At 36.8% G+C, this 72,089-nt stretch overlaps 3 protein-coding genes and 1 pseudogene across 3 annotated transcripts in view; 2 read left to right on the top strand and 2 right to left on the bottom strand.

Annotated features, from left to right (window-relative positions):
- LOC123906412 overlaps positions 1–1,167 on the top strand; it is a 7,862-nt gene extending 6,695 nt beyond the window's left edge. Inside the window, exon 1 of the mRNA XM_045956311.1 lies at positions 1–1,167. This exon is cut by the window's left edge and continues 6,695 nt beyond it. The gene's annotated coding sequence lies outside the window, so the exon portion shown is untranslated.
- Positions 1,168–26,768: 25,601 nt separating this feature from the next.
- Positions 26,769–29,383, top strand: LOC123910861 (annotated as a pseudogene).
- A 4,770-nt stretch (positions 29,384–34,153) lies between these two features.
- On the bottom strand, positions 34,154–45,644 carry LOC123905295 (the record flags this gene model as incomplete). The annotated part of the gene is made up of 3 exons (XM_045954904.1): positions 34,154–34,201; positions 34,491–34,580; positions 44,502–45,644. Coding segments are annotated over 3 exons (1,281 nt in total), but the record flags the coding sequence as incomplete, so codon positions are not given.
- Positions 45,645–52,259: 6,615 nt separating this feature from the next.
- Positions 52,260–54,470, bottom strand: LOC123905294 (cell wall protein RTB1-like). Its single transcript, XM_045954903.1, has 3 exons — positions 53,267–54,470; positions 52,831–53,179; positions 52,260–52,380 (listed from the first exon to the last, which is right to left on the bottom strand). Exons 1-3 carry the CDS (start codon positions 54,468–54,470, stop codon positions 52,260–52,262), a joined length of 1,674 nt encoding a protein of 557 aa, XP_045810859.1.
- Positions 54,471–72,089: the final 17,619 nt, after the last annotated feature.

Raw genomic sequence — 72,089 nt, 5'->3', positions numbered from 1 at the left:
AAAGATCATGTGTTCAAACTTTCAAAAGCTTTGTATGGTCTAAAACAAGCTCCAAGAGCTTGGTATGACAGATTAAGTGCATTCTTAATCAAGAACAATTTTTCTAGAGGAAAAATTGACACAACTCTTTTTACAAAAATTGATAAATTGGATTTATTAATTGTTCAAGTCTATGTTGATGATATTATTTTTGGATCAACAAATGAAAAATTATGTGAAGATTTTTCCCATCTCATGCAAAATGAATTTGAGATGAGCATGATGGGAGAACTGAGATATTTTCTTGGTTTACAAATTAAACAAGAAATGAATGGAATTTTTATTTGTCAAGAAAAATATATTAAAAATCTTCTCAAAAAATATAAAATGAATGAAGCCAAAATTATGGCAACTCCCATGCATCCATCTACAAATTTGGATAAAGATGAGGAAGGAAAAATTGTTCCTGAAAAGGAATATAGAGGTATGATTGGATCTCTATTGTACTTAACTGCAAGTAGACCAGACATAGTTTTTGCAGTAGGTTTATGTGCACGTTTTCAAACTTCTCCTAGAGAATCGCACCTAACTGCTGTTAAAAGAATTTTCAGATATCTTGTCGGTACTACTAATCTTGGTCTTTGGTATAGCAAAGATTCTATTTTTGATTTAATAGCTTATTGTGACGCTGACTACGCTGGAGACAAAATTGAAAGAAAAAGTACAAGTGGTGCATGCCAATTTCTTGGAAAAGCACTCATAAGCTGGTCATGCAGAAAACAAAACACGATAGCATTATCTACCACTGAAGCTGAATATGTGTCAGCTGCAAGCTGTTGCTCTCAAGTTCTCTGGATTAAAAATCAGCTTGAGGATTTCTCAATAAGGTACGAAAATGTACCTATTTATTGTGATAATACTAGTGCAATTAATTTGTCAAAAAATCCCATTCAACATTCAAGATCCAAGCATATTGAGATAAAACATCATTTTATTAGGGATCACGTTAATAAAAAGGAAATTGAACTAATTTTTGTTGACACAGATAATCAACTAGCTGATATCTTCACTAAACCCTTAGTAGAAGATCGTTTTAATGAGTTAAAAGTTAAATTAAAAATAATTCAAAATCCCATTAAAAGCTAGTAATCCAGAAATATCTAAGGTGAATTAAAAAAATTATCATTTAATAAAATGACAACCCATAAATGATTTCCTTTCTTATTTAAAACTTTTCATCTAACCTACTTTACTAAGTATCATCATTATCTGAAAAGGGATATCTTTTCAAGATATCACATCTAATCACTCCCTCCCTCGGTTACTTAAACCAACTCCCACCATTACTCCTCATTCATCAACTCTTCCTCTTCTCACTTCAACCGAGTTCATCATTTTCTCCAAACCTTTCTTCTTCCTTCATCTTCCTCTCCTTCACAATCATGAGAACCAAACAAACAGCCAGACGAGCACCACCATTCAACCGTTCACCACCACGATTCCGCAACCCTTCACCACCACCATCTTCATCGTTACCCTTAAACTTAAAACCCTTAAGAACCTTGTTTCCTCCTTACTATGGTCAACCACCACCAAATCCAGTTGAACCGTCTCAAAATCTAAACCAAACACCATCACATCTCAAACCAAGAACAAAGAAAAAGAAACCATCCTTCTCTGCTCCTCCGCGTCGTTCTCAGAGAATTAGGGAAAACTTTGCAAATCAACAAACTCAGAGCAATGTTGAAAAAATCTACATAAATGTTGATTCAACTGATGAAGAAGAAAGTGATGAGGAAGAAACTTTCGTTCCTCCATCGTCCAAATCCAACTCAAACCCTTCATCAAAATCCTCAAGCGAGGAAACTAAGTCAGAGTCCACCATTCCCACTCAACCTCAAACTAAAAAGGGAAAAGAGAAAGTTTGTGAAACTTCCTCTAAACCGAAACAGAGATTGGAAAAGAAAAAATCTGTGAATGCTATGTTTCAAGATGAAACACCAATGTACTCATCAGAAGCTGAAGAAAAGATTTTTCAAGAAAAATGGAGAACCAAGCCAATAGCACCAGGACGGTTTTTCAATTTTAAAGCTCTTCAATCACATCCTCTTGAGATAAAAGCCTACACTGACTTTCAAGGTTGGTCCTCTTTTCTATCTCTTAGAGAAACCTATTACCCTAGGTTAATTCAAGCCTTTTATTTTAAGGCCAAGTGTGATCGTGAAAATTGCACAATTAGAGCCAATGTTAAGGGAGTAGAGTTTGAACTAAACCCTGACATTATTGCTGACATTTTCAAAATTCCAAACAATGGTTTTAGAGCTTATGGTAAGAACTGGTATAGCTTAGCTAAAACCACTTTTGAGGAAGTAAGGATCCCTATTTTCACTTTAGAATCTTCAAAAGACTCTCGAAAAACCTCTGACCTAAACTTTTTGCCAAAAGTCTTTCACATCATGAGTCAAGGGAATGTTTTGCCAAGACAAGGAAAATATGCTGAGCTAGATGATAATGAACTCATGGTCATTCATCACCTGTTTGAAAGGAAAAAGCTAAACCTTCCATTCCTAATGATCAATTTTATGATGGATATAGCTAATAGGAATAACAAAAAATTTTGTGTCTCGTATGGCATGGCTTTAACCAAAATCTTTGATCATTTCAAAGTACCTTTTGAGGGGGAAATTGCTGAAACTGAACACAAGAAGTTTTCCTTAAAAAACCTCAAACACTTCAAGAATGAACCTATCTCCCAAGCTCCTGTAAAAGTTTACACTAGAGCCAAGAGAAAAAGGAATGAGCAGTATGATGACACTGCACAATCTCAACAAATGCATGAACCTTTTGTTGAAGATGAACTTGTTTCAAATCCACCTTTTGCGCCACACTCTGTTGAAACAGAAATTCCTCAAAATGAGGCTTTTATTTCTCCATCCTCATCTCAAATGCTAGGCCCTAGAGCTGAGATAAACTTGAACATCCCTCTAGCCTATCCACAAAATGAATCACCAGTTGCAGCTGCACCTCAACCCGAGCCACAGCCTCAAATTGCTCCAAATTTAGCAGTCAATCAATTTGTGAACCAACCTGACCCTGACTCTGTATTAAACCATCTCACCTCCTCATCCACTAGTAGTGCTCCATTGTTTTCTTCTCCACCAAGCTTCAACCTTTCACCTATGTTCAATGAGAGCTTTAACAGTCACTTTTTTAACTTTTCACCACCTCAGAACCCTTTTTCTCAACCCTTCTTCACTCAAAACATTTCCATCCTTTCACCCACTTTGAATCTCCCAAACATCTCAAACTTCAATGCTGGACCATCAAATGCTGCACCTAGACCTTCACCACAATTACCAAGATCCAAAGTTGAAAGAATCACCTCCAAAACTAGGAGTGATGTGAAAAAATTGTTCCAAGCTAATCAACTTCTTGATTCTCATCTAACCTATATCACCCTTGAAAACTCCATCATGAGGGATTGGATTTCTAATGTTTTCTGTCCAAGGTTCAATCTTCCAACACCTCCAGCCAATCCATATCCCATTCCTGTTCATGTTATGCCTCAACCTTCCACATCATCATCATCAGATGGCTCATCACCATCAAGGCCTGCTCCTTAGTTCACTTTTTGATGTGACAAAGGGGGAGAAAAGAAAAGAACACAGCTGAAGCTGCAGATGCTGGCACAACACAAAGCGCGCATATTTTGTTCTGTTCTGTTTTTAACTTATTTTGCTTTAAGCTATGTAATGTTAAAAGACTATGTTTTGTGATGCATTTTCATATGTATGTTGAACTAATGCGCCAGTATGTTATGCTATGATAGCATGCATCTGTAAGTTTTATTTTGAAATGATATTTTGAAAAACTTTTGCTGCAATGAAATGAATGCTTATGTTATTATGACAGCAGGTTTATGAATCATTATTTTGATCACAAGAAAACAAAGCTATGCTTTGAGAAATTATGCAGTTGAGAGATATCTCAAAATTTTATCATGATCTCTTTTTTTTCTGTCAAAAGACAGTTTCAGGATTCATGTTGAAATATGTGATAAATTTCATATTGTTTGATTCTCTGAAACATGCTAAGTTTTTGATCCATGATAAGTTTCTGCATTGAAGGCAGGTAAAAGATATTCAACCAAAAGGATAAGTAATGCTCTAATCAAAACATACAAATGTTTTTGAAAATATCCTTAAATACTCTGATATGAAACTCATTCAAATTTTGAGCAAAACCATCATAACCATAAACATTCACTTTGGTAAAAGAATGACTTGTTAAAATTTGTCATATTATTTTTAATCAAAGTTTAAACTCAATTTGCTATTGAAAATAGAATGCTTAAATTGAGGGGGAGTTATTGACAAATCAAATGCAAAAGATTATCAAAATCTTTTTATCAAAAAACTCAAAATCAAAATTAAGTTAAATGTTTGTCATCATCAAAAAGGGGGAGATTGTTGAGGACAAAATCCTTATTTGATGTTTTAAAGATAACAAACATATTAATTAATTTTAATTATGATTATCTTGTTATCTACTAATGTGTTTTGTGAGAAATGTTTCAACGATAATGATATCATCTGTCAACGGTAACGTTATGGATGAGCAACCAATGGACAAGCAAAACATATAAGCAATGAATAGAAACAAAAGAAGCATCTTAAAGTCTTGGCATAAATGATGAAGTGCTTCACAAAGATATTATTCCTTTGCCTCATCAAAAGTGGTAGTATTTTAAGGAAACACTTATGTAAGGAATATGCCAAACATGGCATAAATTGAATCATGGGCCATAAAGCCTTTTTGGACTAAAGTGAATAAAAGCCCCTTTGGACAAACAAAGGAAGCTTCCATCAATGATTGAAGAAGATTTGAAATTCAAATGAAAGCCACATCATTCAATGATGGCTTGAACGAAAATTGGCCAACAAGGTAGAGTCACACCATAAGCCAAGTTGTAGCTTGCCTCATTCTCTTCAAGGGAACATAGAGGGGACAAGGAAACAACAAAGGACAATGAGTCACCAAAACAAAGTACAATTATTACATGATATTTTTTCCCACTTGCATACAAGTTGTCCAACCCTAAATTAGGAAAGATTCCTTCTTATGGACATATATGGGCCACGTAAATGCAGTGGTTGTCATTGGATTAAAAGTGTAGTGCAGATTGCCATAACGGTAATGTTACTGAAGCAACGATAACGCACTATTCACAGCAAAAAGACAGCACAACATTGTGACATGTCAAGTTGGATTTGAAATTCAAATCCCTCTCTCATACGCTCCTCCAAGGTCTTATTTGCCTATAAATACATTGGAGTAATAAACAAGTAGACAAAGCTTGCAAAAAGAGAATATTGGAGTAATAAATACATTGGAGTAATAAACAAGAGAATATTGGAGTAATAAATACATTGGAGTAATAAACAAGAGAAAATTAAGAGTTTGCAAAAAGAATCAAATCATATACTTAGTTGAAGCAAAAATCAACAAGTAATAAACTCTTCAAAAGCAAAGCAAAGCATCAAAGATATATCATAAATTTGTGAAAAACAAATAGACAAAGCTTGCTATTATCAATCTCTCACTTGAGTTGATTTAACCCATATTCCCCACAAATATTGTAACCCTCTCAAGTCTTTCTTTCATGTTAGATTGAGTGTTTGTGAGAAAGTCTTTTCGAGTGAAGAAAAGCATTTTGAGTGAAAGTCTTTTCGAGTGAAGAAAAGCATTTGTGTGAAAGTCTTTTCGAGTGAAGAAAAGCATTTGTGTAAAAGTCTTTTCGAGTGAAGAAAAGCAGTTTGTATTGATCCAGTTGTGATCAAGTTTTTGATGCGAAGCAGAAGGTTCTGATCTGAGCATTTATAGTGGACAATCTCACAAGGACTGTGAGGACTGGACTAGCCCAAGTTGGGTGAACCAGGATAACTTTTGTGTGTTTTTCTCTTGGACTCTAAAATCCTTAAAACATACTAAACTAACTAACTGAGTAATACCAGAGTGCTCTGGGCCTTAAACATTTACTTATTCAGCAACTAACTCAGTATTTATTTTGTTCATTGTTTATTTTATTGTTGCTAACTATATTTCTTTGTTCATTGTTATCTAACCAATTAAAAGAAATATTGTCTTGAGTTATTTTAAACTCACATAAAAGATTTTTAAAAAGGGTCACAATTCAAACCCCCCCTTTCTTGTGACATTTATTGCTACTTCAGTACATGGCTGATATGCATTAAGGCATGAAAAGGAATTATTTGTCTGATGCATAACCAGACAAGTTCGGGAAGCACGCTCATTCATGGTTTTCTAATACTGATGGATATTGAATCAAGTACTGTTCGATTCAAATAATTACGCTGAGTTAATGTTCATATGGATAACTAGATAATTGAAGATCCGACTACTACCGAGTTCATACTCATACATCATGATTTTCTTTCTTCTGGCAATTCACTCGAGTTAGGACATCTTGGTTCTTATTCAGATTTGTAGCTGACAAACTTTCAAAGGAATGATTAACTAATTTTGTTGAGTTATTAAATGATAGGTTCGAATACATGAATGACAAAAACTAGTACTGAATTGAGTTACCAGTTCAAGAACAATTGAATGATAGCACTGAGTTTGCCTACCTGGATAACGTGTATTGTGAAGAGCGAATTTCTGATTGTTATACTAAATAAGGCTAAGCTTCTAAGGGTGTGGTATGATTACTTGCTACGAATTGAGAGGGTGAATTCATTTTATTGAGGACATTTAATGTTGACATTCTAGAGGGTAATATAATAAGATGGCATAAAAAAAATTATTGGTATGTGTATGTGTTCATTGGTTTCTCTAGTACAAGTAGTTGACTGGTCTAACAACACTGGATGAATTTCTTGGCTGCAATGGACGGTTAAGTATTTAGGAAGAGTTTCGGTCTATTGACTGCTAGGTCTTACTTGGTTCAACATGCTTCTGGTACGTAGGTTCACAAGAGAGTGTGGTTACTTTTAGGTTCGGAAAAGTTTACCTGACACATAGTGTTAGTTGGATACTATTACGTACTACACACTTCAGTATAATGGTTTATCTACATTCCTCCGTGTAACAATTCTACCTTCGGTATACGCCGCTCGTGATTTACTACTTTGAGAGATTTTCTCATCCATCTATCTGCCTCATTACAAATCCGGATTTACGGCTAACATCGGGGTATCTTACTTCTATACCCAGTCTGAGTTCCACTTCGGTCAAGGCTTACGTTGATACTGAGGTTGTCTGTTTTCCCAGAATCCTACGAGTCTCTTGTTGATCAACTTCATTTGAGCGCGTCTGATTCATACATATCCTGACATGACTCTTACTGTTGGCACGAAACCACGTATTGTTCCAAAATTCTACGCGCCACTTGTTGGTGCTATGCTACTTACTCTTGTGGCGTCAGCGACTGCAGCTTCAACATCAGTTTGCAAAGATGTTGGTTCTTACTTCCGTCCGAGTTTGCGCTTCTACTCTGTTCTTACTACTCGACGTCCTTGGTCCACTTCAGTTCTCAACCATAATACCCTGCCTATCATGCACAATACTGAGTTGTACGGGCTCAGCACGCGATGATTTCAGCGTAAACAGTCAAGACTCCAAAGGGTCCGTACTACTTAGGAATGAATTCTAATGACTCATGGCAAGGTCCGATACTAGATCGACCTGCTCTGATACCAATTGTAACATCCCAACTAAATTGTCTAGAATATTTAGTCGAGATATTAATAATTGAATCTGAGTACATTAAAATTTACAGAATAATTAATTGAATTACAAATTATCACGAGAATAATGTGATAATCAATACAACACAGCTGAAATGATGACTGAAATCTTAATAACAGATTAACAAAAACAAAGAAGAAGATGAAGGTCTTCTAATCCAATAATCCAAGCTTAGCTTCGATCATCAGTTCCTGCCTGGTCCTTGCTCCGGTTAACCTGTTTACCTAAAAAAATTGAAAGTCGTGGGATGAGACTACTAAGCCTCAGTGAGCTCCTACTACCCAACTACTGGTGACTACACCGGGGCAACTGAAACTAATAGTTTCTAACTTTAACCTGAACCTGAATATCTAAAAGTCTAATCTTGACATAATCCTGAAGTTTTCATAATATGATAATAAAGAAATAAAGGTGTAACACACATAATAATTATCTTGTCAATTTTATCATAACAGGATCACCCAAGGGTAAGCCGGTCCCGGAGTGCCTGGCCTGGTATTACCGATAATAATGTACGTCGGAATACAACATGAGCTTACAGTTCTTATTACATGATTTTGGATTCTGAATGAATCCCCTGACATGGTACTAATGACCACGCTTCCTGATATTGGTACTAATGACCAACCATCCTGATAAATTCTGAAACATAATTCCTAATCTTGAATGGTTATCCTACCCAAAAGAAAGAAAACCTTCCCGGGATATATCTAACTATCCTGAATATTCTGATTCAATTCCTATGTCTATTGATTTTAATACATGTACGAAGATCCGTAATCGTGGAATTTAGTCACTTATTATTTTTATAAAATAATGTTCATGGCAGAGGGTTTTTAATTGAAATAAAATAGTTATTATAACCTCCATCCATAAACCAAATGGTTTTTGTTACAAAAATAATTATCTCAGGTTGCACCAATTCAAGTGTTTTATGCACCGATGCATATAATTCAGTTTTTAAGAAAATAATGTGAGTTATATGAATCGGCTCAAGCATCCCTTGTACCGATTAAAACCTGCCCAAACCTTGGTTGAGTCAATTCAACAAGTGAATGCACCGATTCAATCGTTTCCAGTTTTTATAAAACATCTCCTGAGAGTTATGCACTGATCCATGATGCGCATGCACCAGCTCATAACACCCATAATGGGCATTTTAGAGTTTTTAAGGAAACGTCGCATCGGGTCAAGCTCTGTTTAAGCCGGCTCAAGCTCGATTTCCTGCATAACTTAAAATCAATCCAAATACAATTTAGATTATATATCTCTTAGTTTCACTATGTTCCACGATTTCCAGTCCATTCAACATGCAAGGGCTTCTTTAAGTAGTTAATTAGTCGCTTCATGAGTTTTTATTTCCTAATTAATCCCTAAAACTTAAGTTAACATGCATAGTTGGATTTTGGGGAAAACTAATAAGGCTACTCTATTAAGTGAGAGTTTACCTAAAGGAACCCACCTGATTTGATAGCAATTCCGAACTGTTTCGCATATAATCATCCGCTTGAGCCGCTCAAGATGCAAACCCGTAGCACATAAAACACCAAAATTCCAGATTTTCTGCACAATTCCTGCTACTGGCTTCCAACTTCAAAAATGTCTATCGACCTCATCGCTCGTCCAAAAATTATAAAACCGGTACCACAACGACCGTATTTGAGTTAGCTATCCATAGAAATAAACGGTATCTCATTCGGAGCTACAGGGAGAGAACAGTTACCTTTTTAGTGCAGGTCTGTCCTTGAATACGGGTTTGATACCAAAATTCTTCATTCTCTAGTTTCACTTAATTTCTCCAACACCCATGACCTTCCAGACATCTCAAGATTCGTGTTTTAAAGAGTAAACGTGCATCCAAGGACAAATTTCAAGTATGGGGTTAAGATTTAGTGATTGGATTTAAAAGAGGAAAAACTATGTGTTCATGGAAAGTGAGTTTCTTACCTTAACTTTCTGAGTAACATTGACTCAATCCAAATATTGGCATCTTATCAGAGAAGAGATGATCACCATGCATCCAAGTCCTCTCATAGATGGTGAAGGAATTGAAACTTGAGGGTAGGTACAATGAAAAGGGTTTTTCGACCAAGAAGAAAAGAAATAGGAAGAATGGAGCTTACTTGGTTCTATATTTCATGGGGATTCTAAATCTGGAATTGCATGCTTCATTCATTAAGAATTAGAAGGATTTAGAAGAGGAGTTGTTGTTGTTGTTGTTGTTGATGGCGTGAGAAGAAGATGGGAACTTTTGGTTTCCTGACTTTACTTTCTCAGGTAGTCATAATGTTATGATAAAAGGAGCGGTTGTTTCAAGGAGTCATGTGGCTTATATTAAAGGTGTGGGTCCTATTTGATTTATTTTTCTTAGTTGTTTGTTCACGTGAGAGAGAGCAGGAGGAGGGAAAGTTGTGATCTTTTCTCCTTGGTTTAAGACCACATGACATGTCCTTATGTAGTACAATGACATGTACTTGGTGTGAAATTTCTATTTTGTCCTTCCATCTAGCACCAAAATGCACTTATGCCAATTAATTATCCCTTTATACTTATTCACTTATTTCCAATTAGTTTCTAATAAATATTCTTCTATTAATTAAAGTCGGGATGTTACAATACCCGTTCATTTTTGCGGGTAATTACCCATACCCGTGTCCGTACGCAAAATGCGGGTTTTTACCCTACCCGTTGTGGGTAATTTTTGCGGGTATCCTCTGGGTATGAGTCAAATTGTCATCCCTAACAATTGTACTGCACCGATTTTTTTATGTCCTTAAAATTAGCATCAGTTACTAATCAATTTTATTCTCATTCATGAATAAAATTAAATTTGCCAGATCACATAGTTGTACTGCACAAAATTTTATTTAATATTATGATTATGATGCATCTCTAAAACCATATTTCATGTATCTATATAAAGCATATCAATCAGCTAATTTTCTACAACAGCCACCATTTTTACCATCTCATTGTTGTTATACTTTTTTATTGTACTCCCTCCGGTCCTTATTATAAGGAACAATTTGGAAAAAACACACATACCAAGAAACCTTATTTTTCTTAATAAAAATTCTAAAATTTTACAATCTATTCCAAAACTAACCTTGGTGTATTAATTTATCCTTAGGGAATATATCACTCTAATTAATGCATAACTTTGGAATGGATACAATTTAATAAGGGTAAAAATGGAATTGTAAGAATAAATTTAATGATTGTTTCTTATAAAAAGGACCAAATTTTTTTTCCAAATTGTTCCTTATAAAAAGGACCGGAGGGAGTACTTTTTTATATGTATATTGTTTTACTCTTATATTTAATAATACTTTTCTAACAATTTTCATTCCTAATATTTCTACAGGGGAATCATCAATTATGCTATTGGCAAATGTGATTATATTTCAAGGTAACAAAGTTTGGCAAATGATATAAAACATTTTGTTGTTCAAATTTCAAACCATATGGTCATGTTGCTATATCCTATATATCTATTTTTATGTAAGATGATCTATGTATGTAGCAACTGCTCCGTTAATGAAACTATTCGCTAAATAGTATAATATTTTACTGATGAAATAGTGAAACCAAGTTATATAAAATTATATTGTGAAGACCGATATGTAAATGGTCTAATATTGACTACCAGACATATAATATCACTAATTTTTCTTTTGGAAACTCTTCAGACATCGGTGTATTTTATAATCTGTGTGATATGAATGTGGTTTATCAACTTTGCTTCTATTTGACATGAATGTGTACATGTACTTTTTTTGAATGGATGCAATTGTTTCCCGATAGATTATATTTTTGAATTGATTATTTATTTTGAGTTCGGTTTTAATGTTATTTTTATTTTTATGTCGTCCTTGAGTCAAAGAGATTATTGGTGATTTGGTTTCAACAATGGTGTGATTTCTAAATTGGTGGAAGGTGTACTTTTGAAAGTGAAGTGGTTGTAGAAAAATGTTTCATGTATTTCAGCTCTTGCGGAACATTATGCTAGCAACATGTTAACCGAGGTACCAACGGGATTAGAGGAGAAAAAAGATGTGAAAATCATGACCAAGCTCTCGATGTTGAAGGATAAGTTTTGAAAAAAGATGATCTTCGCATGTAACTACTTTACTTTAAATAAAATGTAGAAAGTCAAAAGTTTTTAAAGAAAAAGATGATCTTCAAATGTAACTACTCTACTTTATTTTATGTGCACAACAAATTTGAATTGTGTTATGTTGTTTTTGTAATTAAAATAAGGTTAAATGTATATTTGGTCTTCATATTTTCATAAAAGTAAAATTTAGACTCACTATTAAAAAAATGATTTTTTGGGCTTAATTTTTTTTTTTTGAATTTTTAGTCGTTATTTAATTATTCGCATTTTAATTTTTCAAGTAGCAATATTTGTTAGACACATTTTTAAAGACAAAATAATTCGGTGTGACTTATTAAACATATTAGTGTAATTTATAATTTTTCATTTTTTGTATTAGATAATTATGAAATTTGAATTATTAAAATATTAATTTTTATACTCACTTTTTAACCCGTGCTTGGCACGGGTATTTGATTCTTTGATCTTTATCAATAGAATTCACTTATTGAAAATAAAAAACTCAAATCTCAAGACAGTTAAAAATAAAATCTAGAATCTAGATGAGCTTTTTAGTAAAGATCAGCTTTTTAGTAACAATCTGAAGAAATAATCTATTAATTTCCGCACAAAAATACTTTCCTCTCGGCAACTCAACTCCCTCCTTGATGCAATATTAAATGCATTAATGTCTTATAATAACAGATTAATCGGCCACAGTGCAAAATGTTCGATTCAAACTTTTCAATTACAACCCAGTGCGTAATTTTCACGACGTTATCACCTCGTCACTTGCCGTCCTCCTCCGCACGCATAAAGCAACGTCCTCCTCTTCCTCCTCTTCCTCCTCCTCCTCCTCCTCCTCCTCCTCCTCCTCCTCCTCCTCGCATCTTCTGTTTCTCTCACCGTTGTCTGCCTTACGTCGTCTTCATCATGAAATTTTCATCCTCTTCAAGCATCCCAACTCCGTCGTCCTCCTCGCATCTTCTCCCTTTTCTCTCCGTTTTCCGCCTTGCCTCATTATGGTTGTCCTCACTCTGATTGCTCTAATTTTGAAATTTTCATCCTACTGTAATTTTGATTTTGTCTTTCACAAAATTTGAGTTATAAAAGGTAACATACGGAGTTTACCCTTACTATGAAGGAAAAGAGTATAATTAATATGTTTGCATCATACTCTTTTGTTCAAGTTTCCTACATTGCAACACTATGTGCAACACACATAGTGAATGCATTAATAAGGTAACATAATCTACATATTGTGCTTTACTATTTGGTCCAGTAGCTAAGGTAACATAATTTCTTGATTATTGAAAGAAGAGGTGTGTGATTATAATGGTTTATTCATTCAAATTTATGTGTATTGTTGTGTCTTGGTGTATCTGCACTATGACTCATTGACATTTTGTTGTTCTTTTATAGTTCATATTTTTTTTTTTTTTGCTTAATTACTAAATTGGTCCCTTAAAGAAATTTTTGGTTTTAAATTGGTCCCTTAAAGAAAAAAAGGACCAAATTGGTCCCTTAAAGACTTTGCCGTTAAACATTTTGGTCCTTTCCATCCAGAAACTGTTAATTTGTACAGGTGGCAAACTGAGTGCTTACGTGGCTGCTTACATGGCTGCTTACATGGTTGCTTACATGGCTGCTTACTAGGTAAAACATTTAAGTTAAAAAAAAAACTTAAAGTTAAAATTTAAAATAAAAAAAAATATTATACAAACAAAACAAAAGGAAAACGATTTGAACGAAGGAACGAAAGAACTCATCTCAGAAGCATTGCGAAGACGACGAGACGACGAATGCGAACGACAGCGAATCGAACGGAAAAAAAGAATCGAAGGTGAATCGAAGGAGACACTGCACAACCAGGTTAGAAATCGATCTTTTTTATGTTTAATTATGTGTTTATGTGTTTGCAGTAAAATGATTTAGGGTTTTGTGTTTGTTTCTTTTCTGTTTTAGATTTCGAATTGTTTAAGATTCTTATTGGAATTTTGTTGTCTTTTGTTGTCTTCTTCTTGTTGCTAGTTTATTTATGGTTTTAGTGTTTGTTTATGATTTAGGGTTCTGTGTTTGTTGTCTTATGTTTTGGAATTTTGTTGTCTTCTTGTTGTTGTGGTCCGTTTATTTTGAGTGTTATTTTATTAGGTCTGGTGTGTATTATTTATGGGTGATAGATTGGAGGTGGTGGTACACCATGGGGGTTGGTTTGAAGAGTTTGATCACAATGGGTATGTTGGAGCAGATGTAACTTGGTTTGTTGATGAAGATTATTTTTCATATTTTGAGTTTGTTGGAGAGATTAAGAAGAAATTGAAATACCCAAGTATAGACACAATGTGGTTTTATGACCCACAAGATGTAAATGAGTTGGTTTTGTTGGAGGATGATATGGATGCAAATAGAATGAAAAATATAGCACGAATGGATGGAAGAGTCCAGTTGTATCTTGTGCATCCAATGGCTGAGCCTGAGTTAATTGAAACGATTGAATATGGGCCTATTGAGGGGGTAAATGAAAATGGGTCTGCTGAGGGAGTAAATGGAAATGGGTCTGGTGAGGGAGTAAATGAAAATGGGTCTGCTGAGGGAGTAAATGAAAATGGGCCTGCTGAGGGAGTAAATGAAAATGGTCCAACTGATGACTTAAATGATAATGGGCCAAGTGAGGGAGTCAATGAAACTGGCCCAACTGGCCCTACTGAGGGAGATAAGGTTGGCCCTACTGAGGGAGAACAAGTGACTGATAAAGGGAAAGGTGTGAGAATTGATGATGATGTTATCGATGATTGGATAAATGAAGTTGAGTATGAGGAAGACAGTGAAGATAGTGCCCTGAGAATACACTTTGATGATTCAAAAGAAGATTGTTTGCTTGAAGATAACTTTGAGACTGTTGTGGATGAGACTGTTGTGGTTGAAAATGTTGTTGATGAACCTGTGACCAAGGGAAAGGGAAAGAAATGTAAGAAAGTGAGGCAAGAGTGTAATGTTAGCAAACCAACAAGCAAGAAGGGAAGACCAAAAAAGAAGAATAATAACTCCAATATATATAATACGTCTGTTGTTCAAGGTGCACAACAAACTGCACAAGGTGATGAGTTATTTGAACAAGAAGATGTTGGGAATATTGACAAAAGTAAATATAAAGCCTTTGTTGGAGGATTGAGTGATATTGAGGATTATAATAGTGATGTGCTAGATAGTGGAACTGACAGTGACAATGAAGTTGAGGATAGTGAGGATGAAGATGAGCATGACACATAAAGGTCTAGTAATTACAAATTGCCAACCTTTAAGATGTCATCATCAATGAGAGATTATAAGTGGGAGTCTGGAATGTACTTTGCTTGTAAAGAAGAGTTTCAAGAAGCAATAAGATGTTATGCAATCCAGTCTCAAAGAGCTATTAAATATAAGAAGAATGACAAGAAGAGGATGAGGTTGATTTGTAAAAGTGGTTGTGTATGGTCTGCTTACTGTTCACATATTCCAGGGCAAGAAACTTGGCAATTGATGTTTGTTAAAGATGAGCATAAGTGTAATAGGGAACCTAAGGTGCATTTACTTAGTGCCAAATGGTTGGGAAAAAGATTACATAAGAAGGTTAAAGAGAATCCCAATTTGAAATTGATTGATATTATGGAGAAAACACAACAAAAATGGAATTTAAAGATATCTAAGAGCAAAACATCTAAAGCCAGGGGTATTGCTTTTGATTTAGTAGATGGGTCATTTAGAGAACAATACACTAGGTTTTATGACTACTCCCATGAATTACTAAGATCAAACCGTGGTTCAACAGTTATAGTCACTACTACACTATTTCAAGGTGATGAGGCTGACTTGGAACATCTTGAAAGGCCTTTGTGTCCACATTTCCAAAGGGCTTACATTTGTTTCAAGGGATGTAAGGAAAGTTTTTTAATTTGTAGGCCAATAATTGGTTTAGATGGGGCATTTCTTAAAGGATATTATGGTGGTCAGATACTAGCTGCAATTGGAAGAGACCCTAATGACCAAATGCTACCCATTGTAATTGCTGTGGTTGAGGGTGAAACAAAAGAGACTTGGAAATGGTTTTTGGAGCTGTTAACCAATGACTTAGGAGGCACAAGAGCTTGTTCTTTAATCACTTTCATAAGTGACCAACAAAAGGTAATTACATAAACACTTTTGTATTTACTGTATTGATGTTATTTACTATAATGTTCCTATTTAAAACAATTAAACTGTTTTCTTGTTGTAGGGACTACTTCCAGCAATGGACGAGTTACTTCTAGGTGTTGCCCACAGATTTTGTGTCAGACACTTGTACAACAATTTCAAAAAGAAATTTCCTGGAAAGAAATTAAAGGAATTGATGTGGAAGGCTGCAAATGCAACTTATGTTAATGCATGGCATAGGGAGATGCAAGAGATCAAGACTATAAATATTGAGGCATTCAAGCATTTAATCAAAATACCACCAAGACATTGGAGCAAATCATATTTCACACCTGAGGCAAAATGTGACACATTGGTCAACAACATGTCTGAAGCTTTCAACTCAGTGATTGTTGATGCAAGAGCCAAACATATAGTGACAATGCTTGAAGAAATTAGAGTGTATATAATGGAGAGATGGGAAACCAATAGACAAAAAATCGTGAGATATGTTGAAAACATTCTACCAAACATAAAAAAGAAGCTTGAAAGAGAGACATCATTCAGCAACAATTGGATGGTCAGGTATAATTGTTGATGACTTATTTTCTCATATAATGAATATTACCTAGGTCTATATATTGATGACTTATAGTTTACTAGGTCTAATTGTTGATGACTTATAGTTTACTAGGTATAATTGTTGAGGACTTATATTTTACTTATCATTTTTTGGTTAGGCCTGCTGGTTATGAATTGTTTGAAGTTAGACACATTTCAGCTAGTGGTGACCAATTTTCTGTTAGTCTTGGAACAAGGGAATGCTCTTGCAGAAAATGGATGTTGACAGGCTTACCTTGTAGACATGCAATAGCTTGTATGAGAGAAATGGAAATTGATCCAGGTCAATATGTACCTGACTACTTCAGAAAAGAAACATATGAAGCTTGCTATCAACCAATGATCTACCCAACAAATAGTCAAAATGTATGTGTAAGAACTCGGTTTACTGACCTTCAACCACCACCAATAAAAAGGCAACCTGGCAGACCTAAAAAAAAGAGGAACAAGGAAAGTGATGAATTGAAAAAGGATGATGGAAATATGAAGAGAGCTTTTCATGGAATTGTTTGTGGTAATTGTAAAAGACCTGGTCACAACAAACAAACTTGCAAACAACCACCACCACCACCACAAGCACCACCTGCTATAACACAACCTAGTACATCACAAGCACCTTCTGCTACAACACAACCTGCTGCTTCTGCTTCTGCACAACCTCCTGCTTCTGCAAGACAACCTACTGTTGCTGCTTCTGCAACAAGACAACCTACTGTTGCTGCTTCTGCATCTGCAACAAGACAACCTGCTGCTGCTTCTGCAAGACAACCTGCTGCTTCTGCTGCTGCTTCTGCTTCTGCAAGACAACCTGCTGCTGCTGCTTCTGCAAGACAACCTGCCTCAACACAAGCTTCTGCATCAGCCCAAGGCAAGACTGCTTCAAAAAAAAGGAAGAACCAACAAGACAAGCCTGCAGCTCCTTCTTCAACAAAAAGAAAGAAGAAAGAACAAGCCAGGCCTGTAGCAACCCAGCCACAAGTCACAACCAACAACAGACAGAAATTGCCTTTTAAGTGAAGAGACCAAACTTCAACACAACCAACATGGAGAATTTGAAGTTTATGATGTTTTGTGTCTGTTATATTTTGTTAGCTGATATGATGTAATTGAGAACCTAGTATATATGGTCTCTGTAACAGCCCGGGCCCCTTTTCTACGTATTTAGTAGGCAATCCCGGCTGTCACCTCACGATCTTCTCGACCCCCCTCTCTAGTGGAGTTTTTGCCTTCCGTGGGAATCGAACCACGTACCCTGGGGTTCAAGTACGTGTTCAATTCATTCCCACTACCAATTGGGCTACGTAGCCCAATTGGTAGTGGGAATGGATTGAACACGTACTTGAACCCCAGGGTACGTGGTTCGATTCCCACGGAAGGCAAAAACTCCACTAGAGAGGGGGGTCGAGAAGATCGTGAGGTGATAGCCGGGATTGCCTACTAAATACGTAGAAAAGGGGCCCGGGCTGTTACAAAAAAGGCGCCTTTTTTTGTAACAGCCCCCGGGCCCCGTCTTGGCGATCCCGGTGCTTTACCTCGCGACCTTCTCCACCCCCCTCTCTGGTGGAGTTTTTGCCTTTTGTGGGAATCGAACCACGTACCTTGGGGTTCAAATACGTGTTCAATCCATTCCCACTACTAAAATTGGTAGTGGGAATGGATTGAACATGTACTTGAACCCCAGGGTATTACAACATTTGGTCCAACATCTTTTGTACCAAACATGTTGAAACATTTGGTCCAACATCTTGCTTGTATATTTGTTTTAGCAAAATGAGGCCAACACACAAATATCCAACAACGTGGAAATGTATCATGCTAGATGAAGGTGTTAACTACACAATCAATCAAAGAGAGAAATAGAAAAGGAGCAAAAGAGGCTAGGGTTTACATTGCACTAACTTAACGTAATGAAAGTTACAAGAAAACATATATAGTAGAATTTAATGGACTATACTAACCTAAAAGCTTTAAGGGCCCAATAACATAAGCCCATATTTATTATTATCTAACACCTACCCTCAAACTCACGATGCAACAACAAGAAGCATCGAGAGTTTGTCAAACAAAATGAAAAACATAATAATATAAACTCCTTAATGCTACCCCTCAAGCTAAAACTTACTGAGCTTTAAGCTTGTTACAAAATTATTCCAATAACTTATCCATCTAATCCAACTAATATCACAATTCATATCCAATAGAGAGCAATCCAACAACCAATGAGACGAACCATTGTACAGAGGAGCAGCAACAAAACAAAACCAAACAGCAAACCAAACCAAATTGTTCCAATCCAAATTGAACCAAATCAAACCATCCAAGGTAGAGAGAATAACCAAACCAAATAGAGAGAGAAGCAACCAAGCAGAAGAACAAATAGAGAGATGAGCAACCAAACAAAAGAACTAATAGGGCGAGAAGATCAATCAGACAGAAGAAATTTGGTATAGAGCAGCAATCAGACATAAGAAAATCAACAAAGAGGAGTAATCATACAGAACTCAGTGGTGCAATCATTCAAAAGAATCAATAGGGGGAGAAGTGCAATCAATCAGAAGAATCAATAGGGAAGAAAATCAATCAGAAGAAGCCAATAGGGAGAGAAACAAACCAAATAGAAGAATTCAATGAGAGGAGCAATCAAACAAAAAGAAAGTCAATAGAGAGGAGTAATCGAACAGAAGAATTGACACGAGATGGTCAATCAACCAGAGCCAAACCAAATAGACCAGTCTAAATGGAACCAAACAAAATCAAATCAAACAAATTCAAATTCAACCAAACTGCAAAATCAAACCAACTAATACCATAACAAAGAGCCATAGAGAAGAAGACAATCAAAGACATGAGTGGTGGCCAAAAATTTAAATCTTCCTTCAATGAGAACTTTTCACAAACACCTTAGAAGCACTATCTTAACTTACCAAATTATCCAAAAGAAACACCATAAGATATTGCTTCACAAACAACTGATTCATTCATTTTCATTCCCAACAGCCATAAAGATATAAACTACCCAAAATCATGAAAACATAACAATGGGTTGCCTACTTTATCAACCAACCAACCAATCAACAATCTGGCTGAAGCAATTATCAAGCAGTGGAGAAAAAGAAACTCCAACACCTCACTAAAATTCTTCAAGACAAATTCAAAAGCTCCAACAAAGATACCATCAACATATGCTATATTTCTCTACTAATTACTCACAATCCCAAATCAAAGTGTATGCCTATTTAACGACAACCAGTAGAAAGAAAACTCACACAAATCAAAAGGTTACCTTTGCAATGCAATTCTAAGAACCAACAATCTTCAGACCCACCATCGAAACTTGCGTTCCAATTTTTTTTGTTAGCAGCAGAGACACAATGGTATACAAAACAGATAAAATGAATCAACAAAGACAAAAACAAAAACAAACACATTCCCAACTTTTTTTTTGGGAACCCAACAGCGGAAGCTAGGAATCTTTTCAAGGAGGATCAAACCATGCTCTAGATACCATGTTAACTACACAATCAATCAAAGAGAGAAATAGAAAAGAAGCAAAAGAGGCTAGGGTTTACATTGCACTAACTTAACGTAATGAAAGTTACAAGAAAACATATATAGTAGAACTTAATGGACTATACTAACCTAAAAGTTTTAAGGGCCCAATAACATAAGCCCATATTTATTATTATCTAACAGAAGGAACTAGAAATACAAGTGGAAATAATCTCTTTGTTCTGTTGAGACAGTAAATGTCACACCAACTACACTTTGTGCAATTCTTGGGCCCAAAGAGATAAAACCCAATTAGTGAATTGCAACTGAAACCCAAGTATTTTAATTGCTGGGCTATAGAGAATTCCTTTAAAAGAGTATTAAATTTAGGCTTAATTAGTTAAATGGTCCCTTAAAGACATTTTAGGTTTCATAATGGTCCCTTAAAGAAAAAAAATGTTCGGATTGGTCCCTTAAAGACATCTCCGTTAGTCAAAAAGGTCCTTTCCGTTAAACTTTAACCCCAAATGTATAAGGTGGACTAACACTGTAAATGGTCCACCATAGACCTCATTAAATTTTTTAATTATAACCATTTGCTCTTTTTCTTAAAATCTAAACCTTTGGATCTTGCAAATCTATGACATCTAATAATGGACCACCAACACTAGATTTGTTTTACTTTTCTTCATCTTCTTCCCTTTCTCCTTCTTCATCTTCATCACCATATTCATAAAAACATAGAATTTTTTCTTCAAGTTCATGAAAATCACCATCTTAAAAATCTAGGAAAAACCAATAAAATCAGAACTCATAAATTTTCTTTCCTTCATAATTATTCAAAAAACTTAAAAATTAGTAAAACCTAAAAAATTAAAACCCACGGCTCTGCAGATTTGGATCTGACCCATGGTTCAAAAACCATGGTTTGTGAATAGCTTGATTTGAATTTGATTTTATGAGAAATTGAGAAAGTGTTGGAAACTAAAAAGATTATAAATTTGAAAAAAATAAACAAAAGGGTATCACAAAAACCTTGAATTAAGATGAATCTGATGGTTCTGGTGAAACTGAAGAAGTGTGATGATGTTGTTGTTGAAGAGTAAAGTATAATGAAAGAGATGAAGAAGGTGAGAGATGATTAAGGTTGTTGTTGTTGTGATTGTGACTGTGATGTTATTATGTTGGGAAGAAAAATGTGAAGATTATTATGAACAAATTTCATTCGCTGGTTTTGCTTTTTGGTTTTTGTTCTTGCTTTGAAAAGTAATGGGTTTAAAATTTCCAGAAATGAAGAACAATGATGAAGTGAAGAACAATTGAAGGGGAGAAGATGAAGAAAGGAAAACAAAATTAGATGTTGGTGGTACACCATTAATAACAATGGACTTGTCTGAAATAAACGGTTTTTTTTTTTAAATTGACGGAAAGGACCATTTTGACTAACGGAGATGTCTTTAAGGGACCTAGACGGAACTTTTTTTCTTTAAGGGACCAATATAAAACCAAAAATATCTTTAAGGGACCAAAATACTAATTAAGCCTTAAATTTATTAATCTTCAAAGATTTGTTCCACATGGAACACTTTTGCTCTTATAGTATTATGTATCAATTATTTCACGAGTCTTCAAAATCAACTAACATGGAAGATTCAAAAGTATGATACTGTCAATTAATAATGTTATATGTGACTCTTTCTATCTCAATTACCAAATGATTTGCTCATATTTTGTCTATCACTCAATTTCAGATTTTTCTGTTATTGTTTATCAAATAAAGGGACGTCTATGATGTTTTCAGAGACATTCAAGCTTGATGAAGAATTCATTTTTGGTCTACCATTGAATCTGGATGTTGTATGTTATCTAATTATTTTCTATCATAAGGGAAACTGAATGCAATTTGATTATGAACTATATATTAAGTAAATTCAACTCAGCTGTAGTCTGTGTCCGCATGGCCTTGGGTAGAAGGTATGATTGCTGTTTAATGTATCATTCTCTTCGATGTACCGCGGCTTATTTGTGCCATGGGCAGAGATCCCGAGTTGTTAGCTGTGATGCTTTGTGCCGTCACAAGGCCGTTCAATTGTTGTTATAGCATGATCATGGAGAGTTTCTGTGCAGCATTGGTCCAGGGGATGTATAGGTATTGGTGATGAAAGTGATAAAACTGTTTCGCTTCTTTTGTATGTAACCATGTGTTAGATATAGTATGGATAAGAGGGGGTTTGGCCTTTTGTGTTAGATATAGGCTTCTTTGTATTTTGAACTGTCTTTAAGGCATGCCTTATGCCTTTTCTTAATAAAATTAGTTTGGCCTTTTCCAAAAAAAAAAAACAACTCAGAAACTTCATGTTTGTGATTATGGGCTTATAAATTATCCACAATTATTTACAATTTTTTAGTTTAAATTAGATTTAGCATATATACTCTCTTGGTAGACGGGCAAATTTAGCATATATACTTTCATCAACTACCATTTTTATTTTTTCCGTATGCCAACCAAAAGTTACTGAAATAACTTGAATACATAATCAAAGATCATGACAAATGAAAACATACTCAATAGCTTTTATTCAATTAATTTAATTAAATGCAGTTCATTGTTTTAGTCATTGTTTTTTTTTTTTTGATAAGAAAAAATTGAATTATAAGAAGTACTAGGTGTACTCAAACCTTACAATTCAAGAAAAAATAAACTGTTAGATGCTATAAATGCACACTAACGGGTCATTACACCAATCAGAAAATACAAAAGAAGAAATATTCCCTATTCGTCCTATAAACCAAAACCAGGAAATAAACATAATTTGATCCACTAAGGAAGACAAATTAACCACTTCTCCTCTAAACATGATGTTATTGCGTGCACGCCATATACTCCAAGTAGTTGCTAACCAAATTATATGCCTTACTTTCTTATGCTTCACCAAACTGCCAAAAGTGTTAAAATGCTTTCATCCTTCTTCAAAGGGTATGAATTCCACATTCAACCACCTAAAAATTTTCTTCCATACTTGTAATGAAAAAGAGCAATTAAAAAATAAATGGTCGATGTCTTCTTCTTCTCGGAAACAAAACGTGCAACTAAATTCATGAGAATTGACAATAATATTTTTTCTCGCCAAAGCCATACGTGTCGGAAGTCTTGCTAATAATAACCGCCATCCGAAAATGCTCACTTTGGAAGGAACATCATTCTCCCATAAATTTTGTAGCGCATCCACAACGTTACTGTCAAAAGTCGATTGTGCATCGCGATTTTGAAGGAAAGCATAAGTTGAACGCACCGAAAAAATGCCGGCATGGTTTGGGATCCATTTCCTGCGATCTGGATTGTCTGGCGTTGGACTGATATTTGTCAACATGCATGTTAGTTCTGATAAAGCTTCCATCTCGGTTGATAGCAATTCCTCAACCCATTGCAAGTGCCACTGCCAAATGCCGTCATTCCAAGAGCCAACATCTGTTACTACAGCCTCATGATTCAAAGCTTTGTTATACAATTGTGGATAAAGATATTGCAAGCTATCATTCCCTAACCATTTTATTTGCCAAAATCGAATGCTATCTCCTTTGCCCAACACAGTACACACATTGGATTTGAACCAATCACCATTATCTTCTCCTCCTACCTTCATGATATCTCTCCACCATAATGACTGTCCTTTTTCAAACCTATTCATGGTGCACAAAAAATTTAAGGATTCAAGTACATTAAAAGAGTTTAAGGGCCTATTTTTGTAAGGATGTCTTTTTTGACATTTCAAGCACATCATTAGAGTTTAAGGGGACTATTTTTGTTGGTATATTTATTACTTAACATATCCTTTATACCATTTGAATTACATGACATGTATGTCGAGTTGCTTGAAAACTGCTGGCATGACTCAATTGTAGAGCTTATGCATCGTTTTCAAGAACCATTATTTTTTTTTACGAAATGAACCATTATTTTTTTTATAGGCTTGGGGTTGTAGTTTAAGCTTTGGATACTTAATAGTACTTTACAATAATAATATTGTATTTAGGGATTTTCTTTTGCCATCTTATATATTTTATTTTTTCATAACATCTGTTAAATAAATAGCGGACGACATTTTTCAAAAGTTTCTCATTTTTATAACGTCCACTGCATAAGTAACGGAAGGGTAAAATGGAAAGGTCGTATGGTGCGCGAAAAACTTGTAGGGTGGCCGAAGTAAATATGTGTTTAAGCTTTGGATATTAATAGTCTTAAAATGGTAATAAGCATTGTAAAGTGATTTATTAAAATGTTCTTTTTGTAGTCTTTACTCCTGCTTGGCATGGAAAAAAAAATATAAAAAAAAAAACTATTGTTAACGGCTATATTATTTTAAGACTATTCAGCTTCTTGACATATGCAATCAAACTTTTTATTGAAATTATTTAGTTTGAAAAAAGACAATTACTAAATGATAAGTACGTATTATTTTATCGTGAAGAAAACATTAATTGTGTTAGTTTTTTTTAATTAAAATAAGATTAAATGTACTTTAGGTTCCATATTATTTTCTGTATTAATTTTTTGTATTAATTATTTTAATTCTAGAAAATTATTTTCTGTATTAATTTTTTATTTTTATTATTTTAATTTTGAATCATTATTTAATTATACATAGCACCATTTATTAGACATATTTTGAATCATTATTAGACATTATTTATGCATGTTATAATTTATTTTTTTTTGTATTTGATAATTATGAAATTTGAAATATTAAAATATTAATTTTTATAGTCGTATTTTTACCCGTGCTTGGCACGGGTCCGGATACTAGTTGTTATAACATATGACTTTTAATTGTTTATAAAAATTCTAGTTATTTTAACGTCTTTTTTTGGTACATTATACTCCATATGTTCCAAACTATATACGGAAATAAACTCTCCTTTTTTTTCCCCAAAATATAAGGAAAATAAATATATTTCTCAAATATATATTTTTCCCTTATTCTAGTATTTTTAAGAAAATTGTTAGTATTCGTCAAAAAATAAAAGTAAATTGTTAGTATAATACAATGTTATGTTAGTTTTTCTTTTTATAGGAAATATTCACTACAAGAAAACTCTTATTTACCGACGAAATTTACTGAGGGTTTAAGCCCTCTGTAAGTTATTGAGGGTTTAAGCCCTCACTAACTAAGAAAACCCTCACAAAGTACTCATACATTAAAAAAATAGTAACTTTTATTTTGTGGCGGCTAAAGCCGCCACCCACTAAGTGGTTTTGCAAAAATTGTGACATTTTGTGGTGGTCTACACCGCCAATAAATGTGCTGCAATTTTTTTATTTTTATTTTGATATAATTTGCTGCAGTTAATCTTTTACTCCCTCCCTCATATCTCACCTCCTCACATCCCTTCATATTCATTCTCTCCAAACCAACCAACCACCAACACAAAGCTCTTCATTTCTAATGTTTTCTTCTCATCTCTTCTTTTATTTTGTTCTTTTCTCACTATTCTTCCTCTCTCTCTCTCTCCGAACCACACCAACAACAACAAATTTCACTATTCTAATGTTTTCTACCATACCAAGAACAAATTTCACTCTTCTCATCTCTTCTAATGTTTTCTACCACACCAACAACAAATTTTCACTATTCTTCCTCTCTCTCTCTCTGCGAACCACCACCAACAGATCTATTTCACAAATTTTCACAATTTTCACTACTCTTCTGATCTCTTTCAGATCTACTAAGTTGAAGAACAGATCTATCATTTTTCACCTTGAGAAAATTGACCTCTTTCTTTTCCGGTCATTGAGCATATGGAAGTTGTTGGAAGAATTGTTGGAACAGATCTGAAAATTCATGTTAATTATTAATGTTGAAGAACAAACTTGCTAATTTTTAGATCTATTATGAAGCAATTTGGAAGAAACCGGAGAATCTGCTTTCAATTTGCGTAAAAAAAGAATTTGCATTCAATTTTTTTTTTTAAATTACTAGGGAGTTACTGGCGGCTTGGACCGCCTATAATGAGTCGATGTGGAGCTTTTCACTTTGTGGCGGTTTGGACCGTCAATAAATTTACCGGCGAGTTATTTATTGACGGAGTCTGGCCGCCAATAAATTTGGCCATTTTCATTATTTTCTGGCGGTTTTTCCCACTTTTTCAGGGTTTATGGCCCTCAATAAATGGTCTTTTTCTTGTAGTGATTTGGGACGGAAGGAGTAAATGTAAAAATTGTAGTTCAACTGTCAAAATATAAAATTATTAAGTCGAACGTCATAATCGGGATTCAAACTTAAATTCCTCAACTTTATATATGTTGAGTTTTTAATGGTTGTTATTTCGTCTATATAAAAAAATGTATCAATTATTAAAAATTATGTATTTAACATCTTAAAAATTTAAATTTTAGTTTTTTCAACCTAAAACTTTTGTGTGTGATTTTTTTTTTTTTTTTTTCATTTTCATTCTTAAGACATTTATCACCAAAATACATAAAAACATAAAGAAAAGGAACTTGTTACTTTTCTACTCGGAAGCAATGGTAGCGTAGAGAAAAGTAAACAAATGTCGGGTGAGACCATAAATATTTTGTCTTGTCCCCCCAAATGTCCTATGTGCTTTTTCTTATAGGATGGAAAATGCTAAACAGTGCTCCCGGGGCACTAGTTAAGAATACAAATATAGAAGTTTTATCTCGTAAATTGTGCTTTCAATGTTTTAATGAAGTGAAAAGTTATTCTCTCTCATCATTAACTTTATCATTTGTTTTTTTTTTAGTATGTTTAACTAGTGCCCCAGGACTACGTTTAGCATGACCCTTTCTTATATATCACTTTCACTCACTCCTTTGTTGGACTCAATATCAATACACACTACTAACTCACCATCTCAAAATGAAAATTCATTTCATCTTCTTGTTCTTGTCACTCTCTTTTTTCCATGTAAGAAACACCACAAAATCCATGAATCTCATTTTCACACTTGATTAATTAAATTGCATTGCATATTTCCTTTCCTTTCCTAAGTTATGATTATTTTCCTACATGTACTATGTGTCATTAAATATTTCTTAATTTTGTACAAATGCAGGTTTTTGTAGCAACCATTGGTGAAACACAAGAATATTCTCTCAAACAAAAGACAAACCCTTTCAGTCCCAAAGCATCACTCATTCGTTACTGGAACACAAAAATCTCTAACAAACTTCCAATCCCTGATTTCCTTCTCTCTAAAGCTTCCCCTCTCACACCACACCAATACGCAAATCTCATAAATCTCCTAAAACAAAAATCATCTTCTTCAAATCCCCACCGTTCGCTATGCTCCACACCATACTTATTCTGCTCCTTCGACCACCCAAACACACTCCACCAATCCACAAAAACCACAAAAAACGACTCCAACTTCGCCATCTACTCAAACAAACGATTTGCAAACTACGGCTCAGCTCGACTCGGTGGAGTTGACTCGTTCAAAAACTATTCAAACGGGTTAAACACAAACAACGACTCGTTCAAGAAATACAGCACAATCGCAACTCGTCACGGTGGAGAATTCAACAACTACGTAGAAAACGGCAACGTAGCTAACACTAATTTCACTAACTATGGTTCCGGTTCAACTTCCGGTACCGGAGAATTCAAAAGCTACGATAAACTCGTACGATAAACTCGTCAATGTTCCGAATCTCGGTTTCACTGCCTACGACTCTGCCGCTAACAACCACAAACTCTCGTTCTCAAGCTACGACAATGAAACAAATTCTGGATCGCAATCGTTTAACAGTTACGGAAAACGCGTTCGTAGCGGTAATAGCGATTTCATCAATTACGCTGCTGACTCCAACATTCTTCAATCAACGTTCACTGGTTACGGTGAATTAGGAACCGGAGCTGCCAACGATTCATTCAGATCGTACAGTTTCAACGGTAATAATCCCCGGAGCAGCTTCAAAACTTACGGCGCCGCCTCCGTTTCTGGTACCGATACTTTTGTCAGTTATAGGAACCGCGCTAACGTTGGCGATGATTCGTTTCAAAGCTACGGTTCAAAATCAAAATCTGGTGCTACGTCGTTTACGAACTATGGACAATCGTTTAACGAAGGAAACGACACTTTCACTGAATATGGAAAAGGAGCTTCGGGTAAAACCGCGTTTGGATTCAAAACTTATGGGTTAGGACGCGCGTTCAAAGGCTACAACAAAAACGGCGTGTCGTTTTCAGCATATAACAATTTCAGCATGCTCAGTGGCAAAATGGTAAAGAAATTTATTGAGCCGGGTAGATTTTTCAGAGAATCGATTTTAAAGGAAGGAAATGTGATGGTGATGCCAGACATTAGAGACAAAATGCTTTCAAGGACGTTTTTGCCCCTATCAATTTCATCGAAATTACCGTTCTCGTCCTCAAGTTTGGACGATATAAAAGAAGTGTTTCACGCGCGGGAAGGTTCCGCGACAGAGCGCGTGATAATTAACGCACTTGGAGAATGCGAGAGAGCACCGAGTGTAGGAGAAACAAAACGGTGCGTTGGTTCAGCTGAGGGCATGATTGAGTTTGCAGTTTATGTATTGGGTCCCAATGTGGTTGTGAAAACAACTGAAAATGTGAACGGGTCAAAAGGAACGGTGATGATTGGAAAAGTACACGTAATGGACGGTGGAAAAGTGACCAAATCGGTTTCATGTCATCAGAGTTTGTACCCTTACTTACTGTATTATTGTCACTCTATTCCTAAAGTGAGAGTCTATGAAACTGAAATTCTTGACCTGGACACTAAGTCAAAGATTAATCATGGAGTTGCCATCTGTCATATTGACACGTCATCATGGGGTCCAGAACATGGTGCTTTCTCAGCGTTGGGGTCGGGTCCTGGAAAAATTGAGGTTTGTCATTGGATTTTTGAGAATGACATGAAGTGGACCATTGCTACTTGAGGGAGGAAATCTTTCATACAGTTATTACAAGAATGCATTTGTTGTCATGCGTAACCAAGTTGTTGTTTTTTATTTTTTGAGTTTTGGAATTCTATTTATGATTCTACCTTGTGTCGTGTTGTTGAGTGGTTTGAATCTCTGATAGGCGTGACTTATATGATGGCTCATGACATTTTAATACTCCAGTAGTACTACTATTACTTTTGAATTTTCTTTTGCCTATGAGAAATTTATTTATTATATGAGTCCTTGTTGTATAGTGATAAGAAGTAGCTGAAATTGAACAATGAATTGTTAATTAAGGTTGAAATTGATAGTGTATGTAAATACTCTAATGCTCAAGTCAGTATAAAAATGTAGAATGAGAGATTTTATGATTTTAATTGCATACATTAAGGTGTTTTCCGTAGACAACCTTTTTAGAGAGGGAATATTGAGACAGTTGGAGCTTGAAGGTAGGCTGTCACGGAGTGACTCAAATCAAATGTTGCAAGGCGTTACGATATAGGGTCTAATGTCGATCGTTGAAACTGGAGAAATTAAGAGCTTTTCGGATTGGGCCACTTCGACATTTTATCTCTAGACTTTTGTGCTTATGGGATAGGGTCGACATGACGAGCATGTGTAACACCCAAACCCCTTAAAACGTATTTATTAAATATAAATAAATAAAACACTTAAGAAAATTTAGGCGTCACGTGTTAATAATACAAACCACGGCATAATTTAAAATCATGCTAGCACAGCGGAATTAAAAGCGAATAATTAACATAGTGCATATCATACAATAGTCATAATTGTTCACACAATATCCCTAGGCTCTAGGCCATATCAACAAAGGATATTATGTTTACAACTCAAAAGATAGGATTAGCAAAGTCTAATATGCCATCACGGGCTTAATACAATTCAAACGAATAACCCGACCGGTAAAACCTAATCAGAGCAATTCTATACAACCCATCAAAAGAGATATACAAAATATATCTAAAGGAGTAGTCTAGGCTAAACTCCTCACCAAAAAGTGTACTACACGAGCACGAGCAACCTCTAACTCTGATCGGGATCCTCAACCTGAGAACCTGAACCCCCAACGGTCCAGCACATAACACAAAGCATGAGAGTTAGATCACATAATCAAAATATAAGTGCAAGTAAAAGGTACTTAAACACTCCATCAACAACAACAAGCATATTCATAATTTATAAACATGCATCACCATTAACTACTCAATTACAAGTTCTAAACATGTATAATCAAGTACCAAATAATCAATCTACAATTCATTATACTTAGCCAAATTATATGTCACATATCACTTATCAAGTAATGCACACATATAGCCTAATGCAACTCTAATGCTTCAACTTCATGAATGTCAATCCTAGACATTACTAATGCATGTGGTACCATCTTCTTTATTAGAGTATCTCACCTCTAATATCCTTCTTTATCGGATAAATATAATCCGATATACTTCTTTATTGGAATATCCAATATCCTATTTAATTCATGAATGCATGTATATGTGTTCATGAATTCACTCACAAATAATTAGCATAAGCTCTTCATTTATTATGTGGAACACTATCCAACATACTTCATTATTAAGATTTAACAAAACCTTAATATTCTTCATTTATTACTTCACACATGATTAACAATCTTCAACGAATAGCAATGAGCATTATAAGCATCAACAAGCATTAATAATCATGCAAGAGTATCATTAAACCAAGTTACAATTGCCTACAAGTACTGTAAAACATCAACAAAAAGTTGCAGAAACAGAGGCCTTCGCTAAGCGAAGGCTTAGCGAGACATGGCGAACCTCACCAGTAAGTCACCTGCTCATGGCGAGCATTGGCGAGCTTCAGCGAACTATTCGCTGAGCGAAGGCTTAGCGAGCCTACGCGAACAATGCCAGAGACACACCTGCTCGTGGCGAGCTTCAGCGAGCTGTGGCGAGCTGCTCGCCACACGTTCGCTGAGCGAACCCTTCCTGTCAGGACAGTTCAAAACTTGCGATTTCTACCTCAAATCACCCAAAAATCCCATTTTTCATGTTATAAATCCCAAAAGAGTTTGTATTCACACATAACAAACATAGATAGACACAAAAGGACAGTCCATTTCTCAGATCTACCTCTTAAACATCGAAAAAGTAAGGATTGACACTTTTTCATCAAAACTCTCAAGAACACAAAGTTCTTGAGTTTAATCTGTTATAAAACTCGTTTTTATCCATTATTTTCGTTCATTAATCATGTTAAAAGCATGTTAAACATATTAAGAACCTTAGGAACGAATTCCATCAAGAAAATCCGATCTAAGCTAAAACGAAAATGGGGTGGAGGAAGTTCGGGTGAGGAGAAATCGACATTCTCCCCTTCCTCGAGTCACCCACGATTAAGGAATCTACTCTCATACCTGGATTCGAAGAAAATACGAAGATTTGATCTTGATTCTCCTCACTTCCTTTGCCCTAGCTCTTGAGCTCTCTTCTCTCTCCAACTTGTCAAGAACAAGAACAAATGAAATGTTCCCTCATGACTTGGCCATATGGCCGCCCCACTCATGCTCACAAGGCCCATTGGGCCTCAAGCCCATTGGCTTGGCCCAATTCACGTTAACTCTCACTACTCGCCTAATAACTAAAGTACTCGATAAATAACTCTAGTTATTAACTTAATTAAAATGTCACATTAAATAAAATATTTTAACTCATTAAAATTAATAATATGAAAATTGGGTCGTTACAACTCTACCCTCCTTAAAGAATTTTCGCCCTCGAAAATTACCTGGAAATAACTCTGGATACGAACTCATCATCTTGCTCTCCAATTCCCAAGTCGCATTCTCACCAGCGGGTCCTCCCCATACCACCTTCACCGAGGCGATATCCTTATTTCTCAACCTCTTCACTTCTCTACCTTCGATCCTCAAAGGCACAGTCTCGACCGTTAAGTCGTCCCTCACTTGAACATCATCCGATTCAATCACATGTGACGGGTCTCTTACATATTTCCTCAATTGTGACACGTGAAACACATCGTGCAAATTCGCCAATGATGGCGGTAAAGCAATCCTATACGCCACTTTCCCCACTCTTTTCAAAATCTGATAAGGACCAATAAACTTCGACGTCAACTTCCTCGACTTCAAAGCACGTCCAATTCCGGTAGTCGATGTAACTCTTAAGAAAACATGATCACCTTCTTGAAATTCAATGTCTTTCCTCCTCTTGTCGTGATAACTCTTTTGACGACTCTGAGACGCTTTCATCTTCTCTCGAATCATTCTAATCTTTTCCGTAGTCTCTTGTACAATCTCCGGACCAAGAATCACACTCTCTCCGGATTCAAACCAACAAAGCGGTGTTCTACACCTCCTTCCATACAAAGCCTCAAAAGGTGCCATTCCGATACTTGAATGAAAACTATTATTGTACGTGAACTCGATCAACGGCAAACACGAATCCCAACTTACTCCTTGCTCCAAAACACAAGCTCTCAACAAATCTTCCAAAGATTGTATCGTCCTTTCCGATTGGCCATCCGTTTGAGGATGATAAGCCGAACTCAACCTCAACTTAGTCCCTAAAGCCTCTTGTAAACTTTCCCAAAATCTCGAAGTGAACCTCGGATCTCGATCTGAAACAATACTCGACGGAATACCATGCAACTTCACAATTTGCTCCACATAGATCTCGGCCAACTTAGGCACCAAGGTACCTTTCTTAATAGCAATAAAATGCGCACACTTCGTCAAACGATCTACTACCACCCAAATCACTTCATAACCTTTAGTAGTCTTGGGTAAACCTCCCACAAAATCCATCGCAATACTATCCCACTTCCATTCCGGTATAAACAAAGGTTGCAACAAACCAGACGGTTTCTGATGTTCTATCTTCGACTTCTGACAAACTAGGCAAGCATAAACAAACTCAGAAATTTGCCTCTTCATTCCTGGCCACCAAAATAACTTCTTCAAATCTAGATACATCTTGGTTACTCCAGGGTGAATGCTCATTCCACTCCTATGACCTTCTTCCAAAATCATCTTCTTTATCTCGGGCACATCGGGCACGCACACTCTTCCATGAAATCTCACAACTCGATTCTCGTCAACTTTGAAATTAGCTTCTTTTCCTTCCTCAACTACTATTGCCAACTTCTCCATTAACTTCTTATCCGTCTTTTGACATTCTTTGATATTCTCTAGAAAAGGATTCGTCAACTTCAACATTCCTAATTTCACACTCTTAGGAGTCACTTCACACACTAGACTCAAATCTCGGAATTCTTCAATCAACTCCAGCTCTTTCACCATTAGTGATGACATGTGCAACGATTTCCTACTCAACGCATCGGCCACCACATTAGCCTTATCGGGGTGATAACTCAAATCAAAGTCATAATCCTTCAAAAATTCGAGCCATCTTCTTTGTCTCATATTCAACTCCTTCTGATCGAATAGATACTTCAAACTCTTGTGATCACTAAAGACTTCAAACTTCGATCCATACAAGTAATGCCTCCATACTTTCAATGAAAACACAACTGTGGCTAACTCAAGATCGTGTGTCGGATAGTTCCTCTCGTGAACCTTCAGTTGTCTCGACGCATACGCTACCACTTGACCTTTTTGCATAAGCACACCTCCTAGTCCCATCTTCGAAGCATCACAATACACGACGAAAGATTCGTTAGCATCCGGTAAAATCAACACAGGCGCGGTAGTCAACCTCTTCTTAAGCTCTTGAAAACTTTCCTCGCACTTCCCATCCCAAACAAACGCTTGATCCTTCCGAGTCAACTGCGTCAAAGGCAAAGCCAACTTCGAAAATCCCTCAATGAACCTCCTATAATAACTAGCCAATCCAAGAAAACTTCTTATCTCTGAAACAGACTCCGGCGTTCCCCATTGCAATACGGCATCAACTTTCGCTGGGTCAACCGCTATTCCTCCACTTGAAATCACATGACCAAGAAAACTTACTTCTTTCAACCAAAATTCACACTTCGACAATTTGGCATACAACTTCTTCTCCTTCAAAACTTGTAAAACAATCCGCAAATGCTCCTTATGTTCCTCTTCGGACTTTGAGTAAACCAAAATATCATCGATGAATACCACGACAAACTTGTCCAAGAATGAATGAAAAATCCTATTCATGTACTCCATAAAAACACCAGGTGCATTGGTCACACCAAAAGGCATCACCGAATATTCATAATGACCATACCTCGTCCTAAAAGCAGTCTTTGGTATATCTTCCGTTTTCACTCTAATCTGATGGTATCCGGATCTCAAATCAATCTTACTAAACACGCAAGCTCCAACCATTGATCCATTAAATCATCTATCCTCGGAAGTGGATACTTATTCTTGATCGTCACTTTGTTCAACTGTCGGTAGTCAATACACAACCTCATACTCCCTTCTTTCTTCTTAACCAACAACACCGGTGCACCCCACGGTGATACACTAGGTCGAATAAACTTCTTCTCAAGTAGTTCCTCTAGTTGCTTCTTCAACTCATTCAACTCTGTTGGATATTTGAATTGGCTTAATTTTGCTAAAACAAATATACTAACAAGATGTTGGAAAACATGTTACAACATCATATTTATTCAAGGAAATCTCGCGCATTTATGAGAGCATCTGCTATTTATGGAAATCCACTTAAAGAGCACGCTCAATGGAGATTTGATCTGATCAGGAGCTTTAAGGATAAGACAAACTTAATGGAATAGCTGGATGACTTATCCTATCATATAAAGTCCTTTAAACACTTTTGGAAAGTCTTGATATATCCTTAATGAAGATCAAAAGAAAATCAGATCACCTTTTATGAGCTACAAGGAGCGTCCTATCAGTAATGAAGAAAGAGGAGCGTGCTAGATCATTATATATACGAAGACCAAGCTCAAGACTAAGTATCTCATTGAAAAATATTAGTTCACATATTGAGTCTTTGTTAAGTCTTTTATTATTTGATTGTAATTCTTACTTGTGGATTCTATAACACGAGTTAAGAAGTAAGTTTATTAGTTTAAGGTTGCTCCTAAGCTTTGAAGTACGGAGTTTACCGTGTGTGATTCACTTGAAGCTTTTAAGCAAAAGTGAAGTGTTGTCTTGACAAGTTGTCATCACATCTTTCCCAACATTGTATAATCAACACAGGTTGTGTTGTGTGAGTGGAAGTGAGATGGGATCTCATGTCTAGGAGTTCCTAGGCAGAAGTTGCATGAGTAGTATCGAGGTTATAAGGCGTAAACCAGGGGTTTGCTGGAGGTCTTAGTTTAAGGCGTAAATCCTAGGGTTTGCTGGAGGTCTTAGTAACTAGAGCTATTAGTGGATTTCCTTCCTGGATTGGTATCCCCCAGAGTAGGCAGTTGGCTGAACTGGGTTAACAATTACTTGTGCACTTTATTTATTTTCTGTCAGTATTTTATATGTAAGATGTGCCAACAATAGAAACAACATTATTCATAAAGTAGTTGTTGGGACATCTACGGTAACATCATTCTAGTGATACCAGAATTTCAATTGGCATCAGAGCAGACACCCTGTTCTGTTATTTTGGGTGAGCTCCAGGGAGAGTACTTTCTGGTACAATGGATAAAGAAGGAGGGTCAGTGTCTAAACCCCCCTACTGACAGGTCCTGAGAACTATGATTATTGGAAATCTAAAATGGAGGCTTTCATAAAATCAATTGACAGCAGGACATGGAAGGCTGTGTTACGTGGATGGGAACCACCAATGGTTCTTGACAAAGATGGCAATAAAACTGATGTCAAGAAGCCAAATGATGAATGGACTAAAGATGAGGATGATCTGGCACTTGGCAACTCCAAAGCCTTGTATGCTATTTTTAATGGTGTGGATGCAAACATGTTCAGGCTTGTTAAGAGATGTATTACTGCTAAACATGCCTGGGAAGTTCTGAGAAAAGCTCATGAAGGAACATCAAAAGTTAAACTATCTAAACTTCAGATGCTCAAAACCAATTTTGAGAATCTCAGAATGAAGGAGGAAGAAACCATTCATGACTTTCAGATGAATGTGCTTGATTTTGCAAATTCGTTTGATGCACTTGGAAAACCTATCTCAGATGAGGAGCTAGTTGGAAAAATACTCAGATCTTTGCCTAAAAGATTTGATATGAAGGTGACAGCTATTGAGGAGGCTCATGATCTTTCAAGTCTAAATTTAGATGAACTCATAGGATCACTTCAGACCTATGAAATTGGCCTAAACAGGAGAAATGAAAAGAAAGATAAGAATCTAGCTTTTGCTTCAAAAAGTGCTGCTGATGACTTACAAATTGAATCTGAAGGTGAAGAAAGCTTAGCTGAATCTATGGCTATGCTTGGAAGACAGTTCAACAAGTTGATGAAGAAAGTAGATCAAAGGCACAAGCCAAATGGTCGACTCAACAACAACAAACAGTCCAGCTCTCAGAAAAAGACAAATGAAGATGAAAGAGGAGTGAAATGCCATGAATGTGAAGGTTTTGGACATATCAGACCTGAATGTCCAACCTTTCTAAAAAGGCAAAAGAAAAGTCTTGTGGTTTCATGGTCTGATACAGATTCAGAGGAGGAAGAATCTGCCAAATTTGTTAATGCTTTAACAGGAGTTTGTGAATCTGACTCAGAATCATGTGATGAGGAGGTAACTTATGAGGAACTAGCTGCTACTTATAAAGATCTTCATACTAGAAGTATAGAAGTTTGCAAAGCATTAGAGAAACAAAAGAAGATCAATGGTAAACTACAAGCTGAGAAAAATGACTTACTCATAAACATTGATAATCTCAATGCTAAGGTTGAAGATCAGAGTAGTCAAATTCAACAGCTGGAAATGGAGAAGTCTAACCTCCTGCGTAAAGTTGCTGAACAGAATGAAGAAGTAACCAAATTAAATGCTGATTTAGATCAAGTCACTAAAGTGGCTAAAATGATGACCAAAGGTACTGATGCCTTTGAGGAAATGTTACAGAGACAAAACTATGGGAAACCTAAGCCCATTGGTTTTGAACATGAAAGAGTAAAGCAGCAGATGAAGTTCAACAATGCTACTATACATACTCCAATCAGCAGCACGTTTGTGTCAGGAGGATTGTCGCAACATCTGATGGGACATTCTATGCCCAGGTTCTATAACTGGACATGTCATCATTGTGGCAGGAAAGGACACATTAGGCCTTTCTGCTATAGGCTGCACGGATATCCAAGGAGAGTTCATCAAGAATTCTATACTCCTGTCCTTCCTAATGTTACGACAAGACAGGAATGGAGAGAAAAGAAGAAGATCACAGGTCTAATAGCTCATACATCCTTGAGAGCGTCTTCAAGAGAAACCTGGTACTTTGATAGTGGCTGTTCTAGACACATGACAGGTGTTGAACATTATCTTGAAGACTTGAAGTCATATGCTACCAGTTTTGTAACCTTTGGAGATGGAGCTAAAGGGGAGATCAAGGGAGTTGGTAAACTTGCAAACCATGGCTTACCAAAGCTAGATAATGTGCTGCTTGTAAAAGGGCTTAAAGCAAATCTAATCAGCATAAGCCAACTTTGTGATCAAGGCATGAAAGTTAACTTCACGAAAGCTGAATGTCTAGTTACAAATGAGCAAGGAGAGTTGTTAATGAAAGGAGTAAGGTCAAGAGACAACTGCTATCTCTGGATCCCTAAAGAAGAAGATGTAGCAACATGTTTTATTAGCAAAGAAGATGAGGTAAAGTTGTGGCACCAAAAACTTGGCCACCTGCACCTTAAAGGCATGAAGAAGGCAATAGCTAAAGAGGCTATCAGAGGACTTCCAAAGCTCAAAATAGAAGAAGGAAGTATATGTGGAGAATGTCAAATAGGGAAGCAGACAAAGATGTCGCATCCAAAGTTGCAACATCTGACCACAACAAGGGTTCTAGAATTACTGCACATAGACCTGATGGGGCCAATGCAAGTAGAGAGCCTTGGAGGAAAAAGGTATGCATTTGTCATGGTAGATGATTTTTCAAGGTTCACATGGATTGAATTTCTAAAAGACAAATCTGAAAGTTTTGATACATTCAAAGAACTTTGTCTTCAACTCCAAAGAGAAAGGAACTCTGCTATTGTTAGGATACGAAGTGATCATGGTAAAGAGTTTGAGAATGCAAGCTTTCTTGAATTCTGCATCTCTGAAGGAATCAAGCATGAATTCTCAGCTCCTATCACACCTCAACAAAATGGTGTTGTTGAGAGGAAGAACAGGACAATACAAGAGTCAGCCAGAGTGATGTTGCATGCAAAACATCTTCCATATCAATTCTGGGCTGAGGCTATGCATACTGCTTGTTATATTCACAATCGTGTCACACTCAGAACTGGAACTTCTACTACACTATATGAACTGTGGAAAGGCAGAAAACCAACTGTCAAACACTTTCATGTGTTTGGAAGTAAGTGCTATATCCTATCTGATAGAGAGCACAGAAGAAAAATGGATCCTAAAAGTGAAGAAGGATTGTTTCTTGGGTACTCAACAAACAACAGGGCTTACAGAGTTTACAACCAGAGAACTAAGGTAATAGTAGAATCTATCAATGTTGTGATAGATGATTTGACATCTGCTAAAACATCTGATACTGAAGATGATGTTGCAACAACTTTGCCAACATCTGAAGAAGCTGTAGCAGAAAAGGAATCAGATTCAGATGATGAATCAACCATTCCTACACCTCGCCCTGTGAGCAAAGTTCCTTCAATAAGAATACAGAAGAACCATCCCAAGGATCTCATCATAGGAAATCCTAACCAGGGAATTGCTACAAGAAGAACAAATGAAGTGGTTACTAATTCATGTTTTGTCTCAAAGGTTGAGCCTAAAAATGTAAAAGAGGCTCTCACTGATGAGTTCTGGATAGAAGCCATGCAAGATGAATTAACTCAGTTTAGGAGAAGTGATGTGTGGGATCTTGTTCCTAGACCCAATGATGTTAATGTCATAGGCACAAAATGGGTGTTCAAGAACAAGTCAGATGAAAATGGTGTTGTAACAAGAAACAAGGCAAGGCTAGTGGCTCAAGGGTACACTCAGGTTGAAGGACTTGACTTTGATGAAACATTTGCGCCAGTTGCAAGACTGGAATCTATTAGGCTACTTCTTGGTATAGCATGCATCTTCAAATTTAAGCTGTACCAAATGGATGTCAAGAGTGCCTTCCTTAATGGGTACTTACATGAAGAAGTTTATGTGGAGCAGCCAAAAGGTTTTGTAGATCCTGCTAATCCTGATCATGTGTACAAGCTGAAGAAGGCTCTTTATGGACTGAAACAGGCTCCAAGGGCCTGGTATGAAAGGCTGACAAATTTTCTCGTTAGTCAAGGATACAGAAAAGGAGGTCATGACAAAACCTTGTTTGTTAAAGGACAAGAAGAGAAGCTGATGATTGCCCAGATTTATGTTGATGACATAGTATTTGGTGGAATGTCTGAAAAGATGGTGCAACATTTTGTACAACAAATGCAATCAGAGTTTGAAATGAGTTTGGTGGGTGAGCTGACATATTTTCTTGGTTTGCAAGTAAAACAAATGGAAGACACCATATTTGTCTCTCAAAGCAAGTATGCAAAGAACATGCTCAAAAAGTTTGGAATGGACACTGCAGCACACAAGAGAACACCAGCTGCTACTCATCTAAAGTTAACCAAAGATGAAAATGGCATTGATGTTGATCAAAGCCTATACAGGAGCATGATTGGCAGTCTATTGTATCTTACAGCTAGTAGACCAGACATCACCTTTGCTGTAGGTGTTTGTGCAAGATATCAAGCCAAGCCAAAGATGAGCCATCTTGTCCAAGTCAAAAGGATTCTGAAGTATATAAAGGGCACCAGTGATTATGGGATTCTGTACTCCCAGACAAAGAATTCAACTTTGATAGGGTATTGTGATGCAGATTGGGCTGGAAGTGCTGATGATAGAAAGAGTACCTCAGGAGGATGTTTCTTTTTGGGTGATAATTTAATCTCATGGTTCAGCAAGAAGCAGAATTGTGTGTCTCTGTCTACTGCAGAGGCTGAATACATAGCTGCAGGAAGCAGTTGTTCCCAACTGATGTGGATGAAACAGATGCTGAAAGAATATAATGTCGACCAAGATATCATGACATTATATTGTGACAACTTGAGTGCAATCAATATATCAAAGAATCCAGTTCAACACTCAAGAACCAAACACATAGACATCAGGCATCATTTCATCAGAGACCTTGTTGAAGAAAATTGTGTGGAACTTAAGCACATTGGTACAAGTGAACAGCTAGCTGACATTTTTACAAAGGCGCTTGATGCTAATCAGTTTGAATTTTTGAGGGGCAAATTGGGAATTTGCCTGCATGAAGAAGCATAGCAGTTACTGCAGTTGTGGCGTGCAAAAGGAAACCGTTTTCTCTCCCATCAATCAATGCACGCTAATTTAGGGAAATCATTACAAACTTCCCTTAAATACATCATCACACGCATTCAATTACTTTTCTTCCAAATTCTAACCTTTGTCTGCAAACCCTATTCTCTCACTTTGCTCATCAAACTCCATCTATCCATCTTCCTAAACCTCAAAAATCGACATCCAAACATGTCTGAATCTTCCCAAACTACAAAGTCCGGTCGTTCTACTCGATCAAAGGCACTAATCATCAAGGACGCCGTCCCTGTTACGACTGTTCGTGCTTCCAAATCCAAAGCTCAAACAAATGTCGCTGAGAAGAAAGGAAAAGAAAAATCTGTTGAGAAAAAGGAAGAAATCATCAAAGTAAGTGATGCTATCTCACCTTTGGGTAATAAATCTAGTAAAGGAAGTTCTAAAAGGAAAAGAAGGGATTACAAATCTAAGTTTTCTCTGTCTATGTCTGATTTGGTGTTTGATTCGAATGTTAACACATCTGAGAAAACATCTGAAACCAACGAAGGAGAATCTCAGAACCCTAAACCTGTGTCTGAAGTTGTTGAAACAATTCCTCCTGCTGGTGACCCTCGCGAAGAAAATTTGGGATCTGACGCTGCAAAGCAAGATCTTAATTCCATGCCTGTTGAAACGGAGATTGAAGACACAAATACAGAAGTTGAGCCTGATATTGCTGATAAATCACCAACTCTTGCTGAAATGGTAACTGAAAAATCAGCCCCTGTGGAAACAGAAGAAGTTGTGATGAAGGATGTTGAGACATCCTTGAGAGAAGATGAAGAAACTGAAACCGCTGAGGAAGAACCTGTGAAGGAAGCTGATGCTGCAAAAGATGTTGAGACAACTGTCACAACATCTGAGACCTCAGATGAAGAGACTGAAATTGCTGATGAAGGAGCTTCTGCTGATGAAGAGGAAACTCAATCTGAAGAGAGCAACCAGTCCATCCCTACAGATGAGCAAGAGGTTGAAGCTGACAAGCCTGCAGAAGCTGAGAAAGAAAAAGATGTAGTAGATGTTGATGATTATGTCACCACCAAGACTGCTGTAAAATCAACTGGTGGTATAACAAAAAGGTTGAGAAGCTGTACAGGGAAGGCTGTGGCCACTGCAAGCAAGACTCCTACACCAAGAGTGAAAACGAAAGGTGTTGGACCTGTAAAAGGTTGGAGCAAAGTTTTCTCCCCTCCCAGCAAGAAGAAGGAAACACTGAAGAGAAAGAAGGAGTCATCTAGTGACTCAGACTATGATGTTGCTGAAGATGTTGCTAACATCTCATCTGCCAACCCTAAGAAGACTACTGTGAAGAAGGCTCCTCAAGGTGTTGAAGAAGCCCCCTGTGATAACATTTCCTTCCATCGTGCTGCCTTTGCACTGAGATGGGACTACATTTACCAAAGGAGATTGGCTGTTGAAAGGGAACTGACCAAAGATGCTCTCAAATGTCAAGACATCTTTGACTACATCAAGGAAGCTGGTCTGATGAAGACAGTCTGTGACTTCAGTCCCTGCTATGAGCTGCTGGTGAAAGAATTTCTTGTAAACATCCCTGAAGAATGTGATAACCCACTGAGCAAGGACTACCACAAAGTTTTTGTCAGAGGTAAATGTATCAATTTTTCTCCTGTTGTGATTAATAATTACTTAGGAAGATCTATAGAACCTAAGGCTGAATTAGAGGTTGCTAATGATGTTGTGAGTGCTGAGATAACTGGTGGTAAGGTTAAGGTCTGGCCTACAAAGAAGCTGATTCCCACGAGTAAATTGAATGTCAAATATGCCATCCTCAATAGGATAGGGTCAACCAATTGGGTACCAACCAAGCATGCAACCAATGTTGCAACCAACCTGGGTAGATTTATATATGCTGTAGGAACCAAGTTTGACTATGACTATGGATCCTTTATTTTTGATCAAACCATTAAGCATATTAGATCAACTGCTGTGAAGATGCCAATAGCATTTCCATCTTTGCTATGTGGAATTATCTTGGCCCAATATCCAGACATTAAGGTTGTGACTGACACACCTAAGAAGAGGGAATCTGGTTTTACTTTTCATCACAAGCTTTTTGGTAATCACAATGTTACTGATCATGTTGGAACATCTGCTGCTGGTGCTGGTGTTATGTCCAAAAAGGAGATTATTGCTGGTTTAAAGATTCAATGTCAGGAAATAGATAAACAGCAGGCTGAGCTTGAGGAAAGGAAGAATGTGTTCTTGAAGATGATTGAAGGATTGGAAGCTGATGAGGTACCTGTGAAAGCTAGTGCAAATGTGGCTGCTACAGGTGATCAAAATAATGCAGATGAGGATGAAGGTTATGCTACTGCTACAGATGAGGATGAAGCCTCTGACAGTAGTGATGATGAATGATTTTGTAATCTGTTTAATGTTTTACTGAACTTTGTTATTTGTTTTTGTGGGTTGTTTTGTGCCCTGGATTTTAGCACCTTCTGAGTGCATGGTCTGTATTTTTAATTCTGCACTTTGGATACTTAACTTTCCTGTTTTGGCACATTTTGTGGCTAAAAAGGGGGAGTAGTACTTTGATTTGTTTGTTTCTGCTACATGTTGTTGTGTCTTTTGTTATGACATGTTGTTAAGTAGCAGTAAGCAAGTATTCAGGGGGAGTAAAATTTCTTTTACCCTGAGATGATGCACAAGCTGATGAAGTCAGGGGGAGTTTTCTACTGAATGGATGCTGCCCTGATTGGACGAACATGTGCTAGAAGATGTGCTCCCATATGTCACAACACCTTTGATGACATATGACATATGATATATGTTTTGCTCTGATACCACGTTTTATTTTGCTCGAGGCTAATTGATGATAACTCCGCTGCTGCTGCCTCTGATGCATATATTTTTCACCTATGTGAAATTTTGTTTAAATGATGCTCTAACATTCCTTCTTTTGTGTGACCATGGTGATTTGAAGGATTGCGCTCTTTATATCTCTCAAAGGTAAAGGCCTGAAATTGTTTTAGCCAAAAATTGCCAAAGGGGGAGATTGTTGGATATTTGAATTGGCTTAATTTTGCTAAAACAAATATACTAACAAGATGTTGGAAAACATGTTACAACATCATATTTATTCAAGGAAATCTCGCGCATTTATGAGAGCATCTGCTATTTATGGAAATCCACTTAAAGAGCACGCTCAATGGAGATTTGATCTGATCAGGAGCTTTAAGGATAAGACAAACTTAATGGAATAGCTGGATGACTTATCCTATCATATAAAGTCCTTTAAACACTTTTGGAAAGTCTTGATATATCCTTAATGAAGATCAAAAGAAAATCAGATCACCTTTTATGAGCTACAAGGAGCATCCTATCAGTAATGAAGAAAGAGGAGCGTGCTAGATCATTATATATACGAAGACCAAGCTCAAGACTAAGTATCTCATTGAAAAATATTAGTTCACATATTGAGTCTTTGTTAAGTCTTTTATTATTTGATTGTAATTCTTACTTGTGGATTCTATAACACGAGTTAAGAAGTAAGTTTATTAGTTTAAGGTTGCTCCTAAGCTTTGAAGTACGGAGTTTACCGTGTGTGATTCACTTGAAGCTTTTAAGCAAAAGTGAAGTGTTGTCTTGACAAGTTGTCATCACATCTTTCCCAACATTGTATAATCAACACAGGTTGTGTTGTGTGAGTGGAAGTGAGATGGGATCTCATGTCTAGGAGTTCCTAGGCAGAAGTTGCATGAGTAGTATCGAGGTTATAAGGCGTAAACCAGGGGTTTGCTGGAGGTCTTAGTTTAAGGCGTAAATCCTAGGGTTTGCTGGAGGTCTTAGTAACTAGAGCTATTAGTGGATTTCCTTCCTGGATTGGTATCCCCCAGAGTAGGCAGTTGGCTGAACTGGGTTAACAATTACTTGTGCACTTTATTTATTTTCTGTCAGTATTTTATATGTAAGATGTGCCAACAATAGAAACAACATTATTCATAAAGTAGTTGTTGGGACATCTACAGTAACATCATTCTAGTGATACCAGAATTTCAAACTCTGACGCTGACATTCGATACGGTGCCATAGATATCGGGCTAGTACCAGGTACCAAATCGATCGTAAACTCTACTTCTCTTTTCGGCGGTACATCTGACACGTCTTCCGGAAATACATCGGGAAATTCACAAACAACCGGTAACTCTTCCATCTTGACTTCACCTTCCATCTTCAAGGATGCAAACAACGCATACACCTCTACAGGTTCCTTCAACGATTCTACTACTTCCTTCTTACTCATCAAATGCAAACTCTCCTCCGGTTTAGGAAACACAACAGTCTTCTCGCAACAATTGATATGGACTCGATTAAATATCAACCAGTTCATACCAAAGATAACATCTATTCCACTAAGTTGGATACACACTAGGTTCATTCCAAAGTGTCTACCAAACACGGTTACGGGACAGTCACGACATACGAGACGAGTAGTTACAGAACCATTAGCAGGAGTTTCTATTTCCATACGACCAGACATTTCAGACACAGGTATACTAAGACGCTTCATGCAATCAACGGATATAAAAGAATGTGTTGCTCCCGTATCAATAATCGCAATTAAAGGAGTGTTATAGATGAAACACATACCTCTAATGAGATTATCTCCCTGATCCGCATCATCTCCACTCAAAGCAAACACCTTTCCCACAGTCTTCTTCGGCTTCTTGCACATAGGACTCTTGTGACCCTCTTCACCACAATTGAAACAAGTCACCTTCACTTGACACACATCCGACTTGTGTCCTAGCCTCCCACAATTGAAACACTTGTCCACCTTCTTTGGGCACTCATAAGACTTATGGCCCAACTCACCACACTTGTAGCATTGTCCACCACCTCTCTTCTTTCCACCACTAGTCTCAACAACCTTCTTCCCCTTGTCACCATAAGGCTTCCCACGGTCTTGACCTTTTCCTCTCTTGTCACTCATGGCCTTGTAGTAGTTAGTCTTGGCCTTTCCATCATCATCACAGATACGACACTTATCCACCAAAGTTGCAAAGTCTCGGATTTGAGAAAATCCGATAAGATGCTTGATGTCCGGGCGCAACCCACTTTCAAACTTGACACACTTGTCATTCTCAGCTTCCACGGTGTTGTAGTGTGGACTAAACGCACATAGCTCCTCAAACTTCACGGAATACTCCGCCACAGACATGTTCCCTTGCTTGAGCTCCATGAACTCCACCACTTTCTTGTTCCTAATATCAGCCGGAAAGTACTTCCTCAAGAACTCTCCCTTGAACATCTCCCAAGTGATTACCACACCACCAACTCCCATCCTCAGCTTAGCATTCTTCCACAACTTGTTAGCTTCCTCACGAAGTACATAAGTACCCAAGGTCAACTTACTCTCCTCGGTACACCTCATAGCCTCAAAGACAATCTCTACTTCCTCTATCCACTTGACAGCAGCCTCCGGAGCATAGCCTCCAGTGAAAAGCTTCGGATTATGCTTCATAAACCGCTCCAACCTCATCTCATCTTCCCTCCCGGGTTGATGATCTCTAGCCACGATGTTGGTCAAAGTAGCTATCGCATCTGCCATCTGATTGTTAGCCCTAGCTGCCATGATCCTGAACAACCAATCAATTCCAAGAACATACTTAGAAAGGTAATATCAACAGTGTTATCTCTACACAAGTTGAATATATGGGCAACTATTCCTAATTGGTTCCACATGAACCGACCTTGCTCTGATACCACTATTGTAACACCCAAACCCCTTAAAACGTATTTATTAAATATAAATAAATAAAACACTTAAGAAAATTTAGGCGTCACGTGTTAATAATACAAACCACGGCATAATTTAAAATCATGCTAGCACAGCGGAATTAAAAGCGAATAATTAACATAGTGCATATCATACAATAGTCATAATTGTTCACACAATATCCCTAGGCTCTAGGCCATATCAACAAAGGATATTATGTTTACAACTCAAAAGATAGGATTAGCAAAGTCTAATATGCCATCACGGGCTTAATACAATTCAAACGAATAACCCGACCGGTAAAACCTAATCAGAGCAATTCTATACAACCCATCAAAAGAGATATACAAAATATATCTAAAGGAGTAGTCTAGGCTAAACTCCTCACCAAAAAGCGTACTACACGAGCACGAGCAGCCTCTAACTCTGATCGGGATCCTCAACCTGAGAACCTGAACCCCCAACGGTCCAGCACATAACACAAAGCATGAGAGTTAGATCACATAATCAAAATATAAGTGCAAGTAAAAGGTACTTAAACACTCCATCAACAACAACAAGCATATTCATAATTTATAAACATGCATCACCATTAACTACTCAATTACAAGTTCTAAACATGTATAATCAAGTACCAAATAATCAATCTACAATTCATTATACTTAGCCAAATTATATGTCACATATCACTTATCAAGTAATGCACACATATAGCCTAATGCAACTCTAATGCTTCAACTTCATGAATGTCAATCCTAGACATTACTAATGCATGTGGTACCATCTTCTTTATTAGAGTATCTCACCTCTAATATCCTTCTTTATCGGATAAATATAATCCGATATACTTCTTTATTGGAATATCCAATATCCTATTTAATTCATGAATGCATGTATATGTGTTCATGAATTCACTCACAAATAATTAGCATAAGCTCTTCATTTATTATGTGGAACACTATCCAACATACTTCATTATTAAGATTTAACAAAACCTTAATATTCTTCATTTATTACTTCACACATGATTAACAATCTTCAACGAATAGCAATGAGCATTATAAGCATCAACAAGCATTAATAATCATGCAAGAGTATCATTAAACCAAGTTACAATTGCCTACAAGTACTGTAAAACATCAACAAAAAGTTGCAGAAACAGAGGCCTTCGCTAAGCGAAGGCTTAGCGAGACATGGCGAACCTCACCAGTAAGTCACCTGCTCATGGCGAGCATTGGCGAGCTTCAGCGAACTATTCGCTGAGCGAAGGCTTAGCGAGCCTACGCGAACAATGCCAGAGACACACCTGCTCGTGGCGAGCTTCAGCGAGCTGTGGCGAGCTGCTCGCCACACGTTCGCTGAGCGAACCCTTCCTGTCAGGACAGTTCAAAACTTGCGATTTCTACCTCAAATCACCCAAAAATCCCATTTTTCATGTTATAAATCCCAAAAGAGTTTGTATTCACACATAACAAACATAGATAGACACAAAAGGACAGTCCATTTCTCAGATCTACCTCTTAAACATCGAAAAAGTAAGGATTGACACTTTTTCATCAAAACTCTCAAGAACACAAAGTTCTTGAGTTTAATCTGTTATAAAACTCGTTTTTATCCATTATTTTCGTTCATTAATCATGTTAAAAGCATGTTAAACATATTAAGAACCTTAGGAACGAATTCCATCAAGAAAATCCGATCTAAGCTAAAACGAAAATGGGGTGGAGGAAGTTCGGGTGAGGAGAAATCGACATTCTCCCCTTCCTCGAGTCACCCACGTTTAAGGAATCTACTCTCATACCTGGATTCGAAGAAAATACGAAGATTTGATCTTGATTCTCCTCACTTCCTTTGCCCTAGCTCTTGAGCTCTCTTCTCTCTCCAACTTGTCAAGAACAAGAACAAATGAAATGTTCCCTCATGACTTGGCCATATGGCCGCCCCACTCATGCTCACAAGGCCCATTGGGCCTCAAGCCCATTGGCTTGGCCCAATTCATGTTAACTCTCACTACTCGCCTAATAACTAAAGTACTCGATAAATAACTCTAGTTATTAACTTAATTAAAATGCCACGTTAAATAAAATATTTTAACTCATTAAAATTAATAATATGAAAATTGGGTCGTTACAGCATGAGCCTAGGGTCCATCCAAAACAGTCCTTAAACTCTAGAGCAGGTGTCAAGACTAAAAAAAATAAGAAATCATAAAGAGATATATCTACCTAGTATCCACTAACAAGGTCTAACATTATAGTAGGAAGTTGAACAACTCATGTCATGATTGGCACTTGTGTGATAGTCCTCCATCTTATTACTTAAAAAATAATACTTGTTGGGGTATGATGATAAGGGAATCTTTAGGCATCTAGTAGAATGTTGTTACCCAATGGAGGCAAGGCTATGGGATAGCATTGGATAACAGAGAAGCATTTCATGGTTTCTTTGATGTGATGGAATAGTGCTGATTGTTGCTGCACGCCTTGGCAAGGGAGGGAGAAGGTAAAGTGATCATAAGTGCTGGGTGGTGGAGAGTGATTGTGCGGTACTTTAAAGTGAGAGCATAAATTAACTGCATGCAAACGTTGCAGCAGCTTTAAGTGAAACCGAAGAAATAGGCACCATCAAAGGCTCAAACACATGATCTACTGATCCACATAGTTTATGATTTGTGAGTGGGGTGTATTGATTGAAGGCTACTCTAGTCTTGGTGGTATGACACCCACCACCTCTTGAATAGTACAATACTATACTCCTCTTTAACCCTTTCTAGACTTTTGGAAATATTTCTATAATTCTTTTTTGAATATCTTTGGGAGCCCCTAATATGGTCCCCAAAAATTTGAGTCCATCGGTGATTCTCTTAGTTTGACCTGGTACAACAGGTTTTTTTTAACTTTTTTGTTGGTGGGTCCCACAACTGTTGAAAAAACTAAATAAATTTGTTTATATTAAATTATGATGGTTGATTCCATTAATGCCCTTGCATTAATTCTAGATCCAACTCTGCCAAAAACAATCACCAGTCATTCTCACGGTATCAATATTGCAATCCAAACAGTTTAACAAAATTTCATTCTCACCGGACCTATTAATTATCACCTCTCATGAAATTGAAACTTTCTAACATATGTTTTTATAAATATTACCAATTTTTTTAAAACCCTGGAATTTATCTCCCTGTTTACCCCCAATTCTCAGCACTGCAATCACATCAATCGCTGGTTCTTCAAATTGCATTGTGCAGCTTGCTTCTAAAATTTGAGCACCGTTAATGGAACTTGAGAAGAAATTAGGGGGTTGGATTGGAACATGTAATTTTTTAAGGAGACATATGATTTTTGAAGGGATTTGTTGTTCAATGGAAAAGGACAATCGCTCGCCAATCACGGACTAGAGAAGATGAGTGCATCAAATTAAAATTTTCTTTTTTGACGCAACAAATTAAACTTAAGCTTAACAAACATGAGTGCAGCAGCAACACTTATCAGTTATCAGATTTAAAGATAAACATCTCTCAGATTTACAGCGAGTGCAACAGCGGCGCTTCTCAGTTCCACCGGCGGCAACAAATTTACAACCGTCTCTTTCTCTACAACAGTCTTTTTATTTGTAATTTTTAAATTTGTACAGACCTATATTTCTATCTTTCTTTATTTTTATTTGTAATTTTTTTTTTTAAACACTTATTGTCCAATAAACAACCACCATTTTTCCATGTCATATCAAGAAAGTGGGGTGATGTGGCGGAAAACATGGTTGATATTGATTGACGGTGTAAAATTATTTTACACTGTCAGTGTATTTAAATCAAAACCTTAGTACATAAGCTATTTTTAATAATTTCTATGACACCGATACTTCTACTTATATATTACTCTCCCTGTTCCTTTTTATTTGTGTTTTTAGAAGAAAAAAACATTAAATTAAGAAAGTGTGTTTTTGCACCGTATCTTCTTATCATACCCTAATTTTAATCCACCAATAATTATTTTTTTTCACACACTTTCTCTTTCCAATAAATTTAATATATTATGTAAAAATAGATAATCTCTTATATACCCTTATTAAATTGTATAAAATGCAACATATTTCAATGTTATGCATTAATTACAGACACATTCTCAAGGTTAGTTTTGGAATAATACATGACATTTTAGAATTTTTACGAAAAAAATAAGCCTCCTTGGCATGTGTTTTTTTCTCAATGTGTTACTTATATATAGGGCCGGAGGGAGTATATCTTTGCAATCGGTATTAAAACTAGGTTCTTCATGAGACAGTTATTGCAATCTGTCTATACATCTGGAGTTCGATGATCAAAATTCTTTTTTTCATTTGTTTGTGAAATTCTGGCACACTAGTGTTAAGATGTTGTACTCAACGCTTCACCACTATAATACACTTTTAATGCGTGAATCAATGATCCAACATCCAACCGCGCATACACAAGGAATAATAAACTTAACAAACTGAAGGTAAATTAACACAGTAATTTGTTAACCCAGTTCAGCATAAGCCTACTCTGGGGGATACCAATCCAGGAGTGAATCCACTATGATAGTATTAGTTTGAAGCCCTCAATAAACCTCCCGTTTATGACTTCTCACCTAATCACCACCCGTTCTATATCCTACCTAAGACACACCTAGGTATGAGAACCTCCGCTCACCTCCTCTTGACCACAGCCACTGTGATCGTACAGTACTAGATTTAGTATGTGAAGACACACTTCATAAAACACTCATACCACTTCCGTGCTTAAAAGCTTTGGAATGATATACACACACTATCTCCTTGCTTAGAAGCTCCAGAGATATTACAATGCACAAACACACAGTTCCTAGTCTAGTGGGAAATCAACACAAGACTTAGAACACAATAGACACAATACTAGAACCTAAACTCACGCTTTGTAAGACTCAAATCTGGTTTTTGGTGATTTGAACAATGGTGTCAACATCCTTTAAATAATCTTCATTAGCTCAGGCTAGGTCTTCAATTAGGCTTCAATAGCATAGCTTGATTAATGGTTCCTTCAAGGAATATTCTTCAATTAAAATGTTTTGTTTCCTTAACTTGAAGATCTGATTAGCAAGCAAAACTTGATCACGAGATCCATTAATAATTATGCGTGACAACGCTCCTTATCACAAACGAACATTTATTATGGATTCCATATTTAGAACTTAGGCGCGAGATCTCAACATACACAGGCCCGGCCTACTGGATGTGGTATCCAATGTTGAAGCATTGTACCGAACATCTTGCTTATACTGGATGGTGGAAGCATGTAGTTCCACATCAGGAAAGATCACATGTTTTAGCAAAATGAGGCCAACCATACAACGCCAACAATCTCCCCCTTTGGCAATTTTTGGCTAAAACATCCTAAGATAATTTCAACCGTTCTAAAGGGATACACAAGCTTCCTTTTCTTCAACTCAACGTAGGCACACAGTCATGAAGTAAGGTAGAACAATTTTAACATGCTTGTTTTAATAACCCCTCATATAAAAATAGCATATTTAATATGTATCAATTTAGAACTTCAGAGGCATGCAACAGCGGAAGAATAAGCACAAGTAGCCTCAAGGAATTTGCCAATAGAGAGTATAAGATTCTCATAAAAGAAACACTGGGGAAAAATAAATTCCCTCAAAGCTGAGAAAAATAAATTCTCAGGAACAGGCTTCAACATGCAGTAGCACATTGTGTGCTAAGCAGAAAAAAAATTGCTCCCCCTCAAAAGTAGAAGCGAGTACCAAGTTCATCTTACTCCCCCTTGATTCAAGCATAGGATTATTCAGATGATCCAGCATCTGATGGCATACAATAACTACTCCCCCTTTTTAGCCACAAAATAGACAAAATGGGAACTGCATAAAATAGTATCCAAACGCAGTGCAGATAGTAGCAGAACATAAAGTGCAGACAAAATATTACAAACCATGCACACTAGGTGCTAAATTCAGGGCTCAGCCCACAGACATGCAAAACAAAAATCCAAATAAAGAAACATCAGAATTACACAGAAGCACTTGGGGAGGAATCACTTGCTTCTCCTTCAGCATCTGAGTCAGCTTCTTCTCCACCACTAGAACCATCATCATCTGCATCAGCTGCTTGAGCTGCAGCCTCTTCAACCCTGAGAGCATGTATCATCCTTTCAAACTGCAACTTCTTTTCATCTAGCTCTTTACAGTTTGCTTCCAGCATAGCTATCATCTCCTTCCTTGTCATAGGAGTGTCAGCAGCAGCATTTGATGGTCCAACAATATCTGGAGCATGCTGTTTACTGTACAGCTTCTGATGAATGGCCAGAGGAGTTGCCCTTTTCTTAGCAGACTCATCCTCATGCCTTATATTCGGATGTTGGGACAAGATGATGTCACAGATCAAAGTTGGAAATGCAATGGGTTGCTTGGTGACAGAGGTCTTAGCATGCTGCACAACTTGATTGAAAATATATAGACCAGCATTAAATTTAGTACCAGTACCAATCATATAAATGAGCTTACCCAGATTTGTTGCAATGTCAGATGCATGTGTTGTAGGAACCCAGTTGACAGATGCAATACGATTCAAGATGGCATACTTTTGGGTTAGCTTGACAGCAGGTACCTTCTCCTTCTTGGGCCAGGTTTTCACCTTTTCAGCTGTGATAGTTTTGCAGACCACATTGTCAGATACATCTATGTCAGGGTGAGGATCATCAGCATTACCCAGCACCTTGTTGATCACACTTGGAGAAAATGTCACACATTTTCCTCGAACATATACCTTCTGAAATTCTTTGTCCAAGGGATTGTCACAGCCTATAGGGATGTTGACAACAAACTCCCTAACCAGCTTTTCATAGCAGGAGCCTAAGCCCCACACAGTTTTGATCAATCCAGCATCATTGATCAAACTCACAATCTCTTCACATTCCAGAATATCTTTGCCTAGTTCCTTTTCCAGAGCCAATCTTCTTTTGCAAATGATTCCCCATCGTTAAGCATAAGATGGAAGATGAAATGAAACATTGTCACAAGGAAAGTCTTCAATGTCAGGAGCAACAGATTGAGGCATGGCCTTCTTAGCAGACATAGCCTTCTTAGCAGGAGGCTTGATGCTTGAGTCATCCTTTTCAGCTTCAAAATCAGAGTCACTTGATGGTGCATTCTTCCTCTTCAGCACACCCTTTTTCTTTTCAGAAGGAGGTATAGGCTTGCTCCATCCTTTCTTAGGACCATACTTGACAGGCTTCAGAGTATTGTCCTTTGTTTTCTTGGTGACAACAGGGGTAGTGGTAACAGCAGGTGCAGGTGTAGTGGTCCTGCTTCTCAGTCTTCTCCCAATACCTTTTTGAGTGGGTGGAGGTTGCAGATCTTCTTCAGAGGGGACTTCATCAACATCCACTATGTCCTGTTCTTCATTGGTGGTTTTCTCAGAGTCCTCACCAGCTTCATTCTCTGGCTCAGAATCAGCCACATCTTCAGGGGTACTTTCTTTGTTTACTTCCTCTTCAGTGGAAGCTTCAGTATTAGATCCACTGTCAAACGACCCAGTGGCAGTGTTGGCATGTGGGCTCGATCCTCCTTTGGATGCTTCAACATCCTTCTCAGCATCAGTTGGTATAGAGGATGGCTCAACACTGGTTGGAGCATCGGTTACAACAGCCTTTTCTTGAGATTTTTCAGTAACATCAGTTATGACATTCGTGGGAACTGCCATATTCTCAGGACCACTAGGATTATTGGTCACACAAACATTCTCAGCAACATTTTGGGTTTTTCCTAGGGTTTCAACAGAACTAGGGTTTTCCTTTGCAGAAGGGGTTTCTTGATTCACTTTTTCAGACACAGACTTAACACTTTCTTCATTAACTTTATTAGACGATTCAACATTCGCATTTTTGCCGGAGGCAACATCATGCGATTCCACATTCGCCGTTTCAGAAGATTTCTTACTTAAGTAAAGATCAGACATGCTCAAACCCCTTTTTACAGGAGATTGGGGTTTATTCTTCTTAGACTTAATAGAATCAGACTTAATAGAGATCGAGGGAGACGATTCACTTACTTTCTTAGAAGATTTTGCAGATTTCTTCTTCTTAGAAGTAGTTGCAGGAATACTTGATATGGGCATCGCATCGACCACAACAGTTGTTCCTTCCTTCTTAGATTTTGATCTTGTTTTCACAGTATCAGCAATTTTGTTTTTGATCTGAGCAGAACCGGAAGATTGAGACATTTTCACAAAGAACTTGTTGGAGTTTTTGAGATTTTTGATGATTTGAGATGATGATTTGTGATTGCGAATCGCAGCAGGAAGTTCAGAGGAAGTTGAAAGTTTTGGAAAGAAATAATGATGATATGAGGGTTGATAGCGTGTAATTGAGCAGTTATGGAAAGTATTTTTTGTCTTTCCTTGATTTACGTGCGCCAATAGTTGAAATTTGGAGAACAAAACGGTTGCGCGCACATAATGCCTTAACTGCTATAATTCCTCATATAGGCAAATTCCCAATTTGCCCCTAAGCCTTTCAAATTGATGAGCATCTAATGCTTTAGTAAAGATATCTGCTACCTGTTCTTCAGTTGCAACATGCTCCAACTTCACAATATTTTCCTCTACTAAATCTCTGATGAAGTGATGACGAATGTCAATATGCTTTGTTCTACTGTGCTGTATAGGATTTTTTGAAATATTTATGGCGCTTAAATTGTCACAGTACAATGTTAGAGCATCCTGTTCAACATTGTATTCCTTAAGCATCTGCTTCATCCACAATAATTGAGAGCAACTACTCCTAGCTGCAATGTACTCAGCCTCTGCAGTGGATAGAGAAACACAGTTTTGTTTCTTGCTAAACCATGAGATAAGATTTTCTCCTAGGTAAAAACATCCACCAGAGGTGCTTTTTCTGTCATCAGCGCATCCAGCCCAATCTGCATCACAATATCCCATCAACCTAGCATTGTTGGTGTGGGAATACATTATTCCATAATCAGAAGTTGCATTGACATACTTCAAAATTCTTTTTACTTGTGTAAGATGGCTCATCTTTGGCTCAGCTTGGTACCTTGCACATACACCAACAGCAAAGGTGATGTCAGGTCTGCTTGCTGTGAGGTATAGTAGGCTCCCTATCATGCTTCTATACAGGCTTTGGTCTACATCTACACCTTTCTCATCCTTGGTTAATTTTAGATGTGTGGCAGCAGGTGTTCTTTTGTGTGCAGCATTTTCCGTGCCAAATTTCTTTATGATATTTTTAGCATACTTGCTTTGAGACACAAATATTGTGTCTTCCATCTGTTTCACCTGTAATCCAAGAAAATAGGTTAATTCTCCTACCAAGCTCATCTCAAATTCAGACTGCATCTGTCTCACAAAGTGTTGGACCATCGGTTCCGCCATCCCTCCAAAGACTATGTCATCAACATATATCTGAGCTATCAACAAGTTTCCATTCATTTCTTTGACAAATAAGGTCTTGTCATTTCCACCTTTCTTGTATCCTTGGTTGATCAGGAATTCAGTTAGCCTTTCATACCAAGCCTTTGGTGCTTGTTTCAAGCCATACAAAGCCTTTTTCAGTTTGTAGACATGATCCGGATGATTTGGATCTATGAAACCTTTGGGCTGTTCAACAAACACTTCTTCATGAAGATACCCATTTAGAAAGGCGCTCTTGACATCCATTTGGTAGAGTTTGAGTTTGAGGATGCAAGCTACACCAAGAAGCAGCCTTATGGATTCTAGTCTTGCCACGGGAGCAAAGGTCTCATCAAAGTCAATTCCCTCCACCTGAGTGTAGCCTTGAGCTACCAGTCTTGCCTTATTCCTTGTTACTGTACCCTTCTCATCAGACTTATTCTTGTATATCCATTTAGTGCCTATGACATTTACTCCATGTGGTCTTGGAACAAGATCCCACACTTCATTTCTCTTGAACTGATTCAATTCTTCTTGCATTGCTCCAATCCAGAACTCATCAGTAAGAGCCTCTTTTATGTTTTTAGGCTCAAATTTTGATACAAAACAAGTGTTTGAGATAGCATCAATCTTTCTTCTGGTAGCAATACCTTGGTCTGGATCACCTATGATTAGATCTTTGGGGTGATTTTTCTGTGTTCTAATATATGGTGCTTTAGCTGGGGCAGGTACAGAGTCTTGATCGGATTCCTCACCTTTTAATTTAGACTTTTCACTTTGTGTTATCCCATCAGAATTGTCAGGGGATGGTTCAACATCTATTTCCACATCCTGTGATTGAGTGGATAGTGCATCATCAATCACAACATTGATCGTTTCCATAATGACTTTGGTTTTTGAGTTATAGACCCTGTAGGCTCTGCTATTCAAGGAATATCCCAGAAATATACCTTCTTCACTTTTAGGATCAAGTTTTCGTCTTGGTTCTCTGTCAGCAAGAATGTAGCATTTACTCCCAAAAATGTGAAAGTGTTTCACAGTTGGCTTTCTTCCCTTCCATAATTCATACAAGGTTGCAGATGTTCCCTTTTTGAGTGTTACACGGTTGTGTATGTAGCAGGCTGTACTCATAGCCTCTGCCCAGAACTGATATGGAAGACCCTTGGCATGAAGCATTACCCTAGCAGACTCTTGAATGGTTCTATTCTTTCTCTCTACTACACCATTTTGTTGTGGTGTTATGGGAGCAGAGAATTCATGTTGGATACCTTCTGCTGCACAGAAATCATAGAATTTGCTATTCTCAAATTCCTTTCCATGATCACTTCTGACCCTTATGATAACAGACCCCTTTTCTCTTTGAAGTTGTACACATAAGTTTCTAAATGTTTCAAAACTATCTGATTTTTCTCTAAGGAAGTCTATCCATGTAAATCTAGAGAAATCATCCACCATAACAAAAGCATACCTTTTTCCTCCAAGACTTTCAGTCTGCATAGGTCCCATCAAATCCATATGTAACAATTCAAGTGTTCTGGTAGTAGATTGATGTTGAAGCCTTGGGTGCGCCACCTTGGTTTGTTTGCCTATCTGACATTCTCCACATATTGTTCCTTCGTCTATCTTTAGCTTGGGTAATCCTCTGATTGCTTCTTCAGCTATGGCCTTTTTCATTCCTCTCAGGTGTAGATGACCCAACTTTTGATGCCAGAGTTTGACTTCCTCATTTTTGCTTATGAGGCAAGTAGACATATAATTTCCTTCTTCAGATACCCACAAGTAACAATTGTCTTTGGACCTTACTCCCTTCATTATCAGTCTTCCTTCTTCATCTGTAACAAGACATTCTGATTGTGTGAAGTTCACCTTCATGCCTTGGTCACATAGTTGACTGATGCTAATCAAATTGGCTGTAAGTCCTTTTACTAACAGAACATTGTCTAAGTTTGGTAACCCATTATCAATTAGGTTCCCAATTCCTTTTATTTCTCCCTTAGCTCCATCTCCAAATGTTACAAAGCTTGTGGCATAGGACCTCAGGTTGGCTAGATACCCTTCCACTCCAGTCATGTGTCTAGAGCATCCACTGTCAAAATACCAATCTTGTCTAGATGATGCCCGCAGTGATGTATGAGCTATCAGGCTTACACCATCTTCCTTCTTCTTCCACTCTTTCTTGACATTCACGTTCTCAGATTTGGGTTCAAGTGGCCGTGAATTCTGTGGATAGCCGTACAGTTTGTAGCAATAAGGTCTAATGTGCCCTTTCCTACCACAATAATGACACCTCCAATTCCTTCTTTTAGTCCTAGACCTTGACCTGTTGTATCGATGGTGAGGCGGGTGTTGAGGCATCGAGTTAGTCTGGACATGCTGCTTGGGTTTTAACCATGTGTCAGTTCCCTGATGTGTGGGAGGATGAGGAGGTAGTAACCCACCACTAACAGGAAAAGTTTTATCAATGGGAGTAGTGATTGTAGCTTTGTTGTAACCCATTTCTTGATCTACTATCTCGTAATCAAAGCCAATAGGTTTCTTACCAGCACTTTGTTTTAGCAGCATGGCTTGAAACTTTTCTTCTCCTGATGCAAAGACTCTAACTTGTTTTCTAGCATGCTCCAAGTCTTCATTCAGCTTTTCAATCTCTTTGTTGAGAGTCTTAATTATATCCAGACATTCATTCTTCTCGGCCTGTAGTTGACAATTCGCCTTCTTTTGTTTTTCCAAGGCTTTGCAGAATTCATTGCTCCTGATGAATAAGTCCTTATAGGTAGCCAGAAGTTCTTCATATGATGTTTCATCGCATGATTCAGCATCAGATTCATAGACACCTGTCAATGCATTGACAAGTTTAGCAGATTCACCTTCATCTTCTTCTGAATCATCCTCATCTGACCAAGTAACAGCAAGACTCTTCTTCTTCTTCAGAAAAGTAGGGCATTCAGATTTGATATGACCAAATCCTTCGCACTCATGACACTGAACTCCTCTAGATGAAGTACTTTTGTCATCACTTCTGGTCCTCCTTTGACTAGATACAGGTTTGTTGAAGTCAGATTTGGTGCTTGGACCATTGAACTTATTGTTGAAGTCAGATTTGGTACTTGGACCATTGAATTTATTTCTTTTATCCATCCTCTTCATGATACGGTTGAATTGTCTTCCAAGTAACACCATGGCTTCAGATAAACTTTCATCACTCTCCATATCTATCTCATCATCTTCTGCAGTATTAGAAGTAAAAGCCAAACTTTTGTTTTTCTTCTCTTTTCTTTGGTTTATGCTCATCTCATAGGTTTGAAGTGAGCCTATTAGTTCATCCACTTGAATGTTGGCCAGATCCTGAGATTCTTCTATTGCTGTTACTTTCATGTCAAACCTCTTAGGTAGAGATCTGAGGATTTTGCTCACCAGCTTTTCATCTGATAAGGGTTCTCCCAAGGCATCAAATGAATTTGCAAATTCTAAAATATTCATGTGAAAGTCATGAATAGTCTCTTCTTCCTTCATACTCAGATTTTCAAAGTTTGTGCGAAGCATCTGAAGTTTGGACAGCTTTACCTTGTTGGTTCCTTCATGTGCTTTCCTGAGTATTTCCCACGCCTGTTTGGCCACAGTACATCGTTTAACAAGTCTGAACATGTTGATGTCCACCCCATTGAATATGGCATTCAAGGCTTTTGAATTTCCCAGAGCTAAGTCATCCTCGTCTTTAGAATAGTCTTTATTAGGCTTGATTTCACCTGTTACCTTTCCATCCTTATCAATGACCATTGGGGGTTCCCATCCATTTTCTACAGCTTTCCATGTTCTGCTATCAATGGATTTAAGAAACACCATCATCTTAGCTTTCCAGTAGTCATAGTTCTCAGGCCCAGTTAGCAGTGGTGGTTTAGAAACCGTTCCTCCTTCCTTGTCCATCTCACCAGAAATTTCCGTCCCTGAAGCTCACCCTGAGTTTCGAGCAGGGTGCCTGCTCTGATGCCAATTGAAATTCTGGCACACTAGTGTTAAGATGTTGTACTCAACGCTTCACCACTATAATACACTTTTAATGCGTGAATCAATGATCCAACATCCAACTGCGCATACACAAGGAATAATAAACTTAACAAACTGAAGGTAAATTAACACAGTAATTTGTTAACCCAGTTCAGCATAAGCCTACTCTGGGGGGTACCAATCCAGGAGTGAATCCACTATGATAGTATTAGTTTGAAGCCCTCAATAAACCTCCCGTTTATGACTTCTCACCTAATCACCACCCGTGCTATATCCTACCTAAGACACACCTAGGCATGAGAACCTCCGCTCACCTCCTCTTGACCACAGCCACTGTGATCGTACAGTACTAGATTTAGTATGTGAAGACACACTTCATAAAACACTCATACCACTTCCGTGCTTAAAAGCTTTGGAATGATATACACACACTATCTCCTTGCTTAGAAGCTCCAGAGATATTACAATGCACAAACACACAGTTCCTAGTCTAGTGGGAAATCAACACAAGACTTAGAACACAATAGACACAATACTAGAACCTAAACTCACGCTTTGTAAGACTCAAATCTGGTTTTTGGTGATTTGAACAATGGTGTCAACATCCTTTAAATAATCTTCATTAGCTCAGGCTAGGTCTTCAATTAGGCTTCAATAGCATAGCTTGATTAATGGTTCCTTCAAGGAATATTCTTCAATTAAAATGTTTTGTTTCCTTAACTTGAAGATCTGATTAGCAAGCAAAACTTGATCACGAGATCCATTAATAATTATGCGTGACAACGCTCCTTATCACAAACGAACATTTATTATGGATTCCATATTTAGAACTTAGGCGCGAGATCTCAACATACACAGGCCCGGCCTACTGGATGTGGTATCCAATGTTGAAGCATTGTACCGAACATCTTGCTTATACTGGATGGTGGAAGCATGTAGTTCCACATCAGGAAAGATCACATGTTTTAGCAAAATGAGGCCAACCATACAACGCCAACAGTTTGATAATTCAATTAGGTGATATTGAACGGTCGGATTGATAAAATTTGAAATCTACAATCAAAATTGGTAGTTTTAGTTAAGCTTAATGACTCTTTCATTAAAACTAGCTTAATGACCCTGTCATACTCTTTAAGTCTCTCTTTTAACACATTCAAATTATAATTGACCACATCATTTACTCCTTTTATTATTTGAGAAAAAGGAATATGCACCCACACCCTAAAAAATAATTTTACATCGTCAATTAATATCAACTATGTTTTTCGTCATATCACTCCACTTTTTTAATATGAATAATGAAATAATAGTTGTTTATTGGACGATCGTGTAAAAATATTTTACACTGTCGGTGCATATCCCTTAAACTCTTATTCTTTTACCTGATAACTGGAAGTATAGGTTCTAGAAATAAAATAAAATAAAAAACTGACACTATTTTTTTTGTTCATCGTCTTTCTTCCTTGTTCATCGCTTTTCTCCCATGGCCTATTCATCACCTTTTTCTTAACACTCATCCAAGTTGTTCCGTTATTATTTTAATTTGTTACACACAAAGAGTTTCTACTCTCTTTGTTCTTACACAATATTTTATTTGGATTTCACTTTCCCCTCATTCTGCACAGTATAGTAACAAAAAAATCTCACTAGTTTACAAAGAAGTTGGAATTCCCATCTGTGTAGTCGTTGGAATGATTTGCAAACCATTTTGTTGTAGAATTTTCCAGATCTGATTACCTAAATTGTTTTTGAGTTGGGTTCTCGAGGTTATTGATCTGAAGATGTTTTCAAGTTCTCAGAATTAAAAAAGAAAAGAATTAAAAATAACAAATGGATGAGATATGGATTCTTTGTGCCTTTTCAAAAATGAGATCTTGTGAGAACATGAAGAAACAATCTTGTTGCAGTTCCAATACTTGGTGCATTGATACTGTGAGATTGGCTGGTGGGTATTTTTGGCAGAGTTATCTAGATTTAATGCAAGGGTATTAATGGAATCAGCCATCCTAATTTAATATAAACAAATTTATTTAGACTTTCAATTGTTATGGGACCCACCAACAAAAAAGTTAAAGAAACATGTGGTACCAGGTCAAACTAAGAGGATCACTAGTGGACTCAAATTTTTGGGGACCATATTAGGGGCTTCCATCTTGTTTTATAAGTTTTATAAAAAGTTGGCTTAAATGTATTTTTGGTCCCTCTATTTTCAAAAAAATGAAGTTTTGGTCCCCCTATTTTAAAAACCAGTTTTTTAGTCCCCCTATTTTCATTTTTTTTGAGTTTTGATCCCCCATCCCATTTTGGGGTTAATTTTGTTGATGTGGCCTTGTAACCAATGATGTGACAACATTCATGTGGACAAATTTAATATTCATGTCATTATTATATATTTTTAAATTCAATAAATCTTTATTTATAAAATATTTTCAACTAAAATAATAATTGTTAAATCTTATAAAATATGAAATCTGAAACCTTAATTATCAAACCTTCAACTACTAGAATTTTATACACCATCAGAGAGAATCATTTCTTATGGATTTCACCAATCCTATGGTTTTCGTTCAAACTCAACAATTTTTGGATTTTTAAAAACGAAAAGAAATTAGAGATAATTTTGTGATTCAATAGAAATTACTCATACTCTTTAAACTATCTATGACTTTGGATGAGTTTGAATGAAAACTCATAAATTGTTTTATGTTTGAAGTTGAATTCTAGATTGGTTTTATATAAAGTTGGATGATGATGAAAGTTGGAGGTTCTTGAGACACAAAACTTGCTTTCAATATGCAATAGTTTGATTTGAATCAAAGAGGACCATGTCCATGTTGTGATTGTTTGTTTTTTTCTTAGGTTTAATAAATTAGAGGTTGTGAATTTTGGGATTTTTTATTTTAATGAGTTTACGATGATGATGCTGAAACGTGATTATTTTGTTTTCTGGGTTGGTAAGAAGAGTAGGATAATTGGATAAGTGGATGATGATAATGGAGGCTATGGATTGTTTGGTGTGATTTTTGATGTTTTTGAATTATTTTTTTATTGATTTCTTTTTTAAAAATACGATAATTTTAATAATTAAAATATTTTATAAAATAAGTTTTATTGAATTAAAAATAAATAATGACATGGATATTAAATTTGTCCACGTGGACGCTGATATGCATTAATGTCAATGTCACATCAACAAAATTAGCCCTAAAATGGGATGAGGGATCAAAACTCAAAAAAAGTTAAAATTGGGGGACTAAAAAGTTGGTTTTTAAAATAGGGGGACCAAAACTTCATTTTTTTGAAAATAGGGGGATCAAAAGTGCATTTAAACCTAAAAAGTTTTATATTTATGCTTCTGGTAAGGTTTATGTTTATGATGGACTATATAGGATAGTTGAATCTTGGGTTGATGCTGGTAAATCTAATTTTGGTGTTTATAAGTTTAACTTATGGAGGATTGACAATAAAACTAAGATTAGTAGTTTGGTTCTTAAGGAGGTTTTTATGATCAAGAGAGATCCTTTGTGTTTTAAACATATGCGTGTTTTAGCACTTGATATTTCTAACTAAGAAGTCACAATTGGCTCGCCATTCGAACTCTTGATACCATGAAAATAATCAATCTCAACTTTGTAAAGGGGGTAGGCAAAGGCCAAGCCCCCCCTCCCACACTCATATATGTGTATAACATATATTACTAAGTCTCAATTATCTATCTACACATTTAGTATACCTCAAAAAAAAAAATCTACACATTTAGTATTATTCAAGATGTTATCATCACAATGTATAAAATTACAAAATATTCTCAAATATGTCTAGTGAGGGAAATTTGTCAAGATTTGCTTTACCTTTTCTGATCAATTCATCAGTAGAACAATCAGGTTCTTCTGAATTGTCAGAGGGAATATTAATGGTTTCAGGTTCAGGGAGGATAGTGTTAAGGGGTTCAGTGTAACCTACTCCTATTTCAGCTTCATTAAATACATACTTAGGAGTCTTACCTTTAGAATCAGGAACTTGTTTCTTTCACAACTTGGCACCAAGTGTTTCCTCATCAGACTGAGTCTCCTCATCAGATTGAGTCTCATCTGATTCACTTTCCTCCTCATCAAGAATGATTGGCTTTTTGGACGATTCTTCAGCAATCTTGTCAGCAGCAGCTTCATGCTTCTTCTTAGTTCTTTGCTCAGCAAGAGTTTGCTCGACCTTGACTTTCTTCTGAGCAAGAAGATCTGGCTTAACTTGATCCTCTTGAGTATCAGCTTTCCTCTTGGATCTCCTCTGCTTAGGTTTGTACATGTTCACTGGAGCCTTTGGAATCATTTCCCTAGTGACATCAAAACCTTCAGCTTGTAGATCCTTCAGATAATCCTGAATAACTTGCTCAGCATCCAATTCAGAGATTAGAGGATAACCATCCACATACAGACGATCTTCAAGACGAACTGAGAATTCTTGATCAGGTTGAACCACCTTAGTATTGATGAGATGCATCTTGGTCAGAAAACTAGCAGTCAGAACTTCAGGAGTAATCTTACAAGCCACAAGTTCTGGATAGAACTTCTTCAGATTTTCTATGATGTGACCTTGAAAGAGAAGATCTGATAGCAATCTAGGATAAACAATAGTTGTTTTCCTCTGAGACTTGCTTAAGAAGATGGCTTCACAGATCCTCTCAAAGAAATAATCTCCCAGATTTACTTTCTTTTCAGTCAGAAGAAAGTATCTCAGATGACGATGAGGCCAGGAGATAGTATCAGTACCACCCACTCTTGGACTGATAGAAGAAAGAATTATCTTGAACAGAACTCTGCATTCATCCGTCAAACCTTTAACCTTTCCCTTTAGCTGCATATCCACACACATCCTATGCAGAAGATCTTTTCTAAAGGTAGTATCCTTCTCAAAATTATCTAAGAGCAACCCAGAGTTTGGCAAACCCAGAAGAGCATTGAAATGAATCTTAGAAAATGTGAGATTGATACCACAGACATTAGACCTAATCTGTGTACCAGTAAACTCCAATAAACCCATCTCCTTCCTAGTTTTTCCCTTCAAACTAGGATCCCTTTCAATAGCTGCAAGTTCTTCTTGCCTAGCTTCGAACTTGGTAAACACTCTAGCTTTCATCCAGAATTTCTTCAAGAGATCTGGGTAGATAGGACCATTCAACATATCAAAGTATTTATCCCAACCCTGAGCAGAGAAGTAGGGTTTCACATCAAAACCATTTGCTTTCAAGCTTTCAAAGTCGACCATCTTCTCAGGAAGTAGAGTCAGTTGAGATTCAGGGAATTCCATCTCGTTCCCAACTATCTGTAGATTCTTGAACATGAACGGAGGGATCTTAGTAGGGTTCGCTGACGTTGAAGTTGAGGCAGACATGATGGAGGTTTGGGTTAGGGTTGATGCTAATCGAGAGAGAGAAAGAAAGTTTTGTTGAAGGTTTAGAGAGAAATAAAAGTGTAGGTTGTGAGAGTGAAAAGTGTGCAAGTGTATTGTGTAAGTTTATTTAAATGCGTACAATTAACATAAAAATGGCAAATTTGGGAAGTTACGCTTATTGACAAAAATTTGAATACTAAAAGTCATCATAAACCACCCACTACCTGACACACATAAGCCACGTGTAAAAGATTACTTGGTAACTGCCAACTTAGTGAATAACTGCTCAGTAGTGAAGACTGAACGTTTTCCACTTAGATAGGTCAGAGCCTCTGAGTTGAAAAGATTCCATCAGAGTCAAGTACTTCAGAGCTTTTGTGTTCAGATGTTCTGAAACAGAAGTTCTGATGTACATAACCTCTTACACCTTAGAAGCCAACAAAAAAAAAAAAATTATTCAGAGATTGAAAACATGTTCAGATGTTTCTTTATAAAATCAAATCTTTCAACCGGTAAGGCTTTAGTAAATATGTCAGCCCATTGATTTTCAGTATCAACAAACTTAATATCTATAATGCCTCTCTGAACATAATCTCTGATGAAATGGTGTTTAATTTCAATATGTTTGGCTCTAGAGTGAAGGATGAGATTTTTAGAAAGATGAATGGCTGCAGTATTATCACAATATAAAGGAATATTATGACTGCTTACTTGATAATCTTCTAGCTGATATTTTAACCAGAGTAGTTGTGTGCAACACTTAGCTGCTGAAATGTATTCTGCTTCTGCTGTAGACAAAGCTATGATAGTTTGTCTTTTGCTAGCCCAGGAGATAAGGTTTTCACCAACAAATTGACAATTGCCACTTGTGGATTTTCTTTCAATTTTATCTCCGGCATAGTCAGCATCACAGAATCCATTTAGCACATAATCATTGGATTTCTTATAGAGAAGACCAAGATTAGTTGTTCCTTTCAGATACCTGAAGATTCTCTTTACAGCAGTAAGATGAGATTCTCTAGGATCTGACTGGAATCTTGCACATAAGCAAACACTAAATAAAATATCTGGCCTAGAGGCTGTCAGATAGAGTAAGGAACCAATCATACCTCTGTAGACTTTTTGCTCTACTTTTCATTCATCTTCTGTCTTACTCATGTTGGTAGTTGAATGCATGAGAGTGTTCATTATCTTGCAATCATCTAGGTTGAACTTCTTCAGAAGTTCTTTTGTGTATTTTGATTGATGAACATAAGTTCATTCCTTCTTCTGATTAATTTGAATTCCAAGGAAGAACTTCAATTCTCCCATCATGCTCATTTCAAATTCATCCTGCATTATCTTAGAGAAATTCTTGCACAAGGAAGCATTAGTTGAACCAAAAATAATATCATCAACATATATTTGAATGATTAAAATATCTTCTTTGGTTGTTTTTCTAAAGAGTGTGCAGTCAACCTTCCCTTTCTCAAAACCCTTTTCAAGAAGGAAATTACTGAGTCTATCATACCAAGCTCTTGGAGCTTGTTTCAGACCATACAGTGATTTCTTCAATCTGAAAACATGTTCTGGGTTTGAGACATCTTCAAAACCAGGAGGTTGCTTAACATACACTTCTTCAGAAATAAAACCATTTAAGAAGACACTTTTAACATCCATCTGATACAGAGTTATTCCATGATTAACAACATAAGATAGAAGTAACCTGATAGCTTCAAGTCTAGCTACTGGTGCAAAGGTTTCAGTATAGTCAATCCCCTCTTGCTGACTATAACCTTGTGCAACCAGTCTAGCCTTGTTTCTTACCACTTCACCTTGTTCATTCAGCTTGTTTCTGAATACCCATTTTGTTCCAATAATGTTCTTGTGTGAAGGTTTGGGCACTAGAGTCCATACATCATTCCTTTGAAATTGATTCAGCTCTTCTTGCATTGCCACTATCGAAGCATCATCTTGCAGAGCTTCATCAACTTTTGAAGGTTCCATCATTGATATAAGACCAACTAAAGATTCCTCATTTCTCAGTTGAGATCTTGTCTTTCTTGGACTATCTTTATTGCCTAAGATCAGTTCCTCTGGATGTGATGATTTGTATTTGAAAGTGTTTCTAGGGGGTTCATCATCTTCAGACTCATCAACAGCAGGTTCAGCAGTTGCTTCATTGCTTTGATGTTCAGGATCTGTAGGAACTGTTATGTTCAGAGGTTCTTCAGAGAATGGATGTTCTGAGTAGTTTGGAATATCTGAATACTGATCCTCTGATACCTGAAATCTAGACAAACCTTCCACAAGCTCTGACACTTGGTCAGGCTCTTTGTCATCAAACTTGACATGCATAGTTTCTTCCACAGTATGTGTTTCAGAAATATACAGTCTGTATGCTTTTGAGCATTCAGAGTATCCTATAAAGATACTCTTATAACCTCTAGCATCAAATTTCTTTAGATGGACTTTGTTGTTTAGAATGTAACAAGTACATCCAAACTGATGAAAATAAGAAATGTCAGGTTTTCTTCCTTTGAACAATTCATAAGCAGTTTTGTTCAACTTAGATCTGATATAGATTCTATTTTGAACATAACATGCTGTGTTTACAGCTTCTGCCCATAAAAACTTTGCTACATTAGTTTCATGCATCATGGTTCTGGCCATTTCTTGCAGAGTTCTATTTTTCCTTTCTACAACCCCATTTTGTTGAGGAGTTCTAGGAGAAGAGAATTCATGCAAGATGCCATATTTTTCACAAAAGTTTTCAAAAGGTTCATTTTCAAATTCTCCACCATGATCACTTCTAACTTTTAAAATAGTGTAGCCTTTTTCATTTTGAATTTGTTTGCAGAAGATGCTAAACTCATCATAAGCTTCATCTTTTGTTCTTAGGAATTTCACCCAAGTCCATCTACTGTAATCATCAACAATTACTAATCCATATTTCTTTCCATTGATAGAGGCAGTGTTAACTGGCCCAAACAAATCAATGTGAAGAAGTTCCAATGGTCTTGAGGTAGAAACAATGTTTTTAGGTTTAAAAGAAGATTTTGTAATCTTTCCTTTTTGACAAGAACCACAAAGTGTGTTTGAGTGATATTTAATTTTAGGTAAACCTCTGACAAGGTCAAGCTTGCTAAGCTTAGAGATTAACCTCCAGTTAGCATGGCCTAACCTCTTATGCCAGATCCATTTTTCTTCACTCAAGGTCAAAAGACACACCACTTTTTGTTCATTCAAATCAGAAAGATTAATTTTATAAACATTGTTCTTTCTCATACCTTTGAATACAATGGAGTTGTCAGATTGTTTAGTTATAGTACATGATTCCTTATTAAAGACAACTATATAACCATTGTCGCAAAATTGACTTATGCTCAATAGGTTATGTTTGAGTCCATCAACTAACCAAACATCATTAATAGAAAGAGAAGAGTTACCTACTGTACCTGTACCTATTATCTTTCCCTTTTGATTGCCTCCAAAGCCAACATAACCTCCTTCTTTCAGAGTTAACTTAGAAAATAATCGTTTGTCACCAGTCATATGCCTCGAGCATCCACTGTCCAGATACCATGAGTGATTCATGATACCTCCTTGAGTGGTAGGCTGTATGAGAAACAACTTAATCATTGCGGTAGAACTCTTCATCACAGTTAATGATAAAGTCATCCCAGTATTCTTCCTCTTCATTTCTCAAGTTCTGATTGCAAACTTGAGAACTTATCAGCCATTTGTCTAGGACATAAGCTCTTCTTCCTCTGCATTGGACTTGTTTCCATGCTCTAGGCAGGACATATCCTTTCCTAGTTGGTAAATCTGAATGGTACATTATTTCAGCTTTTGGTACCCATTTGCTTCTGGGTCCACGCTTGTTAGTCCACAAATGCTTATTACGTTGCTGAGTGTTAGAGAAGGATTTTGATTTGGAATAATAACTCTTTTGAAACTTTTTCTTTGTTTGAGAGTTGTTATTATTCCAGGATTTTGATTGTTTATGATTCCAGAATTTGTATCTATCACCAACTCATTGTTCTGATTGGTTATATCTACTGACTCTAGAATCATAAATAATCTGAGTCCTGTATTTCCTCTGAGGTTTGAAGTTTGACTTTTTTCTTTTAAAAACTTCTGATCTTTTAGATTGACTTGCCTCAGGTACTGAAGTTCCTTTAGTTCTAGAAGTTGAAGTCTCAGAGATTGAAGTTTTCAGAACATCTGAATTAATATTCTCAGGTTCTGAATAACTCCTATCTTCTGAACTTTTCTTTCCAGATCCTGAGGAACTTGGTTCCTCTAAGCTGTCAGCTTCTAATTTTCTCAGATCATCATCCTCATTTCCCAGAGCACCAAAATTTTTCCCCTCTTCACTTTGGGGTACAACATAATAAACCCAAGATTTTCCATTCTTTTTGGGATAAGTTTTTAGCTTTGAATATGTTCTACCATATTCATAGCCAATTCCTTCTCCTCTATGTCTCATGACATTATAAATTAAATTTGCAGCTTTGCTCTTTCCAAAGTTGAGATGCACAAACTGTTGAAGAGCCAATTCCTGCTCATCAATAGGTTTGTGACAAACAGCACAGCCTTTTTCAAAGTCATTTACTCTGTTCAGAGTTTCTTGATATAGACCTTGAAAATGACTTTTCCTGTTCACTCAGAGCATTAAGCTTTTCTTGTAAAGCTTTTTGTTTGCTTAACACTCTGAGATGTTTCTCAATAACTTTGTTAAGAGCTGTTATAAGTTGAGTTTTAGAACAGTCAGAAAATACCTCATCTGTAACTTCTGAGTCTGATTCTGATTCATCCTCTGAATCTGCATCTGAGTCGGTTGAAGCCATTAGGGCTAGATTTGCCTCTTCCTCAACTTCCTCCTCAGATGATAGCTCCTCAAAAGTAGCCATCAAACTCTTTTTCAATTTACTCTTAAATTGTTGCTTCTTTGAGCTGTATATCTTGCTTTTGTCTTTGGCAGAAATTTCTGGACAATCAACAATAAAGTGTCCTGGCTTCTTACAGTTGAAGCAGTTCTTTTGATCATCCTTTTTGCTAACAAAATTTCTTGAGCTGTTTCCTCTGAAATTTCTCTTGTTAAGCCTGTTCCATTGCTGAAACTTGGTGAATAGGGCAAACTCATCTTCCCCCATTTCTTCCTCTTGGCCATCTGCAGAAGATTCCTCCTCAATGTCAAGAAGCTGAGTCTTAAGAGCTTTGGAAGAAATCCTAGTTGACTGTAAAGCCACAGACTTTGACTTCTTCTTAGCTTCTGAATTAGCATCCAGAACCATCTCATGGCTTCTGAGATTGCTTATCAGAGCCTCAAGGCTCAGAGTCTTGAGATTTTGAGCTTCCTCAATTGCAATGACTTTAGGTCTCCATGCAAGAGGAAGACTTCTCAGAATCTTCTGAACATGGTCATAGGTAGAATAACTCCTCTTTAGAACTTTGAGACCAGATACAAGGATTTGAAACCTTGTGAACATAGTTTCAATATTTTCATCTTGTTGCATGGTGAAAAGTTCATATTGCCTTATCAAGAGACTAGCCTTAGCCTCTTGAACTTTCTCGTTACCATCATAGGTAGCACACATAGAGTCAAAAATAGATTTGGCTGAGGACTTGTTTTCTATTCTGACATAATCCTCATGTCTAATAGCACCAACAACAATGTCCTTTACTCTGTGATGTTTAGTGTAGGTTTTTAGGTTAGCTGGTGTGAGTAACTTTCTGTGCTCAATGGACAACCTTCCATGTTCATTTAAGTTTTCAAAAGTTACTCCCAGCTCAACCAAATCCCACAACTCATAATCAATAGCAGTGATATTGTTATAAAGTCTTTCCTTCCACCACTCAAATAATGAAGCATCACCAATGAATATAGGGGCTTTTCTATTGCCACTATGTTCATGTGATTCATTATGAAATTCTGGTATCACTAGAATGATGTTGCCTAAGATGTCCCAACAACTACTTTGTGAATAATGTTGTTTTCTATTGTTGGCACATCTTATATAACATATAAAAACTGACAGAGAATAAATAAATGACACAAGTAATTGTTAACCCAGTTCAGCCAACTGCCTACTCTGGGGGATACCAATCCAGGAAGGAAATCCACTAATAGCTCTAGTTACTAAGACCTCCAGCAAACCCTAGGATTTACGCCTTAAACTAAGACCTCCAGCAAACCCTTGGTTTACGCCTTATAACCTCGACACTACTCATGCAACTTCTGCCTAGGAACTCCTAGACATGAGATCCCATCTCACTTCCACTCACACAACACAACCTGTGTTGATTATACAATGTTAGGAATGATGTGGCGACAACTTGCCAAGACAACACTTCACTTTTGCTTAAAAGCTTCAAGTGAATCACACACGGTAAACTCCGTACTTCAAAGCTTAGGAGTAACCTTAAAATAATAAACTTACTTCTTAACTCGTGTTATAGAATCCACAAGCAAGAATTACAATCAAACAATAAAAGACTCAACAAAGACTCAATATGTGTAACTAATATTTTTCAATGAGATATTTAGTCTTGAGCTTGGTCTTCGTATATATAATGATTAGGCACGCTCCTCTTTCTTCACAAATGCTCAGACGCTCCTTGAGAATCATAAAGGATGATCTGATACTTTTTCAATCTTCATTAAGGATATATCAAGACTTTCCAAAAGTGTTTAAAGGACTTTATATGATAGGATAAGTCATCCAGCTATTCCATTAAGTTTGTCTTATCCTTAAAGCTCCTGATCAGATCAAATCTCCATTGAGCGTGCTCTTTAAGTGGATTTCCATAAATAGCAGATGCTCTCATAAATGCGCGAGATTTCCTTGAATAAATATGATGTTGTAACATGTTTTCCAACATCTTGTTAGTATATTTGTTTTAGCAAAATTAAGCCAATTCAAATATCCAACAATCTCCCCCTTTGGCAATTTTTGGCTAAAACAATTTCAGGCCATTACCTTTGAGAGATATAAAAAGCGCAATCCTTCACATCACCATGGTCACACAAAAGAAGGAATGTTAGAGAATCATTTA

The sequence above is a fragment of the Trifolium pratense genome, linkage group LG2 (genome assembly GCF_020283565.1).
Source record: "Trifolium pratense cultivar HEN17-A07 linkage group LG2, ARS_RC_1.1, whole genome shotgun sequence".
NCBI lineage: Eukaryota > Viridiplantae > Streptophyta > Magnoliopsida > Fabales > Fabaceae > Trifolium > Trifolium pratense.
This window is presented reverse-complemented; position numbering and strand designations above follow the sequence as displayed.

Bases quoted from the DNA above. Each gene is read 5' to 3' on its own strand.
- LOC123905294 (XM_045954903.1), bottom strand. From the start codon at position 54,470: ATGTCTCAATCTTCCGGTTCTGCTCAGATCAAAAACAAAATTGCTGAT. The intron at 53,180-53,266 runs GTGACAATGTTT...AAAAGGAACTAG, and splicing joins TGACATTGAAGACTTTCCTT to GCAAAGATATTCTGGAATGT. The intron at 52,381-52,830 runs GTATGCCATCTT...ACATGCTCTCAG, and splicing joins GCTGTCAAGCTAACCCAAAA to GGTTGAAGAGGCTGCAGCTC.